This window comes from Carcharhinus amblyrhynchos, unplaced genomic scaffold (genome assembly GCF_965287045.1).
Source record: "Carcharhinus amblyrhynchos unplaced genomic scaffold, sCarAmb.v2.hapA chromosome_103, whole genome shotgun sequence".
In the NCBI taxonomy this organism is placed as follows: Eukaryota; Metazoa; Chordata; class Chondrichthyes; order Carcharhiniformes; family Carcharhinidae; genus Carcharhinus; species Carcharhinus amblyrhynchos.
In genome coordinates, this window is record NW_027649843.1 from 298788 (window position 1) to 370876 (window position 72089).

Here is a 72089-nt window from a genome sequence, read left to right on the forward strand (position 1 = left end):
ACTGAGACACTGAGACTCTGAGACACTGAGACACTGAGACACAGAGACACTGAGACCCTGAGACACTGCGACACTGAGACACTGAGACACAGAGACACTGAGACCAAGAGACACAGACACACTGAGACTCTGAGACACTGAGACACTGAGGCACAGAGACAAAGAGACACTGAGACACTGAGGCTCAGAGACACTGAGACCAAGAGTCAGAGAGATACGGGGACTCTGAGACACTGAGACACTGAGGCACAGAAACACTGAGGCACTGAGACTCTGAGACACTGAGACTCTGAGACATTGAGACACTGAGACACTAAGGCCCAGAGACACAGAGACACTGAGACACTGAGGCACAGAGACACTGAGTCAAAGAGACACAGAGACACTGAGACACTGAGACACAGAGGCACTGAGACACAGAGACACTGAGACTCTGAGACACTGAGACACTGAGACACAGACACACTGAGACACTGAGGCACAGAGACACTGAGACCAAGAAACACAGAGACACTGAGACTCTGAGGCACTGAGACACTGAGACACAGACACACTGAGACGCTGAGACTCTGAGACACTGAGACACTGAGGCCCAGAGACACCGAGACACTGAGACACTGAGGCACAGAGACACTGAGTCAAAGAGACACAGAGACACTGAGACTCTGAGTCACTGAGACACTGAGGCACAGAGACACAGAGACACTGGGGCACAGAGACAATGAGACACTGAGACTCTGAGACACTGAGACACAGTGACACTGAGACACAGAGACACTGAGAAACTGAGACTCTGAGACTCTGAGGCACTGAGACACTGAGACACAGAGACACAGAGACACTGAGACACTGAGACACAGAGACACTGAGACTCTGAGACACTGAGACACTGAGACACAGAGACACAGAGGCACTGAGGCTCAGAGACACTGAGACGAAGAGACAGAGAGATACGGAGACTCTGAGACACTGAGACACTGAGGCACAGAGACACTGAGACACTGAGACTCAGAGACTCTGAGGCACTGAGACACTGAGACACAGAGACACTGAGGCGCAGAGGCACTGAGACACAGAGTTACTGAGACTCTGAGGCACTGAGACAATGAGACACTGAGACACAGAGACACTGAGGCGCAGAGGCACTGAGACACAGAGTTACTGAGACTCTGAGGCACTGAGACAATGAGACACTGAGACTCAGAGACACAGAGGCACAGGGACACAGAAACACTGAGACGCTGAGACACTGAGGCACAGAGACACCGAGACACTGAGACACTGAGAATCTGAGACACTGAGACACAGAGACACTGAGACACTGAGACTCTGAGACACGGAGACACAGAGACACTGAGACACAGAGACACTGAGAAACTGAGACTCTGAGACACTGAGACAATGAGACTCTGAGACACAGAGACACTGAGACAGTGAGACTCTGAGACTCGGAGGCACTGAGACACTGAGACACAGAGACACAGAGACACTGAGGCGCAGAGGCACTGAGACACAGAGTTACTGAGTCTCTGAGACACTGAGACAATGAAACTCGGAGACACTGAGGTGCAGAGGCACTGAGACACAGAGACGCTGAGACACAGAGACACTGAGAATCTGAGACACTGAGACATAGAGACACTGAGACACTGAGACACTGAGACACTGAGACACTGAGACCCTGAGACACGGAGACACTGCGACACTGAGACACTGAGACACAGAGACACTGAGACCAAGAGACACAGACACACTGAGACTCTGAGACACTGAGACACTGAGGCACAGAGACAAAGAGACACTGAGACACTGAGGCTCAGAGACACTGAGACCAAGAGTCAGAGAGATACGGGGACTCTGAGACACTGAGACACTGAGGCACAGAAACACTGAGGCACTGAGACTCTGAGACACTGAGACTCTGAGACATTGAGACACTGAGACACTAAGGCCCAGAGACACAGAGACACTGAGACACTGAGGCACAGAGACACTGAGTCAAAGAGACACAGAGACACTGAGACACTGAGACACAGAGGCACTGAGACACAGAGACACTGAGACTCTGAGACACTGAGACACAGACACACTGAGACACTGAGGCACAGAGACACTGAGACCAAGAAACACAGAGACACTGAGACTCTGAGGCACTGAGACACTGAGACACAGACACACTGAGACGCTGAGACTCTGAGACACTGAGACACTGAGGCCCAGAGACACCGAGACACAGAGACACTGAGGCACAGAGACACTGAGTCAAAGAGACACAGAGACACTGAGACTCTGAGTCACTGAGACACTGAGGCACAGAGACACAGAGACACCGGGGCACAGAGACAATGAGACACTGAGACTCTGAGACACTGAGACACAGTGACACTGAGACACAGAGACACTGAGAAACTGAGACTCTGAGACTCTGAGGCACTGAGACACTGAGACACAGAGACACTGAGACACTGAGACACAGAGACACTGAGACTCTGAGACACTGAGACACTGAGACACAGAGACACAGAGACACTGAGGCTCAGAGACACTGAGACGAAGAGACAGAGAGATACGGAGACTCTGAGACACTGAGACACTGAGGCACAGAGACACTGAGACACTGAGACTCTGAGACACTGAGACACTGAGGCCCAGAGACACAGAGACACTGAGACTCTGAGACACAGAGACACTGAGACACTGAGACTCTGAGACTCGGGGGCACTGAGACACTGAGACACCGAGACACTGAGGCGCAGAGGCACTGAGACACAGAGTTACTGAGTCTCTGAGGCACTGAGACAATGAAACTCGGAGACACTGAGGCGCGGAGACACTGAGATTCTGAGACACTGAGACACACAGACACTGAGACACAGAGACACTGAAACACTGAGACAATGAGGCAAAGAGACACTGAGACACAGGGACACAGAGACACTGAGACACAGAGACTCTGAGACACTGAGACACTGCGGCACAGAGGCAAAGAGACACAGATTCACTGAGACACAGAGACACTGAGACCAAGAGACACTGAGACACTGAGACACTGAGGCACAGAGACACAGAGACAATGAGGCACAGAGACACTAAGACACTGAGATACAGGGGCACTGAGACACAGAGGCACTGAGACACTGCGATACTGAGACATTGAAACTCTGAGACACAGAGACATTGAGACTCTGAGAGACTGAGACACGGAGGCACAGAGACACAGAGACACTGAGACACAGAGACACTGAGACACTGAGACACAGGGAAATTGAGACACAGAGACACTGAGACACAGAGACACTGAGACACCGAGGCACAGAGACACTGAGACACTGGGACTCTGAGACACTGAGACACAGAGACACTGAGACCGAGAGACACTGAGACACTGAGACACAGAGACACAGAGACACTGAGACACGAAGACACAGAGACACTGAGGCACAGAGACACTAAGACACTGAGACACAGGGACACTGAGACACAGAGGCACTGAGACACTGCGACACTCAGACACAGAGACATTGAGACTCTGAGACACTGAGACACTGAGCACAGAGACACAGAAACACTGAGACACAGAGACACTGAGACACTGAGACACAGGGAAATTGAGACCCAGAGACACTGAGACACCGAGACACTGAGACACCGAGGCACAGAGACACTGTGACACTGAGACACTGAGACTCTGAGACACTGAGACACAGAGACACTGAGACCGAGAGACACTGAGACACTGAGACACAGAGACACTGAGACACTGAGACACAGAGACACTGAGACACAGGGAAATTGAGACACAGAGACACAGAAACACCGAGACACTGAGGCACCGAGGTACAGAGACACTGAGACACTGAGACTCTGAGACAGTGAGACACAGAGACACAGAGACACTGAGACTCTGAGACAGTGAGACACAGAGACACTGAGACCGAGAGACACTGAGACACAGAGACGCTGAGAAACTGAGAGTCCGAGACACTGAGACAATGAGACTCTGAGACTCGGAGGCACTGAGACACTGAGACACAGAGACACTGAGACACAGCGGCACAGAGACAAAGAGACACAGATTCACTGAGACAATGAGACTCTGAGACACTGAGACACTGAGACACTGAGACACTGTGACGCAGAGACATTGAGACTCTGAGACTCTGAGACACTGAGGCACAGAGACACAGAGACACTGAGACACAGAGACAGTAAGACACTGAGACACAGGGACACTGAGTCACAGAGGCACTGAGACACTGAGACACAGAGACATTAAAACTCTGAGACACTGAGACACTGAGACACTGAGACCGAGAAACACTGAGACACTGAGACACAGAGACACTGAGACACTGAGACACAGAGACATTGAGACTCTGAGACACTGAGACACTGACGCACAGCGACACAGAGACACTGAGACACAGAGACACTAAGACACTGAGACATTGAGACACAGAGACACTGAGACTCTGGGACACTGAGACACTGAGACACAGACACACTGAGACACTGAGACTCTGAGACACTGAGGCACTGAGGCACAGACACACTGAGACACTGAGGCTCAGAGACACTGAGACCAAGAGACACTGAGACACTGAGGCACAAAAACACTGAGACACTGAGAATCTGAGACACTTAGACACTGAGACTCTGAGAGACCGAGACACTGAGACACAGAGACTCTGAGACTCTGAGACACTGAGACACTGAGACACAGAGATACTGAGACACTGAGACTCTGAGACTCTGAGACACTGAGACACTGAGAAACTGAGACTCTGAGACACTGAGACACTGAGGCACAGAGACACAGAGACACTGAGACACTGAGGCTCAGAGACACTGACACCAAGAGACAGAGAGATACGGAGACTCTGAGACACTGAGGCACAGAAACACTGAGGCACTGAGACACTGAGACTCTGAGACACTGAGACTCTGAGACATTGAGACACTGAGACACTGAGGCCCAGAGACACTGAGACACTGAGAATCTGAGACACTGAGACACAGAGACACTGAGACACCCTAGACTCTGAGACACTGAGACACAGAGACACTGAGACACTGAGACACAGAGACACTGAGACACTGAGGCACAGAGACACTGAGACCAAGAGACACAGAGACACTGAGACTCTGTGACATTGAGACACTGAGACACAGACACACTGAGACACTGAGGCACAGAGACAAAGAGACACTGAGACACTGAGGCTCTGAGACACTGAGACCAAGAGACAGAGAGATACGGGGACTCTGAGACACTGAGACACTGAGGCACAGAAACACTGAGGCACTGAGACTCTGAGACACTGAGACTCTGAGACATTGAGACACAGAGTCACTGAGGCCCAGAGACACAGAGACACTGAGACACTGAGGCACAGAGACACTGAGTCAAAGAGACACAGAGACACTGAGACCAAGAGACACAGAGACACTGAGACTCTGTGACATTGAGACACTGAGACACAGACACAGTGAGACACTGAGACTCTGAGTCACTGAGGCACAGAGACACAGAGACCAAGAGACACAGAGACACTGAGACTGTGAGGCACTGAGACACTGAGACACAGACACACTGAGACACTGAGACTCTGAGACACTGAGACACTGAGGCACAGAGACACTGAGACACTGAGGCTCAGAGACACTGAGACCAAGAGACAGAGAGATATGGAGACTCTGAGACACTGAGACACTGAGGCAAAGAGACACTGATACACTGAGACTCTGAGACACTGAGACTCTGAGACACTGAGACACTGAGACACTGAGACACGGAGACACAGAGACACTGAGACACAGAGACACAGAGAAACTGAGACTCTGAGACACTGAGACAATGAGACTCTGAGACACAGAGACACTGAGACACTGAGACTCTGAGACTCGGAGGCACTGAGACACTGAGACACAGAGACACTGAGGCGCAGAGGCACTGAGACACAGAGTTACTGAGTCTCTGAGACACTGAGACACTGAGGCAATGAAACTCGGAGACACTGAGGCGCAGAGGCACTGAGACACAGAGACACTGAGACACAGAGACACTGAGAATCTGAGACACTGAGACACAGAGACACTGAGACACTGAGACTCTGAGACACTGAGACTCTGAGACACTGAGAAACTGAGACACAGAGACACAGAGACACTGAGACCCTGAGACACTGAGACACTGCGACACTGAGACACTGAGACACACAGACACTGAGACCAAGTGACACAGAGACACTGAGACTCTGTGACATTGACACACTGAGACACAGACACACTGAGACTCTGAGACACTGAGACACTGAGGCACAGAGACAAAGAGACACTGAGACACTGAGGCTCAGAGACACTGAGACCAAGAGACAGAGAGATACGGGGACTCTGAGACACTGAGACACTGAGGCACAGAAACACTGAGGCACTGAGACACTGAGACTCTGAGACATTGAGACACTGAGACACTGAGACACTGAGACTCTGAGACATTGAGACACTGAGACACTGAGGCCCAGAGACACAGAGACACTGAGACACTGAGGCACAGATACACTGAGTCAAAGAGACACAGAGACACTGAGACACAGAGGCACTGAGACACAGAGACACAGAGACACTGAGACTCTGAGACACTGAGACACTGAGACACAGACACACTGAGACACTGAGGCACAGAGACACTGAGACCAAGAAACACAGAGACACTGAGACTCTGAGGCACTGAGACACTGAGACACAGAGACACAGAGACACTGAGACACTGAGGCACAGAGACACTGAGTCAAAGAGACACAGAGACACTGAGACTCTGAGACACTGAGACACTGAGGCACAGAGACACAGAGACACCGAGGCACAGAGACAATGAGACACTGAGACTCTGAGACACTGAGACACAGTGACACTGAGACACAGAGACACTGAGAAACTGAGACTCTGAGGCACTGAGACACTGAGACACAGAGACACTGAGGCGCAGAGGCACTGTGACACAGAGTTACTGAGACTCTGAGGCACTGAGACAATGAGACACTGAGACTTAGAGACACAGAGGCACAGGGACACAGAAACACTGAGACACAGAGACACTGAGACACAGAGACACTGAGACACCCTAGACTCTGAGACACTGAGACACAGAGACACTGAGACACTGAGACACAGAGACACAGTGACACTGAGACTCTGAGACACTGAGACACTGAGACACAGAGACTCTGAGACACTGAGACACAGAGACACTGAAACCAAGAGACACAGAGACACTGAGACATTGAGACACAGAGACTCTGAGACACTGAGACACAGTCACACTGAGACACAGACACACTGAGGCTCTGAGACACTGAGACACTGAGGCACAGATACACAGAGACACTGAGACACTGAGGCTCAGAGACACTGAGACCAAGAGACAGAGAGATACGGAGACTCTGAGACAATGAGACACTGAGGCACAGAGACACTGAGACACTTAGACACAGAGACAATGAGTCAAAGAGACACAGAGACACTGAGACTCTGAGACACTGAGACACTGAGACACTGAGGCACAGAGACACTGAGACACTGAGAATCTGAGACACTGAGACACAGAAACACTGAGACACTGAGACTCTGAGACACTGAGACACAGAGACACTGAGACTCTGAGACACTGAGACACTGAGACACAGAGACGCTGAGGCTCAGAGACACTGAGACCAAGAGACAGAGAGATACGGAGACTCTGAGACACTGAGACACTGAGGCACAGAGACAGTGAGACACTGAGACTCTGAGACACTGAGACACTGAGGCCCAGAGACACAGAGACACTGAGACACTGAGTCAAAGAGACACAGAGACACTGAGACTCTGAGACACAGAGACACTGAGACACTGAGACTCTGAGACTCAGAGGCACTGAGACACTGAGACACAGAGACACTGAGGCGCAGAGGCACTGAGGCACAGAGTTACTGAGTCTCTGAGGCACTGAGACAATGAAACTCGGAGACACTGAGGCGCGGAGACACTGAGACTTTGAGACACTGAGACACACAGACACTGAGACACAGAGACACTGAAACACTGAGACAATGAGGCACAGAGACACTGAGACACAGGGACACAGAGACACTGAGACACAGAGACTCTGAGACACTGAGACACTGCGGCACAGAGACAAAGAAACACAGATTCACTGAGACACAGAGACACTGAGACCAAGAGACACAGAGACACTGAGACACTGAGACACAGAGGCACTGAGACACTGAGACACTGAGACACAGAGACATTGAAACTCTGAGACACAGAGACTCTGAGACACTGAGACACAGAGACATTGAGACTCTGAGACACTGAGACACTGAGGCACAGAGACACAGAGACACTGAGACACTGGGACTCTGAGACACTGAGACCCAGGGAAATTGAGACACAGAGACACTGAGACACTGAGACACAGAGACACCGAGGCACTGAGACACTAAGACACAAAGACACTGAGGCACAGAGACACTAAGACACTGAGACACAGGGACACTGAGACACAGAGTCACTGAGACACTGCGACACTGAGACACAGAGACATTGAGACTCTGAGACACTGAGACACTGAGCACAGAGACACAGAGACACTGAGACACAGAGACACTGAGACACAGGGAAATTGAGACCCAGAGACACTGAGACACCGAGACACTGAGACACCGAGGCACAGAGACACTGAGACACTGAGACTCTGAGACACTGAGACACAGAGACACTGAGACCAAGAGACACTGAGACACTGAGACACAAAGACACTGAGACACTGAGACAGAGAGACATTGAGACTCTGAGACACTGAGACACTGAGGCACAGAGACACAGAGACACTGAGACACAGAGACACTAAGACACTGAGACACAGTGACACTGAGACACAGAGACACTGAGACACTGAGACAAAGAGACATTGAGACTCTGAGACACTGAGACACTGAGGCACAGAGACACAGAGACACTGAGACACAGAGACACTAAGACACTGAGACACAGAGACACTGAGACACAGAGACTCTGAGACACTGAGACACAGAGACATTGAGACTCTGAGACATGAGGCACAGAGAACAAGAGACACTGAGACACTGAGACACTAAGACACTGAGACACAGTGACACTGAGACACAGAGACACTGAGACACTGAGACAAAGAGACATTGAGACTCTGAGACACTGAGGCACTGAGGCAAGAGACACTGAGACACAGAGACACTAAGACACTGAGACACTGAGACACTGAGGCACAGAGACACAGAGACACTGAGACACAGAGACACTAAGACACTGAGACACAGAGACATTGAGACCGAGAGGCACTGAGACACAGAGACGCAGAGACACTGAGACTCTGAGACACTGAGACACAGAGACACAGAGACACTGAGACACAGAGACGCTGAGAAACTGAGACTCCGAGACACTGAGACAATGAGACTCTGAGACACAGAGACACTGAGACACTGAGACTCTGTGACTCGGAGGCACTGAGACACTGAGACACAGAGACACTGAGGCGCAGAGGCACTGAGACACTGAGACAATGATGCACCGAGACACTGAGACACAGGGACACAGAGACACTGAGACACAGAGACTCTGAGACACTGAGACACTGAGACACTGCGGCACAGAGACAAAGAGACACAGATTCACTGAGACACAGAGACACAGAGACACTGAGACACAGAGACTCTGAGACACTGAGACACTGAGACTCTGAGACTCTGAGACACTGAGGCACAGAGACACAGAGACACTGAGACACAGAGACACTAAGACACTGAGACACTGAGTCACAGAGGCACTGAGACACTGAGACAGAGAGACATTGAGACTCTGAGACACTGAGACACTGAGACACTGAGGCACAGAGACACAGAGACACTGAGACACAGAGACACTGAGACACAGGGAAATTGAGACACAGAGACACAGAAACACCGAGACACTGAGACATCGAGGCACAGAGACACTGAGACACTGAGACTCTGAGACAGTGAGACACAGAGACACTGAGACCGAGAGACACTGAGACACAGAGACGCTGAGAAACTGAGAGTCCGAGACACTGAGACAATGAGACTCTGAGACACAGAGACACTGAGACTCTGAGACTCGGAGGCACCGAGACACTGAGACACTGCGGCACAGAGACGAAGAGACACAGATTCACTGAGACACTGAGACTCTGAGACACTGAGACACTGAGACACAGAGACATTGAGACTCTGAGACACTGAGACACTGAGGCACAGAGACACAGAGACACTGAGACACAGAGACACTGAGTCACAGAGGCACTGAGACACTGATACACAGAGGCATTGAGACTCTGAGACACTGAGGCACAGAGACACAGAGACACTGAGGCACAGAGACACTAAGACACTGAGACACAGCGACACTGAGACACAGAGGCACTGACACACTGCGACACTGAGACACAGAGACATTGAGACTCTGAGACACTGAGACACTGAGACTCTGAGACACTGAGACACAGAGACACTGAGACCGAGAGACACTGAGACACAGAGACACTGAGACACTGAGGCACAGAGACACAGAGACAATGAGGCACAGAGACACTAAGACACTGAGATACAGGGACACTGAGACACAGAGGCACTGAGACACTGCGACACTGAGACACAGAGACATTGAAACTTTGAGACACAGAGACTCTGAGACACTGAGACACAGAGACATTGAGACTCTGAGACAAAGAGACACTGAGGCACAGAGACACAGAGACACTGAGACACTGGGACTCTGAGACACTGAGACCCAGGGAAATTGAGACACAGAGACACTGAGACACTGAGACACAGAGACACCGAGGCACTGAGACACTAAGACACAAAGACACTGAGGCACAGAGACACTAAGACACTGAGACACAGGGACACTGAGACACAGAGGCACTGAGGCACTGCGACACTGAGACACAGAGACATTGAGATTCTGAGACACTGAGACACTGAGCACAGAGACACAGAGACACTGAGGCGCAGAGGCACTGAGACACTGAGACACAGGGAAATTGAGACCCAGAGACACTGAGACACCGAGACACTGAGACACCGAGGCACAGAGACACTGAGACACTGAGACTCTGAGACACTGAGACACAGAGACACTGAGACCAATAGACACTGAGACACTGAGACACAGAGACACTGAGACACTGAGACACAGAGACATTGAGACTCTGAGACACTGAGACACTGAGGCACAGAGACACAGAGACACTGAGACACAGAGACACTAAGACACTGAGACACAGTGACACTGAGACACAGAGACACTGAGACACTGTGACAAAGAGACATTGAGACTCTGAGACACTGAGACACTGAGGCACAGAGACACAGAGACACTGAGACACAGAGACACTGAGACACTGAGACACAGAGACTCTGAGACTCTGAGACACTGAGACACTGAGACAAAGAGACATTGAGACTCTGAGACACTGAGACACTGAGGCAAGAGACACTGAGACACAGAGACACTAATACACTGAGACACTGAGACACTGAGGCACAGAGACACAGAGACACTGAGACACAGAGACACTGAGACACTGAGACACAGAGACACTGAGACCGAGAGGCACTGAGACACAGAGAAGCAGAGACAATGAGACTCTGAGACACTGAGACACAGAGACACTGAGACCGAGAGACACTGAGACACAGAGACGCTGAGAAACTGAGACACAGAGACACTGAGACCGAGAGGCACTGAGACACAGAGAAGCAGAGACAATGAGACTCTGAGACACTGAGACACAGAGACACTGAGACCGAGAGACACTGAGACACAGAGACGCTGAGAAACTGAGACTCCGAGACACTGAGACAATGAGACTCTGAGACACAGAGACACTGAGACACTGAGACTCTGTGACTCGGAGGCACTGAGACACTGAGACACAGAGACACTGAGGCGCAGAGGCACTGAGACACTGAGACAATGAGGCACAGAGACACTGAGACACAGGGACACAGAGACACTGAGACACAGAGACTCTGAGACACTGAGACACTGAGACACTGCGGCACAGTGACAAAGAGACACAGATTCACTGAGACACAGAGACTCTGAGACACTGAGACACTGAGACACTGAGACACTGAGACTCTGAGACTCTGAGACACTGAGGCACAGAGACACAGAGACACTGAGACACAGAGACACTAAGACACTGAGACACTGAGTCACAGAGGCACTGAGACACTGAGACACAGAGACATTGAGACTCTGAGACACTGAGACACTGAGGCATAGAGACACAGAGACACTGAGACACAGAGACACTGAGACACTGAGACACAGGGAAATTGAGACACAGAGACACAGAAACACCGAGACACTGAGACATCGAGGCACAGAGACACTGAGACACTGAGACTCTGAGACAGTGAGACACAGAGACACTGAGACCGAGAGACACTGAGACACAGAGACGCTGAGAAACTGAGACTCCGAGACACTGAGACAATGAGACTCTGAGACACAGAGACACTGAGACACTGAGACTCTGAGACTCGGAGGCACCGAGACACTGAGACACTGAGACACTGCGGCACAGAGACAAAGAGACACAGATTCACTGAGACACTGAGACTCTGAGACACTGAGACACTGAGACACAGAGACATTGAGACTCTGAGACACTGAGACACTGAGGCACAGAGACACAGAGACACTGAGACACAGAGACAGTAAGACACTGAGACACAGGGACACTGAGTCACAGAGGTACTGAGACACTGAGACACAGAGGCATTGAGACTCTGAGACACTGAGACACTGAGGCACAGAGACACAGAGACACTGAGGCACAGAGACACTAAGACACTGAGACACAGCGACACTGAGACACAGAGGCACTGACACAATGCGACACTGAGACACAGAGACATTGAGACTCTGAGACACTGAGACACTGAGACACTGAGACACAGAGACACTGAGACCGAGAGACACTGAGACACAGAGACACTGAGACACTGAGACACTGAGACATTGAGACTCTGAGACACTGAGACACTGACGCACAGCGACACAGAGACACTGAGACACAGAGACACTAAGACACTGAGACATTGAGACACAGAGACACTGAGACTCTGAGACACTGAGACACAGACACACTGAGACACTGAGACTCTGAGACACTGAGGCACTGAGGCACAGACACACTGAGACACTGAGACTCTGAGACTCTGAGACCAAGAGACACAGAGACACTGAGACCTTGAGACACTGAGACACTGAGGCACAGACACACAGAGACACTGAGACACAGAGACACTGAGACACTGAGAATCCGAGACACTTAGACACTGAGACTCTGAGAGACCGAGGCACTGAGACACAGAGACACTGAGACTCTGAAACACTGAGACACTGAGACACAGAGATACTGAGACACTGAGACTCTGAGACACTGAGACACTGAGACACTGAGACACTGAGGCACAGAGACACAGAGACACTGAGACACTGAGGCTCAGAGACACTGACACCAAGAGACAGAGAGATACGGAGACTCTGAGACACTGAGACACTGAGGCACAGAAACACTGAGGCACTGAGACTCTGAGACACTGAGACTCTGAGACATTGAGACACTGAGACACTGAGGCCCAGAGACACTGAGACACTGAGAATCTGAGACACTGAGACACAGAGACACTGAGACACCCTAGACTCTGAGACACTGAGACACAGAGACACTGAGACACTGAGACACAGAGACACTGAGACACTGAGGCACAGAGACACTGAGGCACAGAGACACTGAGACACTGAGACTCTGTGACATTGAGACACTGAGACACAGACACACTGAGACACTGAGACTCTGAGACACTGAGACACTGAGGCACAGAGACAAAGAGACACTGAGACACTGAGGCTCTGAGACACTGAGACCAAGAGACAGAGAGATACGGAGACTCTGAGACAATGAGACACTGAGGCACAGAGACACTGAGACACTGAGACTCTGAGACACTGAGACACTGAGGCACAGAGACACTGAGACACTGAGAATCTGAGACACTGAGACACAGAAACACTGAGACACAGAGACACAGAGACACTGAGGCTCAGAGACACTGAGACCAAGAGACAGAGAGATACGGAGACTCTGAGACACTGAGACACTGAGGCACAGAGACACTGAGACACTGAGACTCTGAGACACTGAGACACTGAGGCCCAGAGACACAGAGACACTGAGACACTGAGACACTGAGTCAAAGAGACACAGAGACACTGAGACTCTGAGACACAGAGACACTGAGACACTGAGACTCTGAGACTCGGAGGCACTGAGACACTGAGACACAGAGACACTGAGGCGCAGAGGCACTGAGGCACAGAGTTACTGAGTCTCTGAGGCACTGAGACAATGAAACTCGGAGACACTGAGGCGCGGAGACACTGAGACTCTGAGACACTGAGACACACAGACACTGAGACACAGAGACACTGAAACACTGAGACAATGAGGCACAGAGACACTGAGACACAGGGACACAGAGACACTGAGACACAGAGACTCTGAGACACTGAGACACTGAGACACTGCGGCACACTGACAAAGAAACACAGATTCACTGAGACACAGAGACACTGAGACCAAGAGACACAGAGACACTGAGACACTGAGGCACAGAGACACAGAGACAATGAGGCACAGAGACACTAAGACACTGAGATACAGGGACACTGAGACACAGAGGCACTGAGACACTGCGACACTGAGACACAGAGACATTGAAACTCTGAGACACAGAGACTCTGAGACACTGAGACACAGAGACATTGAGACTCTGAGACACTGAGACACTGAGGCACAGAGACACAGAGACACTGAGACACTGGGACTCTGAGACACTGAGACCCAGGGAAATTGAGACACAGAGACACTGAGACACAGAGACACCGAGGCACTGAGACACTAAGACACAGAGACACTGAGGCACAGAGACACTAAGACACTGAGACACAGGGACACTGAGACACAGAGGCACTGAGACACTGCGACACTGAGACACAGAGACATTGAGACTCTGAGACACTGAGACACTGAGCACAGAGACACAGAGACACTGAGACACAGAGACACAGAGACACTGAGACACTGAGACACAGGGACATTGAGACCCAGAGACACTGAGACACCGAGACACTGAGACACCGAGGCACAGAGACACTGAGACACTGAGACACTGAGACTCTGAGACACAGAGTCACTGAGACCAAGAGACACTGAGACACTGAGACACAGGGACACTGAGACACTGAGACACTGAGGCACAGAGACACAGAGACACTGAGACACAGAGACACTAAGACACTGAGACACAGTGACACTGAGACACAGAGACACTGAGACACTGAGACAAAGAGACATTGAGACTCTGAGACACTGAGACACTGAGGCACAGAGACACAGAGACACTGAGACACAGAGACACTAAGACACTGAGACACAGAGACACTGAGACACAGAGACTCTGAGACACTGAGACACAGAGACACTGAGACACAGAGACATTGAGACTCTGAGACATGAGGCACAGAGACACTGAGACACAGAGACGCTAAGACACTGAGACACAGTGACACTGAGACACAGAGACACTGAGACACTGAGACAAAGAGACATTGAGACTCTGAGACACTGAGACACTGAGGCAGGAGACACTGAGACACAGAGACACTAATACACTAAGACACTGAGACACTGAGACACTGAGGCACAGAGACACAGAGACACTGAGACACAAAGACACTGAGACACTGAGACACAGAGACACTGAGACCGAGAGGCACTGAGACACAGAGACGCAGAGACACTGAGACTCTGAGACACTGAGACACAGAGACACTGAGACCGAGAGACACTGAGACACAGAGACGCTGAGAAACTGAGACTCCGAGACACTGAGACAATGAGACTCTGTGACTCGGAGGCACTGAGACACTGAGACACAGAGACACTGAGGCGCAGAGGCACTGAGACACTGAGACAATGAGGCACAGAGACACTGAGACACAGGGACACAGAGACACTGAGACACAGAGACTCTGAGACACTGAGACACTGAGACACTGCGGCACAGAGACAAAGAGACACAGATTCACTGAGACACAGAGACACAGAGACACTGAGACACAGAGGCTCTGAGACACTGAGACACTGAGACTCTGAGACTCTGAGACACTGAGGCACAGAGACACAGAGACACTGAGACACAGAGACACTAAGACACTGAGACACTGAGTCACAGAGGCACTGAGACACTGAGACACAGAGACATTGAGACTCTGAGACACTGAGGCACAGAGACACAGAGACACTGAGACACAGAGACACTGAGACACTGAGACACAGGGAAATTGAGACACAGAGACACAGAAACACCGAGACACTGAGACACCGAGGCACAGAGACACTGAGACACTGAGACTCTGAGACAGTGAGACACAGAGACACTGAGACCGAGAGACACTGAGACACAGAGACGCTGAGAAACTGAGAGTCCGAGACACTGAGACAATGAGACTCTGAGACACAGAGACACTGAGACACTGAGACTCTGAGACTCGGAGGCACTGAGACACTGAGACACTGAGACACTGAGACACTGCGGCACAGAGACAAAGAGACACAGATTCACTGAGACACTGAGACTCTGAGACACTGAGACACTGAGACATTGAGACTCTGAGACACTGAGACACTGAGGCACAGAGACACAGAGACACTGAGACACAGAGACAGTAAGACACTGAGACACAGGGACACTGAGTCACAGAGGCACTGAGACACTGAGACACAGAGACATTGAGACTCTGAGACACTGAGACACTGAGGCACAGAGACAGAGAGACACTGAGGCACAGAGACACTAAGACACTGAGACACAGCGACACTGAGACACAGAGGCACTGACACACTGCGACACTGAGACACAGAGACATTGAGACTCTGAGACACTGAGACACTGAGACTCTGAGACACTGAGACACAGAGACACTGAGACCGAGAGACACTGAGACACTGAGACACAGAGACACTGAGACACTGAGACACAGAGACATTGAGACTCTGAGACACTGAGACACTGACGCACAGCGACACAGAGACACTGAGACACAGAGACACTAAGACACTGAGACATTGAGACACAGGGACACTGAGACTCTGAGACACTGTGACACAGACACACTGAGACACTGAGACTCTGAGACACTGAGGCACTGAGGCACAGACACACGGAGACACTGAGGCTCAGAGACACTGAGACCAAGAGACGCAGAGACACTGAGACCTTGAGACACTGAGACACTGAGGCACAGAGTCACAGAGACACTGAGACACAGAGACACCGAGACACTGAGAATCCGAGACACTTAGACACTGAGACTCTGAGAGACCGAGACACTGAGACACAGAGACACTGAGACTCTGAAACACTGAGACACTGAGACACAGAGATACTGAGACACTGAGACTCTGAGACTCTGAGACACTGAGACACTGAGACACTGAGACTCTGAGACACTGAGACACTGAGGCACAGAGACACTGAGACACTGAGGCTCAGAGACACTGACACCAAGAGACAGAGAGATACGGAGACTCTGAGACACTGAGACACTGAGGCACAGAAACACTGAGGCACTGAGACTCTGAGACACTGAGACTCTGAGACATTGAGACACTGAGACACTGAGGCCCAGAGACACTGAGACACTGAGAATCTGAGACACTGAGACACAGAGACACTGAGACACCCTAGACTCTGAGACACTGGGACACAGAGACACTGAGACACTGAGACACAGAGACACTGAGACACTGAGGCACAGAGACACTGAGGCACAGAGACACTGAGACACTGAGACTCTGTGACATTGAGACACTGAGACACAGACACACTGAGACACTGAGACTCTGAGACACTGAGACACTGAGGCACAGAGACAAAGAGACACTGAGACACTGAGGCTCTGAGACACTGAGACCAAGAGACAGAGAGATACGGGGACTCTGAGACACTGAGACACTGAGGCACAGAAACACTGAGGCACTGAGACTCTGAGACACTGAGACTCTGAGACATTGAGACACAGAGTCACTGAGGCCCAGAGACACAGAGACACTGAGACACTGAGGCACAGAGACACTGAGTCAAGTAGACACAGAGACACTGAGACACTGAGATCAAGAGACACAGAGACACTGAGACTCTGTGACATTGAGACACAGAGTCACTGAGGCCCAGAGACACAGAGACACTGATACACTGAGGCACAGAGACACTGAGTCAAAGAGACACAGAGACACTGAGACACTGAGACACAGAGACACTGAGATCAAGAGACACTGAGACACAGACACAGTGAGACACTGAGACTCTGAGTCACTGAGGCACAGAGACACTGAGACCAAGAGACACAGAGACACTGAGACTCTGAAGCACTGAGACACTGAGACACAGACACACTGAGACACTGAGACTCTGAGACACTGAGACACTGAGGCGCAGAGGCACTGAGACACAGAGTTACTGAGTCTCTGATAAACTGAGACACTGAGACAATGAAACTCGGAGACACTGAGGCGCATAGGCACTGAGACACTGAGACACAGAGACACTGAGACACCGAGTCACTGAGACTCTGAGACACTGAGACACTGAGGCACAGAGACACAGAGACACTGAGACACTGAGACACTGAGAATCTGAGACACTGAGACACAGAGACACTGAGACTCTGAGACACTGAGACACTGAGACACTGAGACTCTGAGACACTGAGACACTGAGGCACTGAGACATAGAGACCCTGAGACACTGAGACACAGAGACACAGAGACACAGAGAAACTGAGACAATGAGACTCTGAGACACAGAGACACTGAGACTCTGAGACACTGAGACACTGAGACACAGGCACACTGAGACACTGAGACACTGAGACACTGAGGCACTGAGACACAGAGACACAGAGACACTGAGAAACTGAGAATCTGAGACACTGAGACAATGAGACTCTGAGACACAGAGACACTGAGACACTGAGACACAGAGACACTGAGACACTGAGGCACAGAGACACTGAAACCAAGAGACACAGAAACACTGAGACATTGAGACACAGAGACACTGAGACTCTGAGACACTGAGACACTGGGACACAGACACACTGAGACACTGAGACTCTGAGACACTGAGACACTGAGGCACAGAGACACAGAGACACTGAGGCTCAGAGACACTGAGACCAAGATACACAGAGACACTGAGACTCTGAGACACTGAGACACTGAGGCACTGAGACACTGAGACACAGAGACCCCGAGACACTGAGAATCTGAGACACTGAGACACAGAGACACTGAGACACTGAGTCTCTGAGACACTGAGACACTGAGACACAGAGACACTGAGACTCTGAGACACTGAGACACTGAGAATCTGAGACACTGAGACACAGAGCCACTGAGACTCTGAGACACTGAGACACAGAGAACATAGAACATAGAACATAGAACATTACAGCGCAGAACAGGCCCTTCGGCCCACGATGTTGCGCCGACCAGTTACAAAAACAATGACCCACTAGCCTATACCAATCCCTTTTCGTCCATAAACCTATCCAGAGATCTCTTAAACGCCCCCAAACTAGACGCATTTACAACTGCAGCAGGCAGGGCATTCCAATCCTTCACCACCCGCTGGGTAAACAACCTACCCCTGACATCCGTCCTGTAGCTACCCCCCCTTAATTTAAAGCCTCCACATCCTTCTTGTAATGCCAAGAGACACAGAGACACTGAGACTCTGAGACACTGAGACACTGAGGCACAGAGACACTGAGACCAAGAGACACAGAGACACTGAGACTCTGAGACACTGAGACACTGAGGCACAGAGACACTGAGACACTGAGACTCTGAGACACTGAGACACTGAGGCCCAGAGACACAGAGACCAAGAGACACTGAGACTCTGAGACACTGAGACACTGAGACACTGAGACACTGAGGCACAGAGACACTGAGACCAAGAGACACAGAGATACTGAGACTCTGTGACACTGAGACACTGAGACACAGACACACTGAGACACTGAGACTCTGAGACACTGAGACACTGAGGCACAGAGACAAAGGGACTCTGAGACACTGAGGCTCGGAGACACTGAGGCTCAGAGACACTGAGACCAAGAGACACAGAGACACTGAGACTCTGAGACACTGAGACACTGAGGCACAGAGACACTGAGACACTGAGACTCTGAGACACTGAGACACTGAGGCCCAGAGACACAGAGACCAAGAGACAGAGAGATACGGGAACTCTGAGACACTGAGGCACAGAGACACTGAGGCACAGAGAAACAGAGGCACTGAGTCACAGAGACACAGAGACTCTGAGACACTGAGACCAAGAGACACAGAGACACTGAGACTCTGAGGCACTGAGACACAGACACACTGAGACACTGAGACTCTGAGACACTGAGACACTGAGACACAGAGACACTGAGACTCTGAGACATTAAGACACTGAGGCACTGAGACACAGAGACACTGAGACACTGAGACACTGAGACTCTGAGACACTGAGACACTGAGACACAGAGACACTGAGACACTGAGACACAGAGACACAGAGACACTGAGAAACTGAGACTCTGAGACACTGAGACAATGAGACTCTGAGACACAGAGACACTGAGACACTGAGACATTGAGACACAGACACACTGAGACACTGAGACACTGAGACACTGAGACACTGAGGCACTGAGACACAGAGACACAGAGACACTGAGACACTGAGACACTGAGGCACAGAGACACTGAAACCAAGAGACACAGAAACACTGAGACATTGAGACACAGAGACACTGATACTCTGAGACACTGAGACACTGGGACACAGACACACTGAGACACTGAGACTCTGAGACACTGAGACACTGAGGCACAGAGACACAGAGTCACTGAGACACTGAGGCTCAGAGACACTGAGTCCAAGAGACACAGAGACACTGAGACTCTGAGACACTGAGGCACTGAGACACTGAGACACAGAGACACCGAGACACTGAGAATCTGAGACACTGAGACACAGAGACACTGAGACACTGAGTCTCTGAGACACTGAGACACTGAGACACAGAGACACTGAGACTCTGAGACGCTGAGACACTGAGACACTGAGACACAGAGACACAGAGACTCTGAGACACTGAGACACTGAGGCACAGAGACACAGAGTCAAAGAGGCACAGAGACACTGAGACACTGAGAATCTGAGACACTGAGACTCTGAGACACTGAGACACTGAGGCACAGAGACACAGAGACACTGAGACTCTGAGACACTGAGACACTGAGACACAGAGACACTGAGACACTGAGGCACAGAGACACTGAGACCAAGAGACACAGAGATACTGAGACTCTGTGACACTGAGACACTGAGACACAGACACACTGAGACACTGAGACTCTGAGACACTGAGACACTGAGGCACAGAGACAAAGGGACTCTGAGACACTGAGGCTCAGAGACACTGAGACCAAGAGACAGAGAGATACGGGGACTCTGAGACACTGAGGCACAGAAACACTGAGGCACTGAGACTCTGAGACACTGAGACTCTGAGACATTTGGACACTGAGACACTGAGGCCCAGAGACACAGAGACACTGAGACACTGAGGCACAGAGACACTGTGTCGAAGAGACACTGAGACACTGAGACACTGAGACTCTGAGACACTGAGACACTGAGGCACAGAGACACTGAGACACTGAGGCACAGAGACACTGAGACCAAGAGTCACAGAGACACTGAGACTCTGAGGCACTGATACACTGAGGCACAGAGACACTGAGACACTGAGACTCTGAGACAGTGAGACTCTGAGACACTGAGACACTGAGGCCCAGAGACACAGAGACACTGAGACACTGAGGCACAGAGACACAGAGACACGGAGACACTGAGGCTCAGAGACACTGAGACCAAGAGACACAGAGACACTGAGACTCTGAGACACTGATACACTGAGGCACGGAGACACTGAGACACTGAGACACTGAGGCGCAGAGGCACTGAGACACAGAGTTACTGAGACTCTGAGGCACTGAGACAATGAGACACTGAGACTCAGAGACACAGAGGCACAGGGACACAGAGACTCTGAGAAACTGAGACTCTGAGACACTGAGACAATGAGATTCTGAGACACAGAGACACTGAGACACTGAGACTCTGAGACTCGGAGGCACTGAGACACTGAGACACACAGACACTGAGGCGCAGAGGCACTGAGACAAAGAGTTACTCAGTCTCTGAGACACTGAGACAATGAAACTCGGAGACACTGAGGCGCAGAGGCACTGAGACACTGAGACACAGAGACACTGAGACTCTGAGACACTGAGACAATGAAACTCCGAGACTCTTAGACACTGAGACACTTAGACACAGAGACACAGAGGCACAGAGACACAGAGACACTGAGACTCTGAGACACTGAGGCACAGAGACACTGAGACACTGAGACACAGAGACACTGAGACACTGAGAAACTGAGACACTGAGACACAGTGACACTGAGACACTGAGACTCTGCGACACGGAGACACAGAGACACTGAGACACAGAGACACTGAGAAACTGAGACTCTGAGACACTGAGACAATGAGACTCTGAGACACTGAGACACTGAGACACTGAGACTCTGAGACTCGAAGGCACTGAGAAACTGAGACACAGAGACACTGAGGCGCAGGGGCACTGAGACACAGAGTTACTGAGTCTCTGAGAAACTGAGACACTGAGACAATGAAACGCGGAGACACTGAGGCGCATAGGCACTGAGACACTGAGACACAGAGACACTGAGACACAGAGTCACTGAGACTCTGAGACACTGAGAACCTGAGACATTAAGACACTGAGGCACTGAGACACAGAGACACTGAGACACTGAGACTCTGAGACACTGAGACACTGAGGCACTGAGACACAGAGACACTAAGACACTGAGACACAGAGACACAGAGACACTGAGAAACTGAGACTCTGAGACACTGAGACAATGAGACTCTGAGACACTGAGACACTGAGACACTGAGACTCTGAGACACTGAGACACAGACACACTGAGACACTGAGACACTGAGACACTGAGGCACTGAGACACAGAGACACTGAGACACTGAGGCACAGAGACACTGAAACCAAGAGACACAGAAACACTGAGACATTGAGACACAGAGATACTGAGACTCTGAGACACTGAGACACTGGGACACAGACACACTGAGACACTGAGACTCTGAGACACTGAGACACTGAGGCACAGAGACACAGAGACACTGAGACACTGAGACACTGAGGCTCAGAGACACTGAGACCAAGAGACACTGAGACTCTGAGACGCTGAGACACTGAGACACTGAGACACAGAGACTCTGAGACTCTGAGACACTGAGACACTGAGGTACAGAGACACAGAGACACTGAGACACTGAGGCACAGAGACACAGAGTCAAAGAGGCACAGAGACACTGAGACACTGAGAATCTGAGACACTGAGACACAGAGCCACTGAGACTCTGAGACACTGAGACACAGAGACACTGAGACTCTGAGACACTGAGACACTGAGACACAGAGACACTGAGACACTGAGGCACAGAGACACTGAGACCAAGAGACACAGAGATACTGAGACTCTGTGACACTGAGACACTGAGACACAGACACACTGAGACACTGAGACTCTGAGACACTGAGACACTGAGGCACAGAGACAAAGGGACTCTGAGACACTGAGGCTCAGAGACACTGAGACCAAGAGACAGAGAGATACGGGGACTCTGAGACACTGAGACACTGAGACACTGAGGCACAGAAACACTGAGGCACTGAGACTCTGAGACACTGAGACTCTGAGACATTTGGACACTGAGACACTGAGGCCCAAAGACACAGAGACACTGAGACACTGAGGCACAGAGACACTGTGTCGAAGAGACACTGAGACACTGAGACACTGAGACACTGAGACTCTGAGACACTGAGACACTGAGACACAGAGACACTGAGACACTGAGGCACAGAGACACTGAGACCAAGAGACACAGAGACACTGAGACTCTGAGGCACTGAGACACTGAGACACAGACACACTGAGACACTGAGACTCTGAGACACTGAGACACTGAGGCACAGAGACTCAGAGACACGGAGACACTGAGGCTCAGAGACACTGAGACCAAGAGACACAGAGACACTGAGGCTCTGAGACACTGATACACTGAGGCACAGAGACACTGAGACACTGAGACTCTGAGACAGTGAGACTCTGAGACACTGAGACACTGAGGCGCAGAGGCACTGAGACACAGAGTTGCTGAGACTCTGAGGCACTGAGACAATGAGACACTGAGACTCAGAGACACAGAGGCACAGGGACACAGAGACACTGAGACTCTGAGACACTGAGACACAGAGACACTGAGACACAGAGACACTGAGAAACTGAGACTCTGAGACACTGAGACAATGAGATTCTGAGACACAGAGACACTGAGACACTGAGACTCTGAGACTCGGAGGCACTGAGACACTGAGACACACAGACACTGAGGCGCAGAGGCACTGAGACACAGAGTTACTCAGTCTCTGAGACACTGAGACAATGAAACTCGGAGACACTGAGGCGCAGAGGCACTGAGACACTGAGACACAGAGACACTGAGACTCTGAGACACTGAGACAATGAAACTCCGAGACTCTGAGACACTGAGACACTTAGACACAGAGACACAGAGGCACAGAGACACAGAGACACTGAGACTCTGAGACACTGAGGCACAGAGACACTGAGACACTGAGACACAGAGACACTGAGACACTGAGAAACTGATACACTGAGACACAGAGACACTGAGACACTGAGACTCTGCGACACGGAGACACAGAGACACTGAGACACAGAGACACTGAGAAACTGAGACTCTGAGACACTGAGACAATGAGACAATGAGACTCTGAGACACTGAGACACTGAGACTCTGAGACTCGGAGGCACTGAGACACTGAGACACAGAGACACTGAGGCGCAGGGGCACTGAGACACAGAGTTACTGAGTCTCTGAGAAACTGAGACACTGAGACAATGAAACTCGGAGACACTGAAGCGCATAGGCACTGAGACACTGAGACACAGAGACACTGAGACACAGAGTCACTGAGACTCTGAGACACTGAGACACTGAGGCACAGAGACACTGAGACACTGAGACACAGAGACACTGAGAATCTGAGACACAGAGACACTGAGAATCTGAGACACAGAGACACTGAGACTCTGAGACATTGAGACACTGAGGCACTGAGACACAGAGACACTGAGACACTGAGACACAGAGACACTGAAACCAAGAGACACAGAGACAATGAGACATTGAGACACAGAGACTCTGAGACACTGAGACACAGTCACACTGGGACACAGACACACTGAGACACTGAGGCTCTGAGACACTGAGGCACAGATACACAGAGACACTGAGACACTGAGACACTGAGGCTCAGAGACACTGAGACCAAGAGACAGAGAGATACGGAGACTCTGAGACACTGAGACACTGAAGCACAGAGACACTGAGTCAAAGAGACACAGAGACACTGAGACTCTGAGACACTGAGACACTGAGGCACAGAGACACAGAGACACCGAGGCATAGAGACACTGAGACTCTGAGACACTGAGACACAGAGACACTGAGACACTGAGACTCTGCGACACGGAGACACAGAGACACTGAGACACAGAGACACTGAGACTCTGAGACTCTGAGACACTGAGACACTGAGAATCTGAGACACTGAGACACAGAGCCACTGAGACTCTGAGACACTGAGACACAGAGAACATAGAACATAGAACATAGAACATTACAGCGCAGAACAGGCCCTTCGGCCCACGATGTTGCGCCGACCAGTTACAAAAACAATGACCCACTAGCCTATACCAATCCCTTTTCGTCCATAAACCTATCCAGAGATCTCTTAAACGCCCCCAAACTAGACGCATTTACAACTGCAGCAGGCAGGGCATTCCAATCCTTCACCACCCGCTGGGTAAACAACCTACCCCTGACATCCGTCCTGTAGCTACCCCCCCTTAATTTAAAGCCTCCACATCCTTCTTGTAATGCCAAGAGACACAGAGACACTGAGACTCTGAGACACTGAGACACTGAGGCACAGAGACACTGAGACCAAGAGACACAGAGACACTGAGACTCTGAGACACTGAGACACTGAGGCACAGAGACACTGAGACACTGAGACTCTGAGACACTGAGACACTGAGGCCCAGAGACACAGAGACCAAGAGACACTGAGACTCTGAGACACTGAGACACAGAGACACTGAGGCACAGAGACACTGAGACCAAGAGACACAGAGATACTGAGACTCTGTGACACTGAGACACTGAGACACAGACACACTGAGACACTGAGACTCTGAGACACTGAGACACTGAGGCACAGAGACAAAGGGACTCTGAGACACTGAGGCTCGGAGACACTGAGGCTCAGAGACACTGAGACCAAGAGACACAGAGACACTGAGACTCTGAGACACTGAGACACTGAGGCACAGAGACACTGAGACACTGAGACTCTGAGACACTGAGACACTGAGGCCCAGAGACACAGAGACCAAGAGACAGAGAGATACGGGGACTCTGAGACACTGAGGCACAGAGACACTGAGGCACAGAGAAACAGAGGCACTGAGTCACAGAGACACAGAGACTCTGAGACACTGAGACCAAGAGACACAGAGACACTGAGACTCTGAGGCACTGAGACACAGACACACTGAGACACTGAGACTCTGAGACACTGAGACACTGAGGCACAGAGACACGGAGACACTGAGGCTCAGAGACACTGAGACCAAGAGACACAGAGACACTGAGACTCTGAGACACTGAGACACTGAGGCACAGAGACACTGAGACACTGAGACTCTGAGACACTGAGACACTGAGGCCCAGAGACACAGAGACATTGTGACACTGAGACTCTGAGGCACAGAGACACAGAGACACCGAGGCACAGAGGCACTGAGACACTGAGACTCTGAGACGCTGAGACACAGAGACACTGAGACACAGAGACACTGAGAAACTGAGACTCTGAGACTCTGAGGCACTGAGACACTGAGACACAGAGACACTGAGGCGCAGAGGCACTGAGACACAGAGTTACTGAGACTCTGAGGCACTGAGACAATGAGACACTGAGACTCAGAGACACAGGGACACAGAGACACTGAGACTCGGAGGCACTGAGACACTGAGACACACAGACACTGAGGCGCAGAGGCACTGAGACACAGAGTTACTCAGTCTCTGAGACACTGAGACAATGAAACTCGGAGACACTGAGGCACAGAGGCACTGAGACACTGAGACACAGAGACACTGAGACTCTGAGACACAGAGACAATGAAACTCCGAGACACTGAGACACTGAGACACTTAGACACAGAGACACAGAGGCACAGAGACACAGAGACACTGAGACTCTGAGACACTGAGACACTGAGGCACAGAGACACTGAGACACTGAGACACTGAGACACAGAGACACTGAGACACTGAGAAACTGAGACACTGAGACACAGAGACACTGAGACACTGAGACTCTGCGACATGGAGACACAGAGACACTGAGACACAGAGACACTGAGAAACTGAGACTCTGAGACACTGAGACAATGAGACTCTGAGACACTGAGACACTGAGACACTGAGACTCGAAGGCACTGAGACACTGAGACACTGAGGCGCAGGGGCACTGAGACACAGAGTTACTGAGTCTCTGAGAAACTGAGACACTGAGACAATGAAACGCGGAGACACTGAGGCGCATAGGCACTGAGACACTGAGACACAGAGACACTGAGACACAGAGTCACTGACACTCTGAGACACTGAGACACTGAGGCACAGAGACACTGAGACACTGAGACACAGAGACACTGAGAATCTGAGACACTGAGACACAGAGACACTGAGACACTGAGACTCTGAGACACTGAGACACAGAGACACTGAGACTCTGAGACATTAAGACACTGAGGCACTGAGACACAGAGACACTGAGACACTGAGACACTGAGACTCTGAGACACTGAGACACTGAGACACAGAGACACTGAGACACTGAGACACAGAGACACAGAGACACTGAGAAACTGAGACTCTGAGACACTGAGACAATGAGACTCTGAGACACAGAGACACTGAGACACTGAGACATTGAGACACAGACACACTGAGACACTGAGACACTGAGACACTGAGGCACTGAGACACAGAGACACAGAGACACTGAGACACTGAGACACTGAGGCACAGAGACACTGAAACCAAGAGACACAGAAACACTGAGACATTGAGACACAGAGACACTGATACTCTGAGACACTGAGACACTGGGACACAGACACACTGAGACACTGAGACTCTGAGACACTGAGACACTGAGGCACAGAGACACAGAGTCACTGAGACACTGAGGCTCAGAGACACTGAGTCCAAGAGACACAGAGACACTGAGACTCTGAGACACTGAGGCACTGAGACACTGAGACACAGAGACACCGAGACACTGAGAATCTGAGACACTGAGACACAGAGACACTGAGACACTGAGTCTCTGAGACACTGAGACACTGAGACACAGAGACACTGAGACTCTGAGACGCTGAGACACTGAGACACTGAGACACAGAGACACAGAGACTCTGAGACACTGAGACACTGAGGCACAGAGACACAGAGTCAAAGAGGCACAGAGACACTGAGACACTGAGAATCTGAGACACTGAGACTCTGAGACACTGAGACACTGAGGCACAGAGACACAGAGACACTGAGACTCTGAGACACTGAGACACTGAGACACAGAGACACTGAGACACTGAGGCACAGAGACACTGAGACCAAGAGACACAGAGATACTGAGACTCTGTGACACTGAGACACTGAGACACAGACACACTGAGACACTGAGACTCTGAGACACTGAGACACTGAGGCACAGAGACAAAGGGACTCTGAGACACTGAGGCTCAGAGACACTGAGACCAAGAGACAGAGAGATACGGGGACTCTGAGACACTGAGGCACAGAAACACTGAGGCACTGAGACTCTGAGACACTGAGACTCTGAGACATTTGGACACTGAGACACTGAGGCCCAGAGACACAGAGACACTGAGACACTGAGGCACAGAGACACTGTGTCGAAGAGACACTGAGACACTGAGACACTGAGACTCTGAGACACTGAGACACTGAGGCACAGAGACACTGAGACACTGAGGCACAGAGACACTGAGACCAAGAGTCACAGAGACACTGAGACTCTGAGGCACTGAGACACTGAGACACAGACACACTGAGACACTGAGACTCTGAGACACTGAGACACTGAGGCACAGAGACACAGAGACACGGAGACACTGAGGCTCAGAGACACTGAGACCAAGAGACACAGAGACACTGAGACTCTGAGACACTGATACACTGAGGCACAGAGACACTGAGACACTGAGACTCTGAGACAGTGAGACTCTGAGACACTGAGACACTGAGGCCCAGAGACACAGAGACACTGAGACACTGAGGCACAGAGACACAGAGACACGGAGACACTGAGGCTCAGAGACACTGAGACCAAGAGACACAGAGACACTGAGACTCTGAGACACTGATACACTGAGGCACGGAGACACTGAGACACTGAGACACTGAGGCGCAGAGGCACTGAGACACAGAGTTACTGAGACTCTGAGGCACTGAGACAATGAGACACTGAGACTCAGAGACACAGAGGCACAGGGACACAGAGACACTGAGAAACTGAGACTCTGAGACACTGAGACAATGAGATTCTGAGACACAGAGACACTGAGACACTGAGACTCTGAGACTCGGAGGCACTGAGACACTGAGACACACAGACACTGAGGCGCAGAGGCACTGAGACAAAGAGTTACTCAGTCTCTGAGACACTGAGACAATGAAACTCGGAGACACTGAGGCGCAGAGGCACTGAGACACTGAGACACAGAGACACTGAGACTCTGAGACACTGAGACAATGAAACTCCGAGACTCTGAGACACTGAGACACTTAGACACAGAGACACAGAGGCACAGAGACACAGAGACACTGAGACTCTGAGACACTGAGGCACAGAGACACTGAGACACTGAGACACAGAGACACTGAGACACTGAGAAACTGAGACACTGAGACACAGAGACACTGAGACACTGAGACTCTGCGACACGGAGACACAGAGACACTGAGACACAGAGACACTGAGAAACTGAGACTCTGAGACACTGAGACAATGAGACTCTGAGACACTGAGACACTGAGACACTGAGACTCTGAGACTCGAAGGCACTGAGAAACTGAGACACAGAGACACTGAGGCGCAGGGGCACTGAGACACAGAGTTACTGAGTCTCTGAGAAACTGAGACACTGAGACAATGAAACGCGGAGACACTGAGGCGCATAGGCACTGAGACACTGAGACACAGAGACACTGAGACACAGAGTCACTGAGACTCTGAGACACTGAGACACTGAGGCACAGAGACACTGAGACACTGAGACACAGAGACACTGAGAATCTGAGACACTGAGACACAGAGACACTGAGACTCTGAGACTCTGAGACACTGAGACACTGAGACACAGAGACACTGAGAACCTGAGACATTAAGACACTGAGGCACTGAGACACAGAGACACTGAGACACTGAGACTCTGAGACACTGAGACACTGAGGCACTGAGACTCGGAGGCACTGAGACACTGAGACACAGAGACACTGAGGCGCAGGGGCACTGAGACACAGAGTTACTGAGTCTCTGAGAAACTGAGACACTGAGACAATGAAACTCGGAGACACTGAAGCGCATAGGCACTGAGACACTGAGACACAGAGACACTGAGACACAGAGTCACTGAGACTCTGAGACACTGAGACACTGAGGCACAGAGACACTGAGACACTGAGACACAGAGACACTGAGAATCTGAGACACAGAGACACTGAGAATCTGAGACACAGAGACACTGAGACTCTGAGACATTGAGACACTGAGGCACTGAGACACAGAGACACTGAGACACTGTGGCACAGAGACACTGAAACCAAGAGACACAGAGACACTGAGACATTGAGACACAGAGACTCTGAGACACTGAGACACAGTCACACTGGGACACAGACACACTGAGACACTGAGGCTCTGAGACACTGAGGCACAGATACACAGAGACACTGAGACACTGAGACACTGAGGCTCAGAGACACTGAGACCAAGAGACAGAGAGATACGGAGACTCTGAGACACTGAGACACTGAAGCACAGAGACACTGAGTCAAAGAGACACAGAGACACTGAGACTCTGAGACACTGAGACACTGAGGCACAGAGACACAGAGACACCGAGGCATAGAGACACTGAGACTCTGAGACACTGAGACACAGAGACACTGAGACACTGAGACTCTGCGACACGGAGACACAGAGACACTGAGACACAGAGACACTGAGACTCTGAGACACTGAGACACTGAGAATCTGAGACACTGAGACACAGAGCCACTGAGACTCTGAGACACTGAGACACAGAGAACATAGAACATAGAACATAGAACATTACAGCGCAGAACAGGCCCTTCGGCCCACGATGTTGCGCCGACCAGTTACAAAAACAATGACCCACTAGCCTATACCAATCCCTTTTCGTCCATAAACCTATCCAGAGATCTCTTAAACGCCCCCAAACTAGACGCATTTACAACTGCAGCAGGCAGGGCATTCCAATCCTTCACCACCCGCTGGGTAAAGAACCTACCCCTGACATCCGTCCTGTAGCTACCCCCCCTTAATTTAAAGCCTCCACATCCTTCTTGTAATGCCAAGAGACACAGAGACACTGAGACTCTGAGACACTGAGACACTGAGGCACAGAGACACTGAGACCAAGAGACACAGAGACACTGAGACTCTGAGACACTGAGACACTGAGGCACAGAGACACTGAGACACTGAGACTCTGAGACACTGAGACACTGAGGCCCAGAGACACAGAGACCAAGAGACACTGAGACTCTGAGACACTGAGACACTGAGACACAGAGACACTGAGACACTGAGGCACAGAGACACTGAGACCAAGAGACACAGAGATACTGAGACTCTGTGACACTGAGACACTGAGACACAGACACACTGAGACACTGAGACTCTGAGACACTGAGACACTGAGGCACAGAGACAAAGGGACTCTGAGACACTGAGGCTCGGAGACACTGAGGCTCAGAGACACTGAGACCAAGAGACACAGAGACACTGAGACTCTGAGACACTGAGACACTGAGGCACAGAGACACTGAGACACTGAGACTCTGAGACACTGAGACACTGAGGCCCAGAGACACAGAGACCAAGAGACAGAGAGATACGGGAACTCTGAGACACTGAGGCACAGAGACACTGAGGCACAGAGAAACAGAGGCACTGAGTCACAGAGACACAGAGACTCTGAGACACTGAGACCAAGAGACACAGAGACACTGAGACTCTGAGGCACTGAGACACAGACACACTGAGACACTGAGACTCTGAGACACTGAGACTCTGAGACGCTGAGACACGGAGACACTGAGACACAGAGACACTGAGAAACTGAGACTCTGAGACTCTGAGGCACTGAGACACTGAGACACAGAGACACTGAGGCGCAGAGGCACTGAGACACAGAGTTACTGAGACTCTGAGGCACTGAGACAATGAGACACTGAGACTCAGAGACACAGGGACACAGAGACACTGAGACTCGGAGGCACTGAGACACTGAGACACACAGACACTGAGGCGCAGAGGCACTGAGACACAGAGTTACTCAGTCTCTGAGACACTGAGACAATGAAACTCGGAGACACTGAGGCACAGAGGCACTGAGACACTGAGACACAGAGACACTGAGACTCTGAGACACAGAGACAATGAAACTCCGAGACACTGAGACACTGAGACACTTAGACACAGAGACACAGAGGCACAGAGACACAGAGACACTGAGACTCTGAGACACTGAGACACTGAGGCACAGAGACACTGAGACACTGAGACACTGAGACACAGAGACACTGAGACACTGAGAAACTGAGACACTGAGACACAGAGACACTGAGACACTGAGACTCTGCGACATGGAGACACAGAGACACTGAGACACAGAGACACTGAGAAACTGAGACTCTGAGACACTGAGACAATGAGACTCTGAGACACTGAGACACTGAGACACTGAGACTCGAAGGCACTGAGACACTGAGACACTGAGGCGCAGGGGCACTGAGACACAGAGTTACTGAGTCTCTGAGAAACTGAGACACTGAGACAATGAAACGCGGAGACACTGAGGCGCATAGGCACTGAGACACTGAGACACAGAGACACTGAGACACAGAGTCACTGACACTCTGAGACACTGAGACACTGAGGCACAGAGACACTGAGACACTGAGACACAGAGACAAAGAGAATCTGAGACACTGAGACACAGAGACACTGAGACTCTGAGACACTGAGACACTGAGACACAGAGACACTGAGACTCTGAGACATTAAGACACTGAGGCACTGAGACACAGAGACACTGAGACACTGAGACACTGAGACTCTGAGACACTGAGACACTGAGACACAGAGACACTGAGACACTGAGACTCTGAGACACTGAGAAACTGAGACTCTGAGACACTGAGACAATGAGACTCTGAGACACAGAGACACTGAGACACTGAGACATTGAGACACAGACACACTGAGACACTGAGACACTGAGACACTGAGGCACTGAGACACAGAGACACAGAGACACTGAGACACTGAGACACTGAGGCACAGAGACACTGAAACCAAGAGACACAGAAACACTGAGACATTGAGACACAGAGACACTGATACTCTGAGACACTGAGACACTGGGACACAGACACACTGAGACACTGAGACTCTGAGACACTGAGACACTGAGGCACAGAGACACAGAGTCACTGAGACACTGAGGCTCAGAGACACTGAGTCCAAGAGACACAGAGACACTGAGACTCTGAGACACTGAGGCACTGAGACACTGAGACACAGAGACACCGAGACACTGAGAATCTGAGACACTGAGACACAGAGACACTGAGACACTGAGTCTCTGAGACACTGAGACACTGAGACACAGAGACACTGAGACTCTGAGACGCTGAGACACTGAGACACTGAGACACTGAGACACAGAGACACAGAGACTCTGAGACACTGAGACACTGAGGCACAGAGACACAGAGTCAAAGAGGCACAGAGACACTGAGACACTGAGAATCTGAGACACTGAGACTCTGAGACACTGAGACACTGAGGCACAGAGACACAGAGACACTGAGACTCTGAGACACTGAGACACTGAGACACAGAGACACTGAGACACTGAGGCACAGAGACACTGAGACCAAGAGACACAGAGATACTGAGACTCTGTGACACTGAGACACTGAGACACAGACACACTGAGACACTGAGACTCTGAGACACTGAGACACTGAGGCACAGAGACAAAGGGACTCTGAGACACTGAGGCTCAGATACACTGAGACCAAGAGACAGAGAGATACGGGGACTCTGAGACACTGAGGCACAGAAACACTGAGGCACTGAGACTCTGAGACACTGAGACTCTGAGACATTTGGACACTGAGACACTGAGGCCCAGAGACACAGAGACACTGAGACACTGAGGCACAGAGACACTGTGTCGAAGAGACACTGAGACACTGAGACACTGAGACTCTGAGACACTGAGACACTGAGGCACAGAGACACTGAGACACTGAGGCACAGAGACACTGAGACCAAGAGTCACAGAGACACTGAGACTCTGAGGCACTGAGACACTGAGACACAGACACACTGAGACACTGAGACTCTGAGACACTGAGACACTGAGGCACAGAGACACAGAGACACGGAGACACTGAGGCTCAGAGACACTGAGACCAAGAGACACAGAGACACTGAGACTCTGAGACACTGATACACTGAGGCACAGAGACACTGAGACACTGAGACTCTGAGACAGTGAGACTCTGAGACACTGAGACACTGAGGCCCAGAGACACAGAGACACTGAGACACTGAGGCACAGAGACACAGAGACACGGAGACACTGAGGCTCAGAGACACTGAGACCAAGAGACACAGAGACACTGAGACTCTGAGACACTGATACACTGAGGCACGGAGACACTGAGACACTGAGACACTGAGGCGCAGAGGCACTGAGACACAGAGTTACTGAGACTCTGAGGCACTGAGACAATGAGACACTGAGACTCAGAGACACAGAGGCACAGGGACACCGAGACACTGAGAAACTGAGACTCTGAGACACTGAGACAATGAGATTCTGAGACACAGAGACACTGAGACACTGAGACTCTGAGACTCGGAGGCACTGAGACACTGAGACACACAGACACTGAGGCGCAGAGGCACTGAGACAAAGAGTTACTCAGTCTCTGAGACACTGAGACAATGAAACTCGGAGACACTGAGGCGCAGAGGCACTGAGACACTGAGACACAGAGACACTGAGACTCTGAGACACTGAGACAATGAAACTCCGAGACTCTGAGACACTGAGACACTTAGACACAGAGACACAGAGGCACAGAGACACAGAGACACAGAGACACAGAGACACTGAGGCACAGAGACACTGAGACACTGAGACACAGAGACACTGAGACACTGAGAAACTGAGACACTGAGACACAGAGACACTGAGACACTGAGACTCTGCGACACGGAGACACAGAGACACTGAGACACAGAGACACTGAGAAACTGAGACTCTGAGACACTGAGACAATGAGACTCTGAGACACTGAGACACTGAGACACTGAGACTCTGAGACTCGAAGGCACTGAGAAACTGAGACACAGAGACACTGAGGCGCAGGGGCACTGAGACACAGAGTTACTGAGTCTCTGAGAAACTGAGACACTGAGACAATGAAACGCGGAGACACTGAGGCGCATAGGCACTGAGACACTGAGACACAGAGACACTGAGACACAGAGTCACTGAGACTCTGAGACACTGAGACACTGAGGCACAGAGACACTGAGACACTGAGACACAGAGACACTGAGAATCTGAGACACTGAGACACAGAGACACTGAGACTCTGAGACTCTGAGACACTGAGACACTGAGACACAGAGACACTGAGAACCTGAGACATTAAGACACTGAGGCACTGAGACACAGAGACACTGAGACACTGAGACTCTGAGACACTGAGACACTGAGGCACTGAGACACAGAGACACTAAGACACTGAGACACAGAGACACAGAGACACTGAGAAACTGAGACTCTGAGACACTGAGACAATGAGACTCTGAGACACTGAGACACTGAGACACTGAGACTCTGAGACACTGAGACACAGACACACTGAGACACTGAGACACTGAGACACTGAGGCACTGAGACACAGAGACACTGAGACACTGAGGCACAGAGACACTGAAACCAAGAGACACAGAAACACTGAGACATTGAGACACAGAGATACTGAGACTCTGAGACACTGAGACACTGGGACACAGACACACTGAGACACTGAGACTCTGAGACACTGAGACACTGAGGCACAGAGACACAGAGACACTGAGACACTGAGACACTGAGGCTCAGAGACACTGAGACCAAGAGACACTGAGACTCTGAGACGCTGAGACACTGAGACACTGAGACACAGAGACTCTGAGACTCTGAGACACTGAGACACTGAGGTACAGAGACACAGAGACACTGAGACACTGAGGCACAGAGACACAGAGACACTGAGACTCTGAGACACTGAGACACTGAGACACAGAGACACTGAGACACTGAGGCACAGAGACACTGAGACCAAGAGACACAGAGATACTGAGACTCTGTGACACTGAGACACTGAGACACAGACACACTGAGACACTGAGACTCTGAGACACTGAGACACTGAGGCACAGAGACAAAGGGACTCTGAGACACTGAGGCTCAGAGACACTGAGACCAAGAGACAGAGAGATACGGGGACTCTGAGACACTGAGACACTGAGGCACAGAAACACTGAGGCACTGAGACTCTGAGACACTGAGACTCTGAGACATTTGGACACTGAGACACTGAGGCCCAAAGACACAGAGACACTGAGACACTGAGGCACAGAGACACTGTGTCGAAGAGACACTGAGACACTGAGACACTGAGACACTGAGACTCTGAGACACTGAGACACTGAGACACAGAGACACTGAGACACTGAGGCACAGAGACACTGAGACCAAGAGACACAGAGACACTGAGACTCTGAGGCACTGAGACACTGAGACACAGACACACTGAGACACTGAGACTCTGAGACACTGAGACACTGAGGCACAGAGACTCAGAGACACGGAGACACTGAGGCTCAGAGACACTGAGACCAAGAGACACAGAGACACTGAGGCTCTGAGACACTGATACACTGAGGCACAGAGACACTGAGACACTGAGACTCTGAGACAGTGAGACTCTGAGACACTGAGACACTGAGGCCCAGAGACACAGAGACACTGAGACACTGAGACACTGAGGCACAGAGACACAGAGACACGGAGACACTGAGGCTCAGAGACACTGAGACCAAGAGACACAGAGACACTGAGACTCTGAGACACTGATACACTGAGGCACAGAGACACTGAGACACTGAGACACTGAGACACTGAGGCGCAGAGGCACTGAGACACAGAGTTACTGAGACTCTGAGGCACTGAGACAATGAGATACTGAGACTCAGAGACACAGAGGCACAGGGACACAGAGACACTGAGACTCTGAGACACTGAGACACAGAGACACTGAGACACAGAGACACTGAGAAACTGAGACTCTGAGACACTGAGACAATGAGATTCTGAGACACAGAGACACTGAGACACTGAGACTCTGAGACTCGGAGGCACTGAGACACTGAGACACACAGACACTGAGGCGCAGAGGCACTGAGACACAGAGTTACTCAGTCTCTGAGACACTGAGACAATGAAACTCGGAGACACTGAGGCGCAGAGGCACTGAGACACTGAGACACAGAGACACTGAGACTCTGAGACACTGAGACAATGAAACTCCGAGACTCTGAGACACTGAGACACTTAGACACAGAGACACAGAGGCACAGAGACACAGAGACACTGAGACTCTGAGACACTGAGGCACAGAGACACTGAGACACTGAGACACAGAGACACTGAGACACTGAGAAACTGATACACTGAGACACAGAGACACTGAGACACTGAGACTCTGCGACACGGAGACACAGAGACACTGAGACACAGAGACACTGAGAAACTGAGACTCTGAGACACTGAGACAATGAGACAATGAGACTCTGAGACACTGAGACACTGAGACTCTGAGACTCGGAGGCACTGAGACACTGAGACACAGAGACACTGAGGCGCAGGGGCACTGAGACACAGAGTTACTGAGTCTCTGAGAAACTGAGACACTGAGACAATGAAACTCGGAGACACTGAAGCGCATAGGCACTGAGACACTGAGACACAGAGACACTGAGACACAGAGTCACTGAGACTCTGAGACACTGAGACACTGAGGCACAGAGACACTGAGACACTGAGACACAGAGACACTGAGAATCTGAGACACAGAGACACTGAGAATCTGAGACACAGAGACACTGAGACTCTGAGACATTGAGACACTGAGGCACTGAGACACAGAGACACTGAGACACTGTGGCACAGAGACACTGAAACCAAGAGACACAGAGACACTGAGACATTGAGACACAGAGACTCTGAGACACTGAGACACAGTCACACTGGGACACAGACACACTGAGACACTGAGGCTCTGTGACACTGAGGCACAGATACACAGAGACACTGAGACACTGAGACACTGAGGCTCAGAGACACTGAGACCAAGAGACAGAGAGATACGGAGACTCTGAGACACTGAGACACTGAAGCACAGAGACACTGAGTCAAAGAGACACAGAGACACTGAGACTCTGAGACACTGAGACACTGAGGCACAGAGACACAGAGACACCGAGGCATAGAGACACTGAGACTCTGAGACACTGAGACACAGAGACACTGAGACACTGAGACTCTGCGACACGGAGACACAGAGACACTGAGACACAGAGACACTGAGACTCTGAGACTCTGAGACACTGAGACACTGAGAATCTGAGACACTGAGACACAGAGCCACTGAGACTCTGAGACACTGAGACACAGAGAACATAGAACATAGAACATAGAACATTACAGCGCAGAACAGGCCCTTCGGCCCACGACGTTGCGCCGACCAGTTACAAAAACAATGACCCACTAGCCTATACCAATCCCTTTTCGTCCATAAACCTATCCAGAGATCTCTTAAACGCCCCCAAACTAGACGCATTTACAACTGCAGCAGGCAGGGCATTCCAATCCTTCACCACCCGCTGGGTAAAGAACCTACCCCTGACATCCGTCCTGTAGCTACCCCCCCTTAATTTAAAGCCTCCACATCCTTCTTGTAATGCCAAGAGACACAGAGACACTGAGACTCTGAGACACTGAGACACTGAGGCACAGAGACACTGAGACCAAGAGACACAGAGACACTGAGACTCTGAGACACTGAGACACTGAGGCACAGAGACACTGAGACACTGAGACTCTGAGACACTGAGACACTGAGGCCCAGAGACACAGAGACCAAGAGACACTGAGACTCTGAGACACTGAGACACTGAGACACAGAGACACTGAGACACTGAGGCACAGAGACACTGAGACCAAGAGACACAGAGATACTGAGACTCTGTGACACTGAGACACTGAGACACAGACACACTGAGACACTGAGACTCTGAGACACTGAGACACTGAGGCACAGAGACAAAGGGACTCTGAGACACTGAGGCTCGGAGACACTGAGGCTCAGAGACACTGAGACCAAGAGACACAGAGACACTGAGACTCTGAGACACTGAGACACTGAGGCACAGAGACACTGAGACACTGAGACTCTGAGACACTGAGACACTGAGGCCCAGAGACACAGAGACCAAGAGACAGAGAGATACGGGGACTCTGAGACACTGAGGCACAGAGACACTGAGGCACAGAGAAACAGAGGCACTGAGTCACAGAGACACAGAGACTCTGAGACACTGAGACCAAGAGACACAGAGACACTGAGACTCTGAGGCACTGAGACACAGACACACTGAGACACTGAGACTCTGAGACACTGAGACACTGAGGCACAGAGACACGGAGACACTGAGGCTCAGAGACACTGAGACCAAGAGACACAGAGACACTGAGACTCTGAGACACTGAGACACTGAGGCACAGAGACACTGAGACACTGAGACTCTGAGACACTGAGACTCTGAGACACTGAGACACTGAGGCCCAGAGACACAGAGACATTGTGACACTGAGACTCTGAGGCACAGAGACACAGAGACACCGAGGCACAGAGGCACTGAGACACTGAGACTCTGAGACGCTGAGACACAGAGACACTGAGACACAGAGACACTGAGAAACTGAGACTCTGAGACTCTGAGGCACTGAGACACTGAGACACAGAGACACTGAGGCGCAGAGGCACTGAGACACAGAGTTACTGAGACTCTGAGGCACTGAGACAATGAGACACTGAGACTCAGAGACACAGGGACACAGAGACACTGAGACTCGGAGGCACTGAGACACTGAGACACACAGACACTGAGGCGCAGAGGCACTGAGACACAGAGTTACTCAGTCTCTGAGACACTGAGACAATGAAACTCGGAGACACTGAGGCACAGAGGCACTGAGACACTGAGACACAGAGACACTGAGACTCTGAGACACAGAGACAATGAAACTCCGAGACACTGAGACACTGAGACACTTAGACACAGAGACACAGAGGCACAGAGACACAGAGACACTGAGACTCTGAGACACTGAGACACTGAGGCACAGAGACACTGAGACACTGAGACACAGAGACACTGAGACACTGAGAAACTGAGACACTGAGACACAGAGACACTGAGACACTGAGACTCTGCGACATGGAGACACAGAGACACTGAGACACAGAGACACTGAGAAACTGAGACTCTGAGACACTGAGACAATGAGACTCTGAGACACTGAGACACTGAGACACTGAGACTCGAAGGCACTGAGACACTGAGACACTGAGGCGCAGGGGCACTGAGACACAGAGTTACTGAGTCTCTGAGAAACTGAGACACTGAGACAATGAAACGCGGAGACACTGAGGCGCATAGGCACTGAGACACTGAGACACAGAGACACTGAGACACAGAGTCACTGACACTCTGAGACACTGAGACACTGAGGCACAGAGACACTGAGACACTGAGACACAGAGACACTGAGAATCTGAGACACTGAGACACAGAGACACTGAGACACTGAGACTCTGAGACACTGAGACACTGAGACACAGAGACACTGAGACACTGAGACACAGAGACACAGAGACACTGAGAAACTGAGACTCTGAGACACTGAGACAATGAGACTCTGAGACACAGAGACACTGAGACACTGAGACATTGAGACACAGACACACTGAGACACTGAGACACTGAGACACTGAGGCACTGAGACACAGAGACACAGAGACACTGAGACACTGAGACACTGAGGCACAGAGACACTGAAACCAAGAGACACAGAAACACTGAGACATTGAGACACAGAGACACTGATACTCTGAGACACTGAGACACTGGGACACAGACACACTGAGACACTGAGACTCTGAGACACTGAGACACTGAGGCACAGAGACACAGAGTCACTGAGACACTGAGGCTCAGAGACACTGAGTCCAAGAGACACAGAGACACTGAGACTCTGAGACACTGAGGCACTGAGACACTGAGACACAGAGACACCGAGACACTGAGAATCTGAGACACTGAGACACAGAGACACTGAGACACTGAGTCTCTGAGACACTGAGACACTGAGACACAGAGACACTGAGACTCTGAGACGCTGAGACACTGAGACACTGAGACACAGAGACACAGAGACTCTGAGACACTGAGACACTGAGGCACAGAGACACAGAGTCAAAGAGGCACAGAGACACTGAGACACTGAGAATCTGAGACACTGAGACTCTGAGACACTGAGACACTGAGGCACAGAGACACAGAGACACTGAGACTCTGAGACACTGAGACACTGAGACACAGAGACACTGAGACACTGAGGCACAGAGACACTGAGACCAAGAGACACAGAGATACTGAGACTCTGTGACACTGAGACACTGAGACACAGACACACTGAGACACTGAGACTCTGAGACACTGAGACACTGAGGCACAGAGACAAAGGGACTCTGAGACACTGAGGCTCAGAGACACTGAGACCAAGAGACAGAGAGATACGGGGACTCTGAGACACTGAGGCACAGAAACACTGAGGCACTGAGACTCTGAGACACTGAGACTCTGAGACATTTGGACACTGAGACACTGAGGCCCAGAGACACAGAGACACTGAGACACTGAGGCACAGAGACACTGTGTCGAAGAGACACTGAGACACTGAGACACTGAGACTCTGAGACACTGAGACACTGAGGCACAGAGACACTGAGACACTGAGGCACAGAGACACTGAGACCAAGAGTCACAGAGACACTGAGACTCTGAGGCACTGAGACACTGAGACACAGACACACTGAGACACTGAGACTCTGAGACACTGAGACACTGAGGCACAGAGACACAGAGACACGGAGACACTGAGGCTCAGAGACACTGAGACCAAGAGACACAGAGACACTGAGACTCTGAGACACTGATACACTGAGGCACAGAGACACTGAGACACTGAGACTCTGAGACAGTGAGACTCTGAGACACTGAGACACTGAGGCCCAGAGACACAGAGACACTGAGACACTGAGGCACAGAGACACAGAGACACGGAGACACTGAGGCTCAGTGACACTGAGACCAAGAGACACAGAGACACTGAGACTCTGAGACACTGATACACTGAGGCACGGAGACACTGAGACACTGAGACACTGAGGCGCAGAGGCACTGAGACACAGAGTTACTGAGACTCTGAGGCACTGAGACAATGAGACACTGAGACTCAGAGACACAGAGGCACAGGGACACAGAGACACTGAGAAACTGAGACTCTGAGACACTGAGACAATGAGATTCTGAGACACAGAGACACTGAGACACTGAGACTCTGAGACTCGGAGGCACTGAGACACTGAGACACACAGACACTGAGGCGCAGAGGCACTGAGACAAAGAGTTACTCAGTCTCTGAGACACTGAGACAATGAAACTCGGAGACACTGAGGCGCAGAGGCACTGAGACACTGAGACACAGAGACACTGAGACTCTGAGACACTGAGACAATGAAACTCCGAGACTCTGAGACACTGAGACACTTAGACACAGAGACACAGAGGCACAGAGACACAGAGACACTGAGACTCTGAGACACTGAGGCACAGAGACACTGAGACACTGAGACACAGAGACACTGAGACACTGAGAAACTGAGACACTGAGACACAGAGACACTGAGACACTGAGACTCTGCGACACGGAGACACAGAGACACTGAGACACAGAGACACTGAGAAACTGAGACTCTGAGACACTGAGACAATGAGACTCTGAGACACTGAGACACTGAGACACTGAGACTCGAAGGCACTGAGAAACTGAGACACAGAGACACTGAGGCGCAGGGGCACTGAGACACAGAGTTACTGAGTCTCTGAGAAACTGAGACACTGAGACAATGAAACGCGGAGACACTGAGGCGCATAGGCACTGAGACACTGAGACACAGAGACACTGAGACACAGAGTCACTGAGACTCTGAGACACTGAGACACTGAGGCACAGAGACACTGAGACACTGAGACACAGAGACACTGAGAATCTGAGACACTGAGACACAGAGACACTGAGACTCTGAGACTCTGAGACACTGAGACACTGAGACACAGAGACACTGAGAACCTGAGACATTAAGACACTGAGGCACTGAGACACAGAGACACTGAGACACTGAGACTCTGAGACACTGAGACACTGAGGCACTGAGACTCGGAGGCACTGAGACACTGAGACACAGAGACACTGAGGCGCAGGGGCACTGAGACACAGAGTTACTGAGTCTCTGAGAAACTGAGACACTGAGACAATGAAACTCGGAGACACTGAAGCGCATAGGCACTGAGACACTGAGACACAGAGACACTGAGACACAGAGACACTGAGAATCTGAGACACAGAGACACTGAGACTCTGAGACATTGAGACACTGAGGCACTGAGACACAGAGACACTGAGACACTGTGGCACAGAGACACTGAAACCAAGAGACACAGAGACACTGAGACATTGAGACACAGAGACTCTGAGACACTGAGACACAGTCACACTGGGACACAGACACACTGAGACACTGAGGCTCTGAGACACTGAGGCACAGATACACAGAGACACTGAGACACTGAGACACTGAGGCTCAGAGACACTGAGACCAAGAGACAGAGAGATACGGAGACTCTGAGACACTGAGACACTGAAGCACAGAGACACTGAGTCAAAGAGACACAGAGACACTGAGACTCTGAGACACTGAGACACTGAGGCACAGAGACACAGAGACACCGAGGCATAGAGACACTGAGACTCTGAGACACTGAGACACAGAGACACTGAGACTCTGCGACACGGAGACACAGAGACACTGAGACACAGAGACACTGAGACTCTGAGACACTGAGACACTGAGAATCTGAGACACTGAGACACAGAGCCACTGAGACTCTGAGACACTGAGACACAGAGAACATAGAACATAGAACATAGAACATTACAGCGCAGAACAGGCCCTTCGGCCCACGATGTTGCGCCGACCAGTTACAAAAACAATGACCCACTAGCCTATACCAATCCCTTTTCGTCCATAAACCTATCCAGAGATCTCTTAAACGCCCCCAAACTAGACGCATTTACAACTGCAGCAGGCAGGGCATTCCAATCCTTCACCACCCGCTGGGTAAAGAACCTACCCCTGACATCCGTCCTGTAGCTACCCCCCCTTAATTTAAAGCCTCCACATCCTTCTTGTAATGCCAAGAGACACAGAGACACTGAGACTCTGAGACACTGAGACACTGAGGCACAGAGACACTGAGACCAAGAGACACAGAGACACTGAGACTCTGAGACACTGAGACACTGAGACACTGAGACACTGAGACTCTGAGACACTGAGACACTGAGGCCCAGAGACACAGAGACCAAGAGACACTGAGACTCTGAGACACTGAGACACTGAGACACAGAGACACTGAGACACTGAGGCACAGAGACACTGAGACCAAGAGACACAGAGATACTGAGACTCTGTGACACTGAGACACTGAGACACAGACACACTGAGACACTGAGACTCTGAGACACTGAGACACTGAGGCACAGAGACAAAGGGACTCTGAGACACTGAGGCTCGGAGACACTGAGGCTCAGAGACACTGAGACCAAGAGACACAGAGACACTGAGACTCTGAGACACTGAGACACTGAGGCACAGAGACACTGAGACACTGAGACTCTGAGACACTGAGACACTGAGGCCCAGAGACACAGAGACCAAGAGACAGAGAGATACGGGAACTCTGAGACACTGAGGCACAGAGACACTGAGGCACAGAGAAACAGAGGCACTGAGTCACAGAGACACAGAGACTCTGAGACACTGAGACCAAGAGACACAGAGACACTGAGACTCTGAGGCACTGAGACACAGACACACTGAGACACTGAGACTCTGAGACACTGAGACACTGAGGCACAGAGACACGGAGACACTGAGGCTCAGAGACACTGAGACCAAGAGACACAGAGACACTGAGACTCTGAGACACTGAGACACTGAGGCACAGAGACACTGAGACACTGAGACTCTGAGACACTGAGACTCTGAGACACTGAGACACTGAGGCCCAGAGACACAGAGACATTGTGACACTGAGACTCTGAGGCACAGAGACACAGAGACACCGAGGCACAGAGGCACTGAGACACTGAGACTCTGAGACGCTGAGACACGGAGACACTGAGACACAGAGACACTGAGAAACTGAGACTCTGAGACTCTGAGGCACTGAGACACTGAGACACAGAGACACTGAGGCGCAGAGGCACTGAGACACAGAGTTACTGAGACTCTGAGGCACTGAGACAATGAGACACTGAGACTCAGAGACACAGGGACACAGAGACACTGAGACTCGGAGGCACTGAGACACTGAGACACACAGACACTGAGGCGCAGAGGCACTGAGACACAGAGTTACTCAGTCTCTGAGACACTGAGACAATGAAACTCGGAGACACTGAGGCACAGAGGCACAGAGACACTGAGACACAGAGACACTGAGACTCTGAGACACAGAGACAATGAAACTCCGAGACACTGAGACACTGAGACACTTAGACACAGAGACACAGAGGCACAGAGACACAGAGACACTGAGACTCTGAGACACTGAGACACTGAGGCACAGAGACACTGAGACACTGAGACACTGAGACACTGAGACACTGAGAAACTGAGACACTGAGACACAGAGACACTGAGACACTGAGACTCTGCGACATGGAGACACAGAGACACTGAGACACAGAGACACTGAGAAACTGAGACTCTGAGACACTGAGACAATGAGACTCTGAGACACTGAGACACTGAGACACTGAGACTCGAAGGCACTGAGACACTGAGACACTGAGGCGCAGGGGCACTGAGACACAGAGTTACTGAGTCTCTGAGAAACTGAGACACTGAGACAATGAAACGCGGAGACACTGAGGCGCATAGGCACTGAGACACTGAGACACAGAGACACTGAGACACAGAGTCACTGACACTCTGAGACACTGAGACACTGAGGCACAGAGACACTGAGACACTGAGACACAGAGACAAAGAGAATCTGAGACACTGAGACACAGAGACACTGAGACTCTGAGACACTGAGACACTGAGACACAGAGACACTGAGACTCTGAGACATTAAGACACTGAGGCACTGAGACACAGAGACACTGAGACACTGAGACACTGAGACTCTGAGACACTGAGACACTGAGACACAGAGACACTGAGACACTGAGACACAGAGACACAGAGACACTGAGAAACTGAGACTCTGAGACACTGAGACAATGAGACTCTGAGACACAGAGACACTGAGACACTGAGACATTGAGACACAGACACACTGAGACACTGAGACACTGAGACACTGAGGCACTGAGACACAGAGACACAGAGACACTGAGACACTGAGACACTGAGGCACAGAGACACTGAAACCAAGAGACACAGAAACACTGAGACATTGAGACACAGAGACACTGATACTCTGAGACACTGAGACACTGGGACACAGACACACTGAGACACTGAGACTCTGAGACACTGAGACACTGAGGCACAGAGACACAGAGTCACTGAGACACTGAGGCTCAGAGACACTGAGTCCAAGAGACACAGAGACACTGAGACTCTGAGACACTGAGGCACTGAGACACTGAGACACAGAGACACCGAGACACTGAGAATCTGAGACACTGAGACACAGAGACACTGAGACACTGAGTCTCTGAGACACTGAGACACTGAGACACAGAGACACTGAGACTCTGAGACGCTGAGACACTGAGACACTGAGACACTGAGACACAGAGACACAGAGACTCTGAGACACTGAGACACTGAGGCACAGAGACACAGAGTCAAAGAGGCACAGAGACACTGAGACACTGAGAATCTGAGACACTGAGACTCTGAGACACTGAGACACTGAGGCACAGAGACACAGAGACACTGAGACTCTGAGACACTGAGACACTGAGACACAGAGACACTGAGACACTGAGGCACAGAGACACTGAGACCAAGAGACACAGAGATACTGAGACTCTGTGACACTGAGACACTGAGACACAGACACACTGAGACACTGAGACTCTGAGACACTGAGACACTGAGGCACAGAGACAAAGGGACTCTGAGACACTGAGGCTCAGATACACTGAGACCAAGAGACAGAGAGATACGGGGACTCTGAGACACTGAGGCACAGAAACACTGAGGCACTGAGACTCTGAGACACTGAGACTCTGAGACATTTGGACACTGAGACACTGAGGCCCAGAGACACAGAGACACTGAGACACTGAGGCACAGAGACACTGTGTCGAAGAGACACTGAGACACTGAGACACTGAGACTCTGAGACACTGAGACACTGAGGCACAGAGACACTGAGACACTGAGGCACAGAGACACTGAGACCAAGAGTCACAGAGACACTGAGACTCTGAGGCACTGAGACACTGAGACACAGACACACTGAGACACTGAGACTCTGAGACACTGAGACACTGAGGCACAGAGACACAGAGACACGGAGACACTGAGGCTCAGAGACACTGAGACCAAGAGACACAGAGACACTGAGACTCTGAGACACTGATACACTGAGGCACAGAGACACTGAGACACTGAGACTCTGAGACAGTGAGACTCTGAGACACTGAGACACTGAGGCCCAGAGACACAGAGACACTGAGACACTGAGGCACAGAGACACAGAGACACGGAGACACTGAGGCTCAGAGACACTGAGACCAAGAGACACAGAGACACTGAGACTCTGAGACACTGATACACTGAGGCACGGAGACACTGAGACACTGAGACACTGAGGCGCAGAGGCACTGAGACACAGAGTTACTGAGACTCTGAGGCACTGAGACAATGAGACACTGAGACTCAGAGACACAGAGGCACAGGGACACCGAGACACTGAGAAACTGAGACTCTGAGACACTGAGACAATGAGATTCTGAGACACAGAGACACTGAGACACTGAGACTCTGAGACTCGGAGGCACTGAGACACTGAGACACACAGACACTGAGGCGCAGAGGCACTGAGACAAAGAGTTACTCAGTCTCTGAGACACTGAGACAATGAAACTCGGAGACACTGAGGCGCAGAGGCACTGAGACACTGAGACACAGAGACACTGAGACTCTGAGACACTGAGACAATGAAACTCCGAGACTCTGAGACACTGAGACACTTAGACACAGAGACACAGAGGCACAGAGACACAGAGACACAGAGACACAGAGACACTGAGGCACAGAGACACTGAGACACAGAGACACTGAGACACTGAGAAACTGAGACACTGAGACACAGAGACACTGAGACACTGAGACTCTGCGACACGGAGACACAGAGACACTGAGACACAGAGACACTGAGAAACTGAGACTCTGAGACACTGAGACAATGAGACTCTGAGACACTGAGACAATGAGACACTGAGACTCTGAGACTCGAAGGCACTGAGAAACTGAGACACAGAGACACTGAGGCGCAGGGGCACTGAGACACAGAGTTACTGAGTCTCTGAGAAACTGAGACACTGAGACAATGAAACGCGGAGACACTGAGGCGCAGAGACACTGAGAATCTGAGACACTGAGACACAGAGACACTGAGACTCTGAGACTCTGAGACACTGAGACACTGAGACACAGAGACACTGAGAACCTGAGACATTAAGACACTGAGGCACTGAGACACAGAGACACTGAGACACTGAGACTCTGAGACACTGAGACACTGAGGCACTGAGACACAGAGACACTAAGACACTGAGACACAGAGACACAGAGACACTGAGAAACTGAGACTCTGAGACACTGAGACAATGAGACTCTGAGACACTGAGACACTGAGACACTGAGACTCTGAGACACTGAGACACAGACACACTGAGACACTGAGACACTGAGGCACTGAGACACAGAGACACTGAGACACTGAGGCACAGAGACACTGAAACCAAGAGACACAGAAACACTGAGACATTGAGACACAGAGATACTGAGACTCTGAGACACTGAGACACTGGGACACAGACACACTGAGACACTGAGACTCTGAGACACTGAGACACTGAGGCACAGAGACACAGAGACACTGAGACACTGAGACACTGAGGCTCAGAGACACTGAGACCAAGAGACACTGAGACTCTGAGACGCTGAGACACTGAGACACTGAGACACAGAGACTCTGAGACTCTGAGACACTGAGACACTGAGGTACAGAGACACAGAGACACTGAGACACTGAGGCACAGAGACACAGAGTCAAAGAGGCACAGAGACACTGAGACACTGAGAATCTGAGACACTGAGACACAGAGCCACTGAGACTCTGAGACACTGAGACACAGAGACACTGAGACTCTGAGACACTGAGACACTGAGACACAGAGACACTGAGACACTGAGACACTGAGGCACAGAGACACTGAGACCAAGAGACACAGAGATACTGAGACTCTGTGACACTGAGACACTGAGACACAGACACACTGAGACACTGAGACTCTGAGACACTGAGACACTGAGGCACAGAGACAAAGGGACTCTGAGACACTGAGGCTCAGAGACACTGAGACCAAGAGACAGAGAGATACGGGGACTCTGAGACAATGAGACACTGAGGCACAGAAACACTGAGGCACTGAGACTCTGAGACACTGAGACTCTGAGACATTTGGACACTGAGACACTGAGGCCCAAAGACACAGGGACACTGAGACACTGAGGCACAGAGACACTGTGTCGAAGAGACACTGAGACACTGAGACACTGAGACACTGAGACTCTGAGACACTGAGACACTGAGACACAGAGACACTGAGACACTGAGGCACAGAGACACTGAGACCAAGAGACACAGAGACACTGAGACTCTGAGGCACTGAGACACTGAGACACAGACACACTGAGACACTGAGACTCTGAGACACTGAGACACTGAGGCACAGAGACTCAGAGACACGGAGACACTGAGGCTCAGAGACACTGAGACCAAGAGACACAGAGACACTGAGGCTCTGAGACACTGATACACTGAGGCACAGAGACACTGAGACACTGAGACTCTGAGACAGTGAGACTCTGAGACACTGAGACACTGAGGCCCAGAGACACAGAGACACTGAGACACTGAGACACTGAGGCACAGAGACACAGAGACACGGAGACACTGAGGCTCAGAGACACTGAGACCAAGAGACACAGAGACACTGAGACTCTGAGACACTGATACACTGAGGCACAGAGACACTGAGACACTGAGACACTGAGGCGCAGAGGCACTGAGACACAGAGTTACTGAGACTCTGAGGCACTGAGACAATGAGACACTGAGACTCAGAGACACAGAGGCACAGGGACACAGAGACACTGAGACTCTGAGACACTGAGACACAGAGACACTGAGACACAGAGACACTGAGAAACTGAGACTCTGAGACACTGAGACAATGAGATTCTGAGACACAGAGACACTGAGACACTGAGACTCTGAGACTCGGAGGCACTGAGACACTGAGACACACAGACACTGAGGCGCAGAGGCACTGAGACACAGAGTTACTCAGTCTCTGAGACACTGAGACAATGAAACTCGGAGACACTGAGGCGCAGAGGCACTGAGACACTGAGACACAGAGACACTGAGACTCTGAGACACTGAGACAATGAAACTCCGAGACTCTGAGACACTGAGACACTTAGACACAGAGACACAGAGGCACAGAGACACAGAGACACTGAGACTCTGAGAAACTGAGGCACAGAGACACTGAGACACTGAGACACAGAGACACTGAGACACTGAGAAACTGATACACTGAGACACAGAGACACTGAGACACTGAGACTCTGCGACACGGAGACACAGAGACACTGAGACACAGAGACACTGAGAAACTGAGACTCTGAGACACTGAGACAATGAGACAATGAGACTCTGAGACACTGAGACACTGAGACTCTGAGACTCGGAGGCACTGAGACACTGAGACACAGAGACACTGAGGCGCAGGGGCACTGAGACACAGAGTTACTGAGTCTCTGAGAAACTGAGACACTGAGACAATGAAACTCGGAGACACTGAAGCGCATAGGCACTGAGACACTGAGACACAGAGACACTGAGACACAGAGTCACTGAGACTCTGAGACACTGAGACACTGAGGCACAGAGACACTGAGACACTGAGACACAGAGACACTGAGAATCTGAGACACAGAGACACTGAGAATCTGAGACACAGAGACACTGAGACTCTGAGACATTGAGACACTGAGGCACTGAGACACAGAGACACTGAGACACTGTGGCACAGAGACACTGAAACCAAGAGACACAGAGACACTGAGACATTGAGACACAGAGACTCTGAGACACTGAGACACAGTCACACTGGGACACAGACACACTGAGACACTGAGGCTCTGAGACACTGAGGCACAGATACACAGAGACACTGAGACACTGAGACACTGAGGCTCAGAGACACTGAGACCAAGAGACAGAGAGATACGGAGACTCTGAGACACTGAGACACTGAAGCACAGAGTCACTGAGTCAAAGAGACACAGAGACACTGAGACTCTGAGACACTGAGACACTGAGGCACAGAGACACAGAGACACCGAGGCATAGAGACACTGAGACTCTGAGACACTGAGACACAGAGACACTGAGACACTGAGACTCTGCGACACGGAGACACAGAGACACTGAGACACAGAGACACTGAGACTCTGAGACACTGAGACACTGAGAATCTGAGACACTGAGACACAGAGCCACTGAGACTCTGAGACACTGAGACACAGAGAACATAGAACATAGAACATAGAACATTACAGCGCAGAACAGGCCCTTCGGCCCACGATGTTGCGCCGACCAGTTACAAAAACAATGACCCACTAGCCTATACCAATCCCTTTTCGTCCATAAACCTATCCAGAGATCTCTTAAACGCCCCCAAACTAGACGCATTTACAACTGCAGCAGGCAGGGCATTCCAATCCTTCACCACCCGCTGGGTAAAGAACCTACCCCTGACATCCGTCCTGTAGCTACCCCCCCTTAATTTAAAGCCTCCACATCCTTCTTGTAATGCCAAGAGACACAGAGACACTGAGACTCTGAGACACTGAGACACTGAGGCACAGAGACACTGAGACCAAGAGACACAGAGACACTGAGACTCTGAGACACTGAGACACTGAGGCACAGAGACACTGAGACACTGAGACTCTGAGACACTGAGACACTGAGGCCCAGAGACACAGAGACCAAGAGACACTGAGACTCTGAGACACTGAGACACTGAGACACAGAGACACTGAGGCACAGAGACACTGAGACCAAGAGACACAGAGATACTGAGACTCTGTGACACTGAGACACTGAGACACAGACACACTGAGACACTGAGACTCTGAGACACTGAGACACTGAGGCACAGAGACAAAGGGACTCTGAGACACTGAGGCTCGGAGACACTGAGGCTCAGAGACACTGAGACCAAGAGACACAGAGACACTGAGACTCTGAGACACTGAGACACTGAGGCACAGAGACACTGAGACACTGAGACTCTGAGACACTGAGACACTGAGGCCCAGAGACACAGAGACCAAGAGACAGAGAGATACGGGAACTCTGAGACACTGAGGCACAGAGACACTGAGGCACAGAGAAACAGAGGCACTGAGTCACAGAGACACAGAGACTCTGAGACACTGAGACCAAGAGACACAGAGACACTGAGACTCTGAGGCACTGAGACACAGACACACTGAGACACTGAGACTCTGAGACACTGAGACACTGAGGCACAGAGACACGGAGACACTGAGGCTCAGAGACACTGAGACCAAGAGACACAGAGACACTGAGACTCTGAGACACTGAGACACTGAGGCACAGAGACACTGAGACACTGAGACTCTGAGACACTGAGACTCTGAGACACTGAGACACTGAGGCCCAGAGACACAGAGACATTGTGACACTGAGACTCTGAGGCACAGAGACACAGAGACACCGAGGCACAGAGGCACTGAGACACTGAGACTCTGAGACGCTGAGACACAGAGACACTGAGACACAGAGACACTGAGAAACTGAGACTCTGAGACTCTGAGGCACTGAGACACTGAGACACAGAGACACTGAGGCGCAGAGGCACTGAGACACAGAGTTACTGAGACTCTGAGGCACTGAGACAATGAGACACTGAGACTCAGAGACACAGGGACACAGAGACACTGAGACTCGGAGGCACTGAGACACTGAGACACACAGACACTGAGGCGCAGAGGCACTGAGACACAGAGTTACTCAGTCTCTGAGACACTGAGACAATGAAACTCGGAGACACTGAGGCACAGAGGCACTGAGACACTGAGACACAGAGACACTGAGACTCTGAGACACAGAGACAATGAAACTCCGAGACACTGAGACACTGAGACACTTAGACACAGAGACACAGAGGCACAGAGACACAGAGACACTGAGACTCTGAGACACTGAGACACTGAGGCACAGAGACACTGAGACACTGAGACACTGAGACACAGAGACACTGAGACACTGAGAAACTGAGACACTGAGACACAGAGACACTGAGACACTGAGACTCTGCGACATGGAGACACAGAGACACTGAGACACAGAGACACTGAGAAACTGAGACTCTGAGACACTGAGACAATGAGACTCTGAGACACTGAGACACTGAGACACTGAGACTCGAAGGCACTGAGACACTGAGACACTGAGGCGCAGGGGCACTGAGACACAGAGTTACTGAGTCTCTGAGAAACTGAGACACTGAGACAATGAAACGCGGAGACACTGAGGCGCATAGGCACTGAGACACTGAGACACAGAGACACTGAGACACAGAGTCACTGACACTCTGAGACACTGAGACACTGAGGCACAGAGACACTGAGACACAGAGACACTGAGAATCTGAGACACTGAGACACAGAGACACTGAGACACTGAGACTCTGAGACACTGAGACACTGAGACACAGAGACACTGAGACTCTGAGACATTAAGACACTGAGGCACTGAGACACAGAGACACTGAGACACTGAGACACTGAGACTCTGAGACACTGAGACACTGAGACACAGAGACACTGAGACACTGAGACACAGAGACACAGAGACACTGAGAAACTGAGACTCTGAGACACTGAGACAATGAGACTCTGAGACACAGAGACACTGAGACACTGAGACATTGAGACACAGACACACTGAGACACTGAGACACTGAGACACTGAGGCACTGAGACACAGAGACACAGAGACACTGAGACACTGAGACACTGAGGCACAGAGACACTGAAACCAAGAGACACAGAAACACTGAGACATTGAGACACAGAGACACTGATACTCTGAGACACTGAGACACTGGGACACAGACACACTGAGACACTGAGACTCTGAGACACTGAGACACTGAGGCACAGAGACACAGAGTCACTGAGACACTGAGGCTCAGAGACACTGAGTCCAAGAGACACAGAGACACTGAGACTCTGAGACACTGAGGCACTGAGACACTGAGACACAGAGACACCGAGACACTGAGAATCTGAGACACTGAGACACAGAGACACTGAGACACTGAGTCTCTGAGACACTGAGACACTGAGACACAGAGACACTGAGACTCTGAGACGCTGAGACACTGAGACACTGAGACACAGAGACACAGAGACTCTGAGACACTGAGACACTGAGGCACAGAGACACAGAGTCAAAGAGGCACAGAGACACTGAGACACTGAGAATCTGAGACACTGAGACTCTGAGACACTGAGACACTGAGGCACAGAGACACAGAGACACTGAGACTCTGAGACACTGAGACACTGAGACACAGAGACACTGAGACACTGAGGCACAGAGACACTGAGACCAAGAGACACAGAGATACTGAGACTCTGTGACACTGAGACACTGAGACACAGACACACTGAGACACTGAGACTCTGAGACACTGAGACACTGAGGCACAGAGACAAAGGGACTCTGAGACACTGAGGCTCAGAGACACTGAGACCAAGAGACAGAGAGATACGGGGACTCTGAGACACTGAGGCACAGAAACACTGAGGCACTGAGACTCTGAGACACTGAGACTCTGAGACATTTGGACACTGAGACACTGAGGCCCAGAGACACAGAGACACTGAGACACTGAGGCACAGAGACACTGTGTCGAAGAGACACTGAGACACTGAGACACTGAGACTCTGAGACACTGAGACACTGAGGCACAGAGACACTGAGACACTGAGGCACAGAGACACTGAGACCAAGAGTCACAGAGACACTGAGACTCTGAGGCACTGAGACACTGAGACACAGACACACTGAGACACTGAGACTCTGAGACACTGAGACACTGAGGCACAGAGACACAGAGACACGGAGACACTGAGGCTCAGAGACACTGAGACCAAGAGACACAGAGACACTGAGACTCTGAGACACTGATACACTGAGGCACAGAGACACTGAGACACTGAGACTCTGAGACAGTGAGACTCTGAGACACTGAGACACTGAGGCCCAGAGACACAGAGACACTGAGACACTGAGGCACAGAGACACAGAGACACGGAGACACTGAGGCTCAGAGACACTGAGACCAAGAGACACAGAGACACTGAGACTCTGAGACACTGATACACTGAGGCACGGAGACACTGAGACACTGAGACACTGAGGCGCAGAGGCACTGAGACACAGAGTTACTGAGACTCTGAGGCACTGAGACAATGAGACACTGAGACTCAGAGACACAGAGGCACAGGGACACAGAGACACTGAGAAACTGAGACTCTGAGACACTGAGACAATGAGATTCTGAGACACAGAGACACTGAGACACTGAGACTCTGAGACTCGGAGGCACTGAGACACTGAGACACACAGACACTGAGGCGCAGAGGCACTGAGACAAAGAGTTACTCAGTCTCTGAGACACTGAGACAATGAAACTCGGAGACACTGAGGCGCAGAGGCACTGAGACACTGAGACACAGAGACACTGAGACTCTGAGACACTGAGACAATGAAACTCCGAGACTCTGAGACACTGAGACACTTAGACACAGAGACACAGAGGCACAGAGACACAGAGACACTGAGACTCTGAGACACTGAGGCACAGAGACACTGAGACACTGAGACACAGAGACACTGAGACACTGAGAAACTGAGACACTGAGACACAGAGACACTGAGACACTGAGACTCTGCGACACGGAGACACAGAGACACTGAGACACAGAGACACTGAGAAACTGAGACTCTGAGACACTGAGACAATGAGACTCTGAGACACTGAGACACTGAGACACTGAGACTCTGAGACTCGAAGGCACTGAGAAACTGAGACACAGAGACACTGAGGCGCAGGGGCACTGAGACACAGAGTTACTGAGTCTCTGAGAAACTGAGACACTGAGACAATGAAACGCGGAGACACTGAGGCGCATAGGCACTGAGACACTGAGACACAGAGACACTGAGACACAGAGTCACTGAGACTCTGAGACACTGAGACACTGAGGCACAGAGACACTGAGACACTGAGACACAGAGACACTGAGAATCTGAGACACTGAGACACAGAGACACTGAGACTCTGAGACACTGAGACACTGAGACACAGAGACACTGAGAACCTGAGACATTAAGACACTGAGGCACTGAGACACAGAGACACTGAGACACTGAGACTCTGAGACACTGAGACACTGAGGCACTGAGACACAGAGACACTAAGACACTGAGACACAGAGACACAGAGACACTGAGAAACTGAGACTCTGAGACACTGAGACAATGAGACTCTGAGACACTGAGACACTGAGACACTGAGACTCTGAGACACTGAGACACAGACACACTGAGACACTGAGACACTGAGACACTGAGGCACTGAGACACAGAGACACTGAGACACTGAGGCACAGAGACACTGAAACCAAGAGACACAGAAACACTGAGACATTGAGACACAGAGATACTGAGACTCTGAGACACTGAGACACTGGGACACAGACACACTGAGACACTGAGACTCTGAGACACTGAGACACTGAGGCACAGAGACACAGAGACACTGAGACACTGAGACACTGAGGCTCAGAGACACTGAGACCAAGAGACACTGAGACTCTGAGACGCTGAGACACTGAGACACTGAGACACAGAGACTCTGAGACTCTGAGACACTGAGACACTGAGGTACAGAGACACAGAGACACTGAGACACTGAGGCACAGAGACACAGAGTCAAAGAGGCACAGAGACACTGAGAATCTGAGACACTGAGACACAGAGCCACTGAGACTCTGAGACACTGAGACACAGAGACACTGAGACTCTGAGACACTGAGACACTGAGACACAGAGACACTGAGACACTGAGGCACAGAGACACTGAGACCAAGAGACACAGAGATACTGAGACTCTGTGACACTGAGACACTGAGACACAGACACACTGAGACACTGAGACTCTGAGACACTGAGACACTGAGGCACAGAGACAAAGGGACTCTGAGACACTGAGGCTCAGAGACACTGAGACCAAGAGACAGAGAGATACGGGGACTCTGAGACACTGAGACACTGAGGCACAGAAACACTGAGGCACTGAGACTCTGAGACACTGAGACTCTGAGACATTTGGACACTGAGACACTGAGGCCCAAAGACACAGAGACACTGAGACACTGAGGCACAGAGACACTGTGTCGAAGAGACACTGAGACACTGAGACACTGAGACACTGAGACTCTGAGACACTGAGACACTGAGACACAGAGACACTGAGACACTGAGGCACAGAGACACTGAGACCAAGAGACACAGAGACACTGAGACTCTGAGGCACTGAGACACTGAGACACAGACACACTGAGACACTGAGACTCTGAGACACTGAGACACTGAGGCACAGAGACTCAGAGACACGGAGACACTGAGGCTCAGAGACACTGAGACCAAGAGACACAGAGACACTGAGGCTCTGAGACACTGATACACTGAGGCACAGAGACACTGAGACACTGAGACTCTGAGACAGTGAGACTCTGAGACACTGAGACACTGAGGCCCAGAGACACAGAGACACTGAGACACTGAGACACTGAGGCACAGAGACACAGAGACACGGAGACACTGAGGCTCAGAGACACTGAGACCAAGAGACACAGAGACACTGAGACTCTGAGACACTGATACACTGAGGCACAGAGACACTGAGACACTGAGACACTGAGACACTGAGGCGCAGAGGCACTGAGACACAGAGTTACTGAGACTCTGAGGCACTGAGACAATGAGACACTGAGACTCAGAGACACAGAGGCACAGGGACACAGAGACACTGAGACTCTGAGACACTGAGACACAGAGACACTGAGACACAGAGACACTGAGAAACTGAGACTCTGAGACACTGAGACAATGAGATTCTGAGACACAGAGACACTGAGACACTGAGACTCTGAGACTCGGAGGCACTGAGACACTGAGACACACAGACACTGAGGCGCAGAGGCACTGAGACACAGAGTTACTCAGTCTCTGAGACACTGAGACAATGAAACTCGGAGACACTGAGGCGCAGAGGCACTGAGACACTGAGACACAGAGACACTGAGACTCTGAGACACTGAGACAATGAAACTCCGAGACTCTGAGACACTGAGACACTTAGACACAGAGACACAGAGGCACAGAGACACTGAGACACTGAGACTCTGAGACACTGAGGCACAGAGACACTGAGACACTGAGACACAGAGACACTGAGACACTGAGAAACTGATACACTGAGACACAGAGACACTGAGACACTGAGACTCTGCGACACGGAGACACAGAGACACTGAGACACAGAGACACTGAGAAACTGAGACTCTGAGACACTGAGACAATGAGACAATGAGACTCTGAGACACTGAGACACTGAGACTCTGAGACTCGGAGGCACTGAGACACTGAGACACAGAGACACTGAGGCGCAGGGGCACTGAGACACAGAGTTACTGAGTCTCTGAGAAACTGAGACACTGAGACAATGAAACTCGGAGACACTGAAGCGCATAGGCACTGAGACACTGAGACACAGAGACACTGAGACACAGAGTCACTGAGACTCTGAGACACTGAGACACTGAGGCACAGAGACACTGAGACACTGAGACACAGAGACACTGAGAATCTGAGACACAGAGACACTGAGAATCTGAGACACAGAGACACTGAGACTCTGAGACATTGAGACACTGAGGCACTGAGACACAGAGACACTGAGACACTGTGGCACAGAGACACTGAAACCAAGAGACACAGAGACACTGAGACATTGAGACACAGAGACTCTGAGACACTGAGACACAGTCACACTGGGACACAGACACACTGAGACACTGAGGCTCTGAGACACTGAGGCACAGATACACAGAGACACTGAGACACTGAGACACTGAGGCTCAGAGACACTGAGACCAAGAGACAGAGAGATACGGAGACTCTGAGACACTGAGACACTGAAGCACAGAGACACTGAGTCAAAGAGACACAGAGACACTGAGACTCTGAGACACTGAGACACTGAGGCTCAGAGACACAGAGACACCGAGGCATAGAGACACTGAGACACTGAGACTCTGAGACACTGAGACACAGAGACACTGAGAAACTGAGACTCTGAGACTCTGAGGCACTGAGACACTGAGACACAGAGACACTGAGGCGCAGAGGCACTGAGACACAGAGTTACTGAGACTCTGAGGCACTGAGACAATGAGACACTGAGACACTGAGGCGCAGGGGCACTGAGACACAGAGTTACTGAGTCTCTGAGAAACTGAGACACTGAGGCAATGAATCTCGGAGACACTGAGGCGCATAGGCACTGAGACACTGAGACACAGAGACACTGAGACACAGAGTCACTGAGACTCTGAGACACTGAGACACTGAGGCACAGAGACACTGAGACACTGAGACACTGAGACACAGAGACACTGAGAATCTGAGACACTGAGACACAGAGACACTGAGACACTGAGACACAGAGACAGAGAGACACTGAGACTCTGAGACTCTGAGACATTGAGACACTGTGGCACTGAGGCACAGAGACACTGAGGCACAGAGACACTGAAACCAAGAGACACTGAGACATTGAGACACAGAGACTCTGAGACACTGAGACACAGTCACACTGAGACACAGACACACTGAGACACTGAGGCTCTGAGACACTGAGGCACAGATACACAGAGACACTGAGACACTGAGGCTCAGAGACACTGAGACCATGAGACAGAGAGATACGGAGACTCTGAGACACTGAGACACTGAGGCACAGAGACACTGAGTCAAAGAGACACAGAGACACTGAGACTCTGAGACACTGAGACACTGAGGCACAGAGACACAGAGACACAGAGATACCGAGGCGCAGAGACACTGAGACACTGAGACTCTGAGACACTGAGACACAGAGACACTGAGACACAGAGACACTGAGAAACTGAGACTCTGAGACTCTGAGACTCTGAGGCACTGAGACACTGAGACACAGAGACACTGACGCGCAGAGGCACTGAGACACAGAGTTACTGAGACTCTGAGGCACTGAGACAATGAGACACTGAGACTCAGAGACACAGGGACACAGAGACACTGAGACGCTGAGACACTGAGACACTGACGCACAGAGACACTGAGACACTGAGACTCTGAGACACTTAGACACTGAGGCACAGAGACACTGAGACACTGATACTCTGAGACACTGAGACACAGAGACACTGAGACACAGAGACACAGAGACACAGAGACAGTGAGAAACTGAGACTCTGAGACACTAAGACAATGAGACTCTGAGACACAGAGACACTGAGACACTGAGACTCTGAGACTCGGAGGCACTGAGACACTGAGACACAGAGACACTGAGGAGCAGAGGCACTGAGACTCAGAGTTACTGAGTCTCTGAGACACTGAGACAATGAAACTCGGAGACACTGAGGCGCAGAGGCACTGAGACACAGAGACACTGAGACACTGAGACAATGAAACTCGGAGACACTGAGACACCGAGACACTTAGACACAGAGACACAGAGACACAGAGGCACAGAGACACAGAGACTCTGAGACTCTGAGACACTGAGACACTGAGGCACAGAGACACTGAGACACTGAGACACAGAGACACTGAGACACTGAGAATCTGAGACACTGAGACACAGAGACACTGAGACACTGTGACTCTGAGAGACGGAGACACAGAGACACTGAGGCGCAGAGGCACTGAGACACTGAGACACAGGGACACTGAGACACAGAGACACAGAGACAAAGAGACATTGAGACTCAGGGAAATTGAGACACAGAGACACTGAGACACCGAGACACTGAGACACCGAGGCACAGAGACACTGAGACACTGAGACACAGGGAAATTGAGACACTGAGACACTGAGACACCGAGGCACAGAGACACTGAGACACTGAGACTCCGTGACACTGAGACAATGAGACTCTGAGACACAGAGACACTGGGACACTGAGACTCTGAGACAGTGAGACTCTGAGACACTGAGACACTGAGGCCCAGAGACGCAGAGACACTGAGACACTGAGACACTGAGGCACAGAGACACAGAGACACGGAGACACTGAGGCTCAGAGACACTGAGACCAAGAGACACAGAGACACTGAGACTCTGAGACACTGATACACTGAGGCACAGAGACACTGAGACACTGAGACACTGAGGCGCAGAGGCACTGAGACACAGAGTTACTGAGACTCTGAGGCACTGAGACAATGAGACACTGAGACTCAGAGACACAGAGGCACAGGGACACAGAGACACTGAGACTCTGAGACTCTGAGACACTGAGACACAGAGACACTGAGACACAGAGACACAGAGACACTGAGAAACTGAGACTCTGAGACACTGAGACAATGAGATTCTGAGACACAGAGACACTGAGACACTGAGACTCTGAGACTCGGAGGCACTGAGACACTGAGACACACAGACACTGAGGCGCAGAGGCACTGAGACAAAGAGTTACTCAGTCTCTGAGACACTGAGACAATGAAACTCGGAGACACTGAGGCGCAGAGGCACTGAGACACTGAGACACAGAGACACTGAGACTCTGAGACACTGAGACATTGAAACTCCGAGACTCTGAGACACTGAGACACTTAGACACAGAGACACAGAGGCACAGAGACACAGAGACACTGAGACTCTGAGACACTGAGGCACAGAGACACTGAGACACTGAGACACAGAGACACTGAGACACTGAGAAACTGAGACACTGAGACACAGAGACACTGAGACTCTGCGACACGGAGACACAGAGACACTGAGACACAGAGACACAGAGACACTGAGAAACTGAGACTCTGAGACACTGAGACAATGAGACTCTGAGACACTGAGACACTGAGACTCTGAGACTCGAAGGCACTGAGAAACTGAGACACAGAGACACTGAGGCGCAGGGGCACTGAGACACAGAGTTACTGAGTCTCTGAGAAACTGAGACACTGAGACAATGAAACGCGGAGACACTGAGGCGCATAGGCACTGAGACACTGAGACACAGAGACACTGAGACACAGAGTCACTGAGACTCTGAGACACTGAGACACTGAGGCACAGAGACACTGAGACACTGAGACACAGAGACACTGAGAATCTGAGACACTGAGACACAGAGACACTGAGACACTGAGACTCTGATACACTGAGACACTGAGACACAGAGACACTGAGAACCTGAGACATTAAGACACTGAGGCACTGAGACACAGAGACACAGAGACACTGAGACACTGAGACTCTGAGACACTGAGACACTGAGGCACTGAGACACAGAGACACTAAGACACTGAGACACAGAGACACAGAGACACTGAGAAACTGAGACTCTGAGACACTGAGACAATGAGACTCTGAGACACAGAGACACTGAGACACTGAGACACTGAGACTCTGAGACACTGAGACACAGACACACTGAGACACTGAGACACTGAGACACTGAGACACTGAGACACAGAGACACAGAGACACTGAGACACTGAGACACTGAGGCACAGAGACACTGAAACCAAGAGACACAGAAACACTGAGACATTGAGACACAGAGACACTGAGACTCTGAGACACTGAGACACTGGGACACAGACACACTGAGACACTGAGACTCTGAGACACTGAGACACTGAGGCACAGAGACACAGAGACACTGAGACACTGAGGCTCAGAGACACTGAGACCAAGAGACACAGAGACAGTGAGACTCTGAGACACTGAGGCACTGAGACACTGAGACACAGAGACACCGAGACACTGAGAATCTGAGACACTGAGACACAGAGACACTGAGACACTGAGTCTCTGAGACACTGAGACACTGAGACACAGAGACACTGAGACTCTGAGACGCTGAGATACTGAGACACTGAGACACAGAGACACAGAGACTCTGAGACTCTGAGACACTGAGACACTGAGGCACAGAGACACAGAGACACTGAGACACTGAGGCACAGAGACACAGAGTCAAAGAGGCACAGAGACACTGAGACACTGAGAATCTGAGACACTGAGACACAGAGCCACTGAGACTCTGAGACACTGAGACACAGAGACACTGAGACTCTGAGACACTGAGACACTGAGACACAGAGACACTGAGACACTGAGGCACAGAGACACTGAGACCAAGAGACACAGAGATACTGAGACTCTGTGACACTGAGACACTGAGACACAGACACACTGAGACACTGAGACTCTGAGACACTGAGACACTGAGGCACAGAGACAAAGGGACTCTGAGACACTGAGGCTCAGAGACACTGAGACCAAGAGACAGAGAGATACGGGGACTCTGAGACACTGAGACACTGAGGCACAGAAACACTGAGGCACTGAGACTCTGAGACACTGAGACTCTGAGACATTTGGACACTGAGACACTGAGGCCCAAAGACACAGAGACACTGAGACACTGAGGCACAGAGACACTGTGTCGAAGAGACACTGAGACACTGAGACACTGAGACTCTGAGACACTGAGACACTGAGACACAGAGACACTGAGACACTGAGGCACAGAGACACTGAGACCAAGAGACACAGAGACACTGAGACTCTGAGGCACTGAGACACTGAGACACAGACACACTGAGACACTGAGACTCTGAGACACTGAGACACTGAGGCACAGAGACTCAGAGACACGGAGACACTGAGGCTCAGAGACACTGAGACCAAGAGACACAGAGACACTGAGACTCTGAGACACTGATACACTGAGGCACAGAGACACTGAGACACTGAGACTCTGAGACAGTGAGACTCTGAGACACTGAGACACTGAGGCCCAGAGACACAGAGACACTGAGACACTGAGACACTGAGGCACAGAGACACAGAGACACGGAGACACTGAGGCTCAGAGACACTGAGACCAAGAGACACAGAGACACTGAGACTCTGAGACACTGATACACTGAGGCACAGAGACACTGAGACACTGAGACACTGAGGCGCAGAGGCACTGAGACACAGAGTTACTGAGACTCTGAGGCACTGAGACAATGAGACACTGAGACTCAGAGACACAGAGGCACAGGGACACAGAGACACTGAGACTCTGAGACACTGAGACACAGAGACACTGAGACACAGAGACACTGAGAAACTGAGACTCTGAGACACTGAGACAATGAGATTCTGAGACACAGAGACACTGAGACACTGAGACTCTGAGACTCGGAGGCACTGAGACACTGAGACACACAGACACTGAGGCGCAGAGGCACTGAGACACAGAGTTACTCAGTCTCTGAGACACTGAGACAATGAAACTCGGAGACACTGAGGCGCAGAGGCACTGAGACACTGAGACACAGAGACACTGAGACTCTGAGACACTGAGACAATGAAACTCCGAGACTCTGAGACACTGAGACACTTAGACACAGAGACACAGAGGCACAGAGACACAGAGACACTGAGACTCTGAGACACTGAGGCACAGAGACACTGAGACACTGAGACACAGAGACACTGAGACACTGAGAAACTGAGACACTGAGACACAGAGACACTGAGACACTGAGACTCTGCGACACGGAGACACAGAGACACTGAGACACAGAGACACTGAGAAACTGAGACTCTGAGACACTGAGACAATGAGACAATGAGACACTGAGACACTGAGACTCGGAGGCACTGAGACACTGAGACACAGAGACACTGAGGCGCAGGGACACTGAGACACAGAGTTACTGAGTCTCTGAGAAACTGAGACACTGAGACAATGAAACTCGGAGACACTGAGGCGCATAGGCACTGAGACACTGAGACACAGAGACACTGAGACACAGAGTCACTGAGACTCTGAGACACTGAGACACTGAGGCACAGAGACACTGAGACACTGAGACACTGAGAATCTGAGACACAGAGACACAGAGACACAGAGACACTGAGAATCTGAGACACAGAGACACTGAGACTCTGAGACATTGAGACACTGAGGCACTGAGACACAGAGACACTGAGACACTGTGGCACAGAGACACTGAAACCAAGAGACACAGAGACACTGAGACATTGAGACACAGAGACTCTGAGACACTGAGACACAGTCACACTGGGACACAGACACACTGAGACACTGAGGCTCTGAGACACTGAGGCACAGATACACAGAGACACTGAGACACTGAGACACTGAGGCTCAGAGACACTGAGACCAAGAGACAGTGAGATACGGAGACTCTGAGACACTGAGACACTGAAGCACAGAGACACTGAGTCAAAGAGACACAGAGACACTGAGACTCTGAGACACTGAGACACTGAGGCACAGAGACACAGAGACACCGAGGCATAGAGACACTGAGACACTGAGACTCTGAGACACTGAGACACAGAGACACTGAGACACAGAGACACTGAGAAACTGAGACTCTGAGACTCTGAGGCACTGAGACACTGAGACACAGAGACACTGAGGCGCAGAGGCACTGAGACACAGAGTTACTGAGACTCTGAGGCACTGAGACAATGAGACACTGAGACACTGAGGCGCAGGGGCACTGAGACACAGAGTTACTGAGTCTCTGAGAAACTGAGACACTGAGACAATGAATCTCGGAGACACTGAGGCGCATAGGCACTGAGACACTGAGACACAGAGACACTGAGACACAGAGTCACTGAGACTCTGAGACACTGAGACACTGAGGCACAGAGACACTGAGACACTGAGACACTGAGACACTGAGAATCTGAGACACTGAGACACAGAGACACTGAGACACTGAGACACAGAGACAGAGAGACACTGAGACTCTGAGACATTAAGACACTGAGGCACTGAGACACAGAGACACTGAGACACTGAGGCACAGAGACACTGAAACCAAGAGACACTGAGACATTGAGACACAGAGACACTGAGACTCTGAGACGCTGAGACACAGACACACTGAGGCACTGAGACTCTGAGACACTGAGACACTGAGGCACAGAGACACTGAGACACTGAGACTCTGAGACACTGAGACACTGAGGCACAGAGACACTGAGACACTGAGAATCTGAGACACTGAGACACAGGGACACTGAGACACTGAGACTCTGAGACACTGAGACACAGAGACACTGAGACTCTGAGACACTGAGACACTGAGGCAGAGACACTGACACCAAGTTACACAGAGACACTGAGACTCTGTGACACTGAGACACTGAGACCAAGAGACAGAGAGATACGGGGACTCTGAGACACTGAGACACTGAGGCACAGAAACACTGAGGCACTGAGACTCTGAGACATTGAGACACTGAGACACTGAGGCCCAGAGACACAGAGACACTGAGACACTGAGGCACAGAGACACTGAGACACAGAGACACAGAGACACTGAGACTCTGAGACACTGAGACACAGAGACACTGAGACCAAGAGACACAGAGACACTGAGACTCTGAGACACTGAGACACTGAGACACTGAGGCACAGAGACACAGAGACACTGAGACACTGAGGCACAGAGACACAGAGTCAAAGAGGCACAGAGACACTGAGACACTGAGAATCTGAGACACTGAGACACAGAGCCACTGAGACTCTGAGACACTGAGACACAGAGACACTGAGACACTGAGGCTCAGAGACACTGAGACCAAGAGACAGAGAGATACGGAGACTCTGAGACACTGAGACACTGAGGCACAGAGACACTGAGACACTGAGACTCTGAGACACTGAGACTCTGAGATACTGAGACACTGAGACACTGAGGCCCAGAGACACAGAGACACTGAGACACTGAGGCACAGAGACACTGAGACAAAGAGACACAGAGACACTGAGACTCTGAGACACTGAGACACTGAGGCACAGAGACACAGAGACACTGTGACACAGAGGCTCAGAGACACTGAGACCAAGAGACAGAGAGATACGGAGACTCTGAGACACTGAGACACTGAGGCACAGAGACACTGAGACACTGAGACTCTGAGACACTGAGACTCTGAGATACTGAGACACTGAGACACTGAGGCCCAGAGACACAGAGACACTGAGACACTGAGGCACAGAGACACTGAGACAAAGAGACACAGAGACACTGAGACTCTGAGACTCTGAGACACTGAGACACTGAGGCACAGAGACACAGAGACACCGAGGCACAGAGACACTGAGACACAGAGACACAGAGAAACTGAGACTCTGAGACTCTGAGGCACTGAGGCACTGAGACACAGAGACACTGAGGCACAGAGGCACTGAGACACTGACACACTGAGACACAGGGACACAGACACAGAGACACTGAGAAACTGAGACAAAGAGACATTGAGACTCTGAGACACTGAGACTCTGAGACACTGAGACACAGACACACTGAGACACTGAGACTCTGAGACACTGAGGCACAGAGACACTGAGACACTGAGACACAGAGACACAGTGACACTGAGACACCGAGACACTGAGAATCTGAGACACTGAGACACTGAGACACAGAGTCACTGAGACACTGAGACTCTCAGACACTGAGACACAGAGAAACAGAGACACTGAGACTCTGAGACACTGAGGCACAGAGACACTGAAACCAAGAGACACTGAGACATTGAGACACAGAGACACTGAGACTCTCAGACACTGAGACACAGACACACTGAGGCACTGAGACTCTGAGACACTGAGACACTGAGGCACAGAGAAACAGAGACACTGAGACACTGAGGCTCAGAGACACTGAGACCAGGAGACACAGAGACACTGAGACTCTGAGACACTGAGACACTGAGGCACAGAGACACTGAGACACTGAGACTCTGAGACACTGAGACACAGAGACACTGAGACACTGAGACTCTGAGACACTGAGACACAGAGACACTGAGACTCTGAGACACTGAGACACTGAGACACTGAGGCACAGAGACACTGACACCAAGAGACACAGAGACACTGAGACTCTGTGACACTGAGACACTGAGACACAGACACACTGAGACACTGAGACTCTGAGACACTGAGACACTGAGACACAGAGACACTGAGACACTGAGGCTCAGAGACACTGAGACCAAGAGACAGAGAGATACGGGGACTCTGAGACACTGAGGCACAGAAACACCGAGGCACTGAGACTCTGAGACATTGAGACACTGAGACACTGAGGCCCAGAGACACAGAGACACTGAGGCACAGAGACACTGAGTCAAAGAGACACAGAGACACTGAGACATTGAGACACAGAGACTCTGAGACACTGAGACACAGTCACACTGAGACACAGACACACTGAGACACTGAGGCTCTGAGACACTGAGGCACAGATACACAGAGACACTGAGGCACAGAGACACAGAGACACTGAGACTCTGAGACACTGAGACACTGAGGCACAGAGACACAGAGACACCGAGGCACAGAGACACTGAGACACTGAGACTCTGAGACACTGAGACACAGAGACACTGAGACACAGAGACACTGAGAAACTGAGACTCTGAGACTCTGAGGCACTGAGACACTGAGACACAGAGACACTGAGGCACAGAGGCACAGAGGCACTGAGACACTGAGACACAGGGACACTGAGACACAGAGACACTGAGACACTGAGACAAAGAGACATTGAGACTCTGAGACACTGAGGCACAGAGACACAGAGACACTGAGACACCGAGGCACAGAGACACTGAGACACTGAGACACTGAGACCGAGAGACACTGAGACACAGAGACGCTGAGAAACTGAGACTCCGAGACTCTGAGACAATGAGACTCTGAGACACAGAGACACTGAGACACTGACACTCTGAGACACAGAGGCACTGAGACACTGAGACACAGAGACACTGAGACTCTGAGGAACAGAGGCACTGGAACCAAGAGACACAGAGACACTGAGACATTGAGACACAGAGACACTGAGGCTCTGAGACACTGAGACACAGACACACTGAGACACTGAGGCACAGAGACACTGAGACACTGAGGCACAGAGACACTGAGAAACTGAGACACAGAGACACAGTGACACAGAGACACCGAGACACTGAGAATCTGAGACACTGAGACACTGAGACACAGAGACACTGAGACACTGAGACTCTGAGACACTGAGACACAGAGACACAGAGACACTGAGACTCTGAGACACTGAGACATTGAGGCACAGAGACACTGAAACCAAGAGACACTGAGACATTGAGACACTGAGAAACTGAGACACTGAGACACAGAGACACTGAGACACTGAGACTCTGCGACACGGAGACACAGAGACACTGAGAAACTGAGACTCTGAGACACTGAGACAATGAGACTCTGAGACACTGAGACACTGAGACTCTGAGACTCGGAGGCACTGAGACACTGAGACACAGAGACACTGAGGCGCAGGGGCAATGAGACACAGAGTTACTGAGTCTCTGAGAAACTGAGACACTGAGACAATGAAACTCGGAGACACTGAGGCGCATAGGCACTGAGACACTGAGACACAGAGACACTGAGACACAGAGTCACTGAGACTCTGATACACTGAGACACTGAGGCACAGAGACAATGAGACACTGAGACACAGAGACACTGAGAATCTGAGATACTGAGACACAGAGACACTGAGACACTGAGACTCTGAGACATTGAGACACTGAGGCACTGAGACACAGAGACACTGAGACACTGAGGCACAGAGACACTGAAACCAAGAGACACTGAGACACTGAGACACTGAGGCTCAGAGACACTGAGACCAAGAGACAGAGAGATACGGAGACTCTGAGACACTGAGACACTGAGGCACAGAGACACTGAGTCAAAGAGACACAGAGACACTGAGACTCTGAGACACTGAGATTCTGAGGCACAGAGACACAGAGACACCGAGGCACAGAGACACTGATACTCTGAGACTCTGAGACACTGAGACACAGAGACACTGAGACACAGAGACACTGAGAAACTGAGACTCTGAGACACTGAGGCACAGAGACACTGAGACACTGAGACACTGAGACACTGAGAAACGGAGACACAGAGACACTGAGACTCTGAG